The 72089-nt window shown below is 38.5% G+C and overlaps 2 protein-coding genes across 3 annotated transcripts in view; one reads left to right on the top strand and one right to left on the bottom strand.

Annotated features, from left to right (window-relative positions):
• The window catches only part of MATCAP2 (microtubule associated tyrosine carboxypeptidase 2), a 38378-nt gene extending 34151 nt beyond the window's left edge, over positions 1-4227 (bottom strand). Inside the window, exon 1 of the mRNA XM_019655697.1 lies at positions 3935-4227. Coding sequence (XP_019511242.1) covers positions 3935-3959 — 25 coding nt within the window. The 5' untranslated portion in view covers positions 3960-4227. The remainder of the gene's footprint in view (positions 1-3934) is intronic.
• Positions 4228-17142: 12915 nt separating this feature from the next.
• Positions 17143-67091, top strand: ANLN (anillin, actin binding protein). Of its 2 annotated transcripts, none has more exons than XM_019655692.1 (24): positions 17143-17338; positions 22345-22498; positions 24472-24789; positions 28659-29035; positions 30180-30234; positions 32736-32926; positions 33209-33316; positions 37419-37545; positions 40051-40161; positions 41062-41300; positions 42199-42344; positions 42632-42794; positions 43452-43587; positions 44234-44416; positions 45729-45855; positions 46503-46551; positions 46640-46696; positions 47312-47350; positions 47607-47628; positions 48535-48647; positions 54947-55033; positions 59507-59614; positions 62998-63170; positions 65784-67091. In XM_019655692.1, the coding sequence occupies exons 1-24, from the start codon at positions 17321-17323 to the stop codon at positions 65905-65907; spliced, it is 3225 nt and encodes a 1074-aa protein (XP_019511237.1). In that variant the 5' UTR covers positions 17143-17320; the 3' UTR covers positions 65908-67091. The 2 variants fall into 2 exon arrangements, with proteins under 2 accessions (XP_019511237.1, XP_019511236.1); XM_019655691.1 differs by having other exon boundaries at positions 30180-30405.
• The last annotated feature ends 4998 nt before the right edge of the window (positions 67092-72089 follow it).

The following is a 72089-nucleotide window of genomic DNA, read 5'->3' as shown; positions in this document are numbered from 1 at the left end:
ATCCTATAATGCCAGAAAATGATGGTTGTGGTCAAAGCAACAGCCCTAAATAGCATCTAACACAGCAGTGAACGCGCCGGAACAAACTTCCCCATGGCTTTCCATTTAGGATGAGAGCAAAAGCCCTGACCGTGGCATGTGGTCACTCGTGGGCAGGTCACTCTGCCTCCCCGGCCCCGTCGCACACAGTGTTGCCCCTCACTCAGTCCACTCTGGCTTCCTCTCACTGGGTCAATCCCTCACGCTCACCTCTCTGCAGACATAACACCTCTTCACACTCTGTTCCCTGTTGGGACAGCCCATCCCTCCCTGCTCTATTAGATTAATTTTTACTCATCCTTCAGTTCAAACATCACTTGTTCAGGAAATCTTCTCTGTAAGGTTCTCTAAAGAACTTGTCATGGTTGATGTTCTACATTTGTTTGAATGGTGGCCTTCCCCAACACTGAAATTCTCAGGTCCATTATGGCAGACGTCTGTGCTCGTTTTTACCCACTCACTGCCCTGCTTATGAAAGGATGGCCAGAGCAGTGGCCCCGGGGAGAGAACATCTGAGAGGAGAAAAAGGATATGGGATTTGAGTGCCTGAAGGTTGAGAAAAAAATCACACCAGGATGGCATAAAAAAATGAAACAATTAGTGCTGTGGAAGATGAGTTTTAATGGCAGGTGCTCACGACTGCTGTGGGACGAACAGTAGCTATGTGCTTAAGTGTATTCATCCTATAAGGCCAAACACTGGCCTTAGGAAGGCTTTCGTCTCCAGTATTTCTAAACATTCACTTTTGTTTCAAAGGAGCTTCATTTCCAGATGATTCATTAATCACTTCTTATATCACATACAAAATATGGGCAGCAGGAAATCATAAATTAACATAATCTTATATGGCTTCTGACAGCATTGTGCTCCTCATTGAATGACCTACATATCTTCTTTTCTATTTTGAAAACAATAATTTTATAGCCAAGTAAAATATCTTTCCAGGCAAAGATTTAGAGACTTGCCTGTGATAAAAAGTTAAAAAGCAACACCTTGAGTTAATAATCAGGTAATGTACCACTGATGTTAAATGAGACTTTCGTGTTGAATTCTGCGGCTTAAACGAGCGTCTAGTCATTGTAACGGTGGTGCGACCTTCCTAGTGGGTGAGAACATGGGCTTGGGACTGGAGCTTCGCCAATTCAAACCTTGGCTATTTATCAGTAGCGGTGACCTTGGCCAAGTTACTGAGCTTCTTTGTGCTGTTGTTTCCTTATCTGTAAAATGGGATAATAAACTACAGATGTCACAGTATCGGTGCAAGAAACAAAAAAGTTTATATATGTTAAATGTCGAGAACAGTGTGGCCTGTAGTAAGCTGCCTGTGTTAACGATCAGTATCATTATTATACTCAACATTATATTTAGCTCCATGGAATAATATAAATGGGAAAATATTTAGAATCATTAAATTTGGATTTCCAAGGTAAATTTAACATTAAGTAATTAATTCTACATTCCAGAACCAACATTTTAATGGCTTTAGTATAATAAACTATCTTCTTTAAAAAGCTATCTTCTTTAAAACTATCTTCGTTAAAAAGGCACAGAAACCTTTTCTGATTTGGTTTCATTTCAAACAGTATACATGGCATACACATCTTTCTTATTTTAATTTACTCCTCCAATCAGCAGTTCCACTGGAATGTTATATTTAGATTATATTCAATCATGACTAATAAGTCAAAAGTGAGTAAGATATTATATAGGAAATGATTTCAGAAACACTTAATTGCTTCAGTCCTAACATAAAAAACAACCAGTTTGCTCTATATTTATAGCCATTTTAAAACTGGGGGAAAAAAATGCACACATTTCTGCAAGTACTCTCACCACAAATAACCACGTTCTTCTGCTAACCAGAAGAACACAGGCTTCTTAGATATAAGCAGGGAGGGGATAGCAAAGGAAAGGGGTGGCATGTTTTCAGCTAAATTCTCTTCGTAAAGTTTCTGGCCATCTCAATTGGGCTTTCAGATTGGCAATGAAATGTTGGGCATTGGGTTCTAGAACCATCATTTTAACTAGCCAAGAACTACATAAAAGAAATGGAGAAACTATTTTGAAAAATGACCTGGTCAATTATTTTTAAAGATGTTGTAAATTTGTGGCTAAATTGTCTCAAACGGCTATTTGAATTTTTAGTGAACTGTAGAAATTCATTGCCACATTATCCACCTCAAGGTATTCAACTTGCAGAGCTAGATCGATATGTGTATTGCCCTTAAATTATGGGAAGGGAGTTGAGGCAAGAGGCGCGCGCCTACCATTTTATAAAGTATCTCTCTTCAAACTTCCAATTCTGCGTATCAGAAAACAGGAGATCTACTTTATACTGCTGACGATTTGGTCAGAATGCCCACTTTCTAATACTATCATAATCATATTCTCTATGATGACTATTATGCTTTAGGGATATTATTTTAATCAATTTTACTTCTAACTCGTTATCTAATAACCTTCACTTTGACAGAACCTAACTATATAAGGCAGTGGTTCTCAAATGTGGTATAATTTTGCCCTCCAGGGGACCACAATGTCTGGAGACTTTTCTGATTGTCACACCAGGGGTAAGGGGGGTGTTGTTACTGGCATCTAGTGGGTAGAGGTCATGGATGCTGCTAGACATTCTACAATGCACAGGACAGACCCCAAAACAAATAATTATCTACTTTTTCAATGTTAATAATGCCAAGGCTGGGAAACTGCTCCAAAGCAAAAAGAAGGTATGGTGCCTATTTTTAAGTAACTTCCGACATTTTCATTGTATTCGAAGATGAAGAATAGCATCTACATTAAATCACATCTTGGAAAATCTAATGCCAATTTAAGTTGTCCCTTCGATTTTAGATCCTGTAACTATCTATGCTCCTGTCAACGTAAATAACAATGAGGTAAATCACAGCAATGTCATGATTGCAGAAATTAGCTCCATACTTTATAACATAGAACATGAAATAAAATGCCATAAAACTAAAACCATAAATATTTTCATTGGAATTTAGTTTTACAATTTAAAAACTGACAGAAAAAAATGGTCTATTAGGTACCGCAATGCCTTAAAGTAAAAAATTCTGGATTTATTTTGACACTAGTTTTAGAATGAGATATTTCCTTTTACTCTCGTTCTTCGTTGTTCTTAGTCATGATCTGGACTACTGTGAACCCTGTCTTGCAGAAATGTTACACCGAATCAAATGCCGGGAATATGGCCTAGGAAATTATTCTAATATTGTGTAAGATAATTTTTAAATGGTTAATATCCATAGTTATTGTTTTAAAAATAATAACGGCAAGTAAGCTTTCTGACCTGGGGTCTGAACACCAATTTTTTCACGTTTGGTATAGTACATATTATAAAGTGACCTATTAATAGTATCAACTCAAAACGTTCTCACTGACTTAAGACTAAAAGCACACATACAAATAAGCAGTATAAATACTGATAGATGTGTTCTTTTGGTTAGCTCTGATTTTTCTGAACAGTCTAGAAAATTAGATCCTAGTACATTATAATGCCTAATTACATACCTAACATGCATTGCAATAGAATTTAACAATACGTATTTAGACTGTGCATTTTGTAAGGCCGGAATCTACTATAATTTACTTCCCTGGACTCCACAGCATGTGCTTCCCGATAATAAGTGACAAAAGGAAAGGAGACCCTGTCCTCTCTTCCCCCCGCACATGTCCCCTGAGCAGCGCCGGCGCGCCCCGCACCGTCCTGGGAGCCAGATCGCGCCCGCAGCGCGCGGAGCCCGCACCCACCGTCACCCCGGCCTCCGGGCCTCCGGGCCGGCGGGACCCCGACCCACCCCATACCCGCCACAGGCAGCCGGGCAGACATTGGTCGCCCCCGCCAGCCCACGGGCCGGCCCTTCCCGGCACTCACCCGTCACGCGAATGGACTCCAGCATCGTCCCGCCGAGGCCGCGGGCAGTGGGCTCCGCGGGCGCGGGGGGCGACAGCCGGGCGGGCCACCTCTAGCCTCCGGCCAGGGCCTCAGAGACGAGATCGCGGAGGAGGTTGCTCCCTGAGACCCGGTGCAGGTTAAGGCGGACAAGGACCGACGGAGACGTACAGACAGAAGGCTGTGCGCAGCGCTCCCTCCAGCCCGCAGGTGTTGGAAGGGACACACGGCGGCCCTACGGTGGACAGCCGTGTTCAGAACCCGCCGCCGTGACGCTGCCGCTCCCCGTTGCTAGGCAACGCGCCTCGCGTCCGCAGGCGCTGCGCTTCACAGGCCCTGTGCCCCGCTTGGGGCGCTCGCTTGTCGCCGGAAAGGAGACGAGGGGGACTACAACTCCCGACGTGCATAGCGCAGGCCCGCGCCTCCAGGGCTCAAGGACCGGGCCCCAGCACAGACTCGGGGCTCTGATTAGTGGGCTCACGCATTTTGGCTGATAATCCGCACAGATGTTTGTGCACTGTACCGGAGAACTTAACTGCAGTAGCTTCACAAGAGAGGGGTGGTGTGACATAAAACAGCCGCAGCTGCGAATTGCAAAACCAGTCTCCTCTGCTGCTTAGTTAATACAAGGTGCGGAAAAGTTAAAACAACTTTAGGTTGAGCTGGTAATAATTAGCACCTTCATTATTTGAGAAAGCCCAAATACATTTACCATTTAAGTGTCACGGCATAATATCCTTAACACTAAAATACAAATTTTAATTTATGATTGTGCAATTGATAGGGCTGAATGTTGTTCTTCACTGTATTCTTCCATGGGAAACGTAAAGACTATAACCTTCGACATTTTTTGGGAGCCTAATGTGTGCAAGACAGGCCTTGCACACAGTTGTAAGACAGGCCTTGAGGACAGAAGGGAAATGAAAGAAGTCTCATGGAGCTTACAGTCTTAAGAGGAGCTCATAAGATAGTGTTGGCACTGTCACTTTCAGAGCCACATTTTCTCTTTACCCTTCTTCAAGATTGAGATAGGATGCAGAAATAGTTGGGATGTGTTTTCAAACTCAGGAACCAAAGAAAGTTGAAATTATGTCAGGAACATCATACTCTGAGAATGACAACGAACATGTGAGAATTTGTATCTTTCCATCAATTAGGAGGGAACAGTGGAAACTGTATCACAAATAGTGGATAACCCCACATCCTATTCTTCAGAATATCCTGGGAATACTGCCACCATTTTTGTTCAACCTACCACCACCTTTTGTTTGGATTATAGCTAAAGCCTCCTAAGTGATCTCAGTATTTTCCACCCTTGCCCTCTTCACTTTATTCTCAAAACCCAGTGGCCAGCATGATACCGTTAAAAGGTCAGATAATACCACTCCTCAGAGAAAGCCCCATCCATAGCTTCCTTTCTTACCTCTGAGGTCCTTTAGGACTCAGCTCCTTGTCTTCTCTTTGATTTCATCTTCCACTACTCTCCCTTCCTTGGTCTCCCCCAGACAGGCTGGTCTCCCTCGATACTCCTCAGCTATGCCAAGCGCTATTTCATCTCACTTTGCAAGCTGGGATTGCCCTGCCTTTTGGAACGTTCTTCCCCAGATGCCCACGGCATTAACTCCATCACCTCTCTCAAGACTTACTCCAAATGACACTTCTCAGTGAGACCTTCCCTGGCCACTTGGTTTAAAATTCCACTCCTTCCTCAAATTTACTACCTCCTCTTTCTCTGCTTTATTTTTCCCCCTTAACCCTTAACATTATCTAATTTATTATATATTTTACTGATTTGTCTTATTGTCTGTCTACCTCCCTAAAATAAAATTTCCATAAGTGCAGTGATTTTTGTTTGTGCACTACTATATTCCCAGCATCTAGAATAGTATCTGGTACATAGTGGGTACTCAATAAATTATAAGTTAATGAATATGTAGGCAACAGAAAGTATACATTTTCAATGACAACTCAGAGAAAATAGAATGATATAAAATGGGCATGTAGATAAAGAAAAAGTCCTCAGGTTAAGGCACTTGATATAGTAATGGAAATGAATCCTTTGCATTCATAAGAGCAGTTCTTGCAACATATATTCTAAGAAAAAAGGCTGTAAATGAACCTTACATAACTAGCTTCCTTATGTACCTAAAACTCTGAAACCCACTTTCCAGGTTTGCAATAAATACATCTATTACGCCTGCAAATTTTTAGTTTTTAAAGTTTAGTTTTCAAAAAAATAAAAAAGCGTCCTAAAAGATTTCCCAAATCATATGTCAGCATCTATGTAAACAATTTACTCTGAATGCTTGTACTAAAGCGCGCTTAATCAGATTGTCCATTTTCATTATATTCTGAAGATAACAAGATGCATTATTTTATTCTTTCCGCAGGCATTTTATTCATATACAAGGCACTGGGCTTAATACTTTTAGAGTACATGAAAGACATCATACTTATCCTCAGGAAACGTATTGACTAGCAGGCAAAGTTTTATACACACACATTAGAAAATAATGTATAAAAAAGGTATATCTCCCCCCGCAACATTTCATTAAACTTAAGAATTCCAAAAATGAACAGTCTAATGCCCCTGTAGTCAGCCCACCTAGAATATTACTTTATTCTTTACTTTCAAAATTATTTTTATGTTCTCCCTACCAGTATTTTCCAAAGTGGATCACTTTGATTTCTAAATATCTTTACTGATAATCATTATAGAGTTGCATATCAATTTAACCAAAGCATTTTTAAAAGACATTCTTCGAGTACTATTAGGCATTGAAGTACTCTTGCTAACAAATTCATTAATACAAAGAGTTTATCTAATTTCTTACAAAACTGGTACTGTTACCAGCTCCTTTTACCATCCCGCCTATGCAATTATTCATGCTCATCAAGCTTCGTGCATCTGCTTTGTTAATTATTGATTTGTGCTCTGCCTGCTTAGTATTTCCACTGGGTACAGCATCTGCAGCTGTCCATTTGGCTGCTTTTAAGTCAGCATTGTTTCCACATATCCGCCAGAACAATGAACAATTCCATCTTTCTGAGAAACTTTTCCTTATACGGTACCTGTTTCTACATAAACCATTACTACCGAGACAAAAGAATTGATGTGATCATCAGTTACTACTCCATTTTCAAAGTATTGATTGTAAAATAAAGTTTAAAATTTAGTAAAACTAACTTTAATAATTTGTTTATCTATAAGGATTCATCTTCTCTGCTTTTTAAAGTTTTACTAAACTTAAGTTTTCTAAAAATAGCCAAGAGTGCCACTGTAGTTATCTTAGTGCAACATTATACTTTACTTTCATGTAAAGTATCAAATCACTTCACTTTTATGGCCATTTTTATGTGCATGACCGACATGACATTGTGAATCATTTTGATTTCTGAGTATCTTTAATGATTCCATTCAGTTTTTAGATTCAAAAGTGATAGGAAAATAGGAATTTTAATAGAAATATTATTCTTGTACGTGTGGTGAGATTTTTATGTTATGAATAAAGAACTTACATTTTTCTTATTTTATCAGTAACTTTCGTTTAGTTAACTCATGTTAATCTGAACATTTCATGTACATGACATGTGGCCAAGTATTTATAGTCAATTGAGTAATAAATAGAGTATCAGGATAAAAAAGTCAGTCCAAACATCTCTGTAATAAAAGGATTTTTTTTTTTTTTTAGTAAAAAGATCAACATCCTACATTTTAAGGACTTAGAACACTTGGATCGTTTACCTTCAACAGGGGAGTTGGGTAGTAAAGACCAAGAAAGAGAAAGAGAGAGATGGCAAAGCCTGGAGAAGGCGGCTGGTAAGTATCACTACCGCTAGTGGAGAGACAAACAACTATAGCATTTCACTTTCTACACAAAAACTCATTTTGCTGAGAATAGATCAAGCATATCTTATGCTTGAAGCTAAGAAAAAGTTAAATTTCTTATGGAGAAATTATCTTAGTAACTAAAAAGAATTAGAACATTAAAATAATATTTATTCACTTCTAAATTTCAGATGAGAGTTTAAAAGAATGAGGGGAGGAAAAGCTTCGAGGAAATACTTTTGACTTTCCTCATTGTGCTGTTAGAAGCAATTTATAACATTCTATGTTATTGGAAAATATCAGTTAAAGAACGTTAATGTAGTCTGTTGTTATAGAAGAACAGGACAACTGTAGTTGCAAGACCTCAGATTCTAACAAGCGTTAATAGTGGCCTCAGGGCAGGCTGAAAACAGTGTTCCTTGACTTATAAAAGAAACAAAGATCTGGGGGGAATAGCTGTTTTCGTAGCTTAAAAAAAAATTCAGTGAAGTTTGAGAGCTTTCAGAATGTTTGTACTGAGCGAATGGAATGTTTTCAGTATGTCTTTTTCAGGGGAATGGAAAGCATTAAGTGGAAGCCCAATAAAAGAATGCTTTATGAAACTGCCTCCATCTTTTCACTTCAATGAAAATGGCCAGAACAGCTCAAAAGTCCTGGGAAACACTGATTTTTTTTTTTTACAGGATGTTTTATTGAAAATGAAAGGGGGGACATATTTTTTTCATCAGACAAAAAAATTACTCCTGTTAATTATATTTTGAAGAAAACAAGATATGCATTAATGACTCAGATATTGATTAAGTGCCTACTATTACAAGGCAAAAAGATGATGAAAAACACCATGATTTACCCTCAGACAACTTACTGGTGGTGCATACATACATTATGTAAACATGATGTACATACACCGATCAGTCCTTGAGTACATACATCAATGACACTGCTGAGTAAATCAAGTAGGGTCCCAGTTCTCTTTGGAGCTTCTGTTACAGTGGAAGACACAAACAACAATCAATTTCGATGGCAGAATTTCAGATGCAGATAGGTGCTACGAAGCATGGCAGTTCAGGGGAGCATGCTAGATGGTGACTTGGAGTAAGGCAGGCGGGTCAGGAAAGTCCTCTTAGAAGAAGTAAATTTTGAGCTGAGATTTGAAGGATGAGAAAGAGTCAGCCATTGGAAATTTGGAGGATCAAGTGCTCTAGGTAGAGAGAATTGCGAAGGCAAAAGCCCTGAGATGGGGATGATCTTGACGTGATCCTGGGGCTGCCTGAAGGTCAGCATGGCTGGAGTCTGGTGAGCTGGGGACAAGTGGTAGGAGAAAAGGTTTCAGAGGTAGGCAGGGGCCAAGGAAAGGAGTTTGGATTTCATTCTAAGTGCAACCAGGAGCCACTGTTGGATTCTAAAGAGGGCAGTAAGATAATATGGCTAATTTTTTTCTTTTCAAGGTTGCATTGACTGCTCTGAAGACATGGATTGAGAACATGAGAGTGAAAGCAGGGGAACCAGAAAGCATACTCTTGCAATGGGCCAAGCGAGGGTGATGGCGGCTTAGAGGGGAACGGAAGCTGTAGGGAGGGGGAAAAGTAGAAGGCCCAGGAAGTGTGTGCAGGCAGAGCAGGTCAGTAGGTGGGGTATGTGGATAGAGTAGGAGGAGAGGAAGAAGAAATTGAACGTGACCCCGAGGTTTCTGGCTTGTGGTGCCATTTACAGAAATGGAGAAGAGCGGGGAAGAACAGGTTTAGTGGGCAAATTCTATTTTGGATATGTTAATTCAATATGCCAATAGGAAGTTCAAATAAAGATTTCAAATAGGTGGTTGGGTATTAGAGTTTGCAGCTCAGGGAAGAAATCATGCTAAAGACATACATTTGGGAGCCATCAGTATATATGGTCTTTTGAGTCAACAGGGCTGAAGAGATCACCTAGGGTGTGTGTGTGTAGGTAGACAAGAGTGCTCAGGATAGAACTTAGAGCTCGTAAAAGAAGAGGGGCAGCAAAGTCTTAACACACACACACACACAGAGTAATATAAACATAACTGTATAACTATCCCTCTCTCTCTCTCTCTCTCTCTCTCTCTCTCTCTCTCTCTCTCTCTGTGTGTGTGTGTGTGTGTGTGTGTGTGTGTGTGTGTGTGTGTGTGTGTGTGTGGAGAAAGAGAGAGAATAAAGAAAATTTAGTAAAGATAATATATTGGGAATCTGATTGAAGGGCATCCTGGAATTCTTTTGTTTTTTTTCTTTCTCCATGTGTGTATATAATTTTTGCAATTTTTCTCTAAGTCTGAAATCATATTAAGATAAAGTGGTGCCAATTGAGTACTAAGGTGGAGAGGGACCTCGCTGTGGACTAGGTGGGAATTCTAAGACATGATGTTCTGCTGGACGCATATTTAAATATTCTAAGGTGTCGGTGGAGCATTCTGGTAGCAGGATTGGGGTGAGAAAGCCGTGGACATAGCAGAGCAGGGTATGTTCAGAGAACAGCAAGTGATTGAGTTCTGCTCTGTGAACGCTTTCCTTGGCATTGAACACTAAGCAAAGTGGATGGTCAGTCATTTGCACAGAATAAAGGGGCAGAATGGGAAATTGATAGAGAATTTGATAGGGATTTAAGTGGATAAGAATGAAAGGCTTCTGAGCAACATTAAAGGTCCAGTTAGCTGGGGTAAATTTGAAATGAAATTGGCTCAATGCTCACAGCAAGCCAGGAAAAACAGAATAGGTAGGGGGTTAGGGATTGACAAGTTAAATGCTGCAAGAAGGACAAGGGGCCAAGGAGGAAGGTATTAAAATGATTTCCCTCGGGGTCTGGCTGGGGAGCAAGAGCTTGGAGGGAACACCTGGAAAGAGCCAGTGACAGGTTCTGTAAATCTTAGACTAGTCACAATCTTCTTGTTTCCTCATCTACTATTTTAAGGGGCTGAATTAGGTGACCCCTGACAGCTCTTACTTTTTTTTTTTAACTCCCTTTTCTCTTGGCCTCCTTTTTAGAATAGATGGAGCTACACAGGATGTGGCCTCATGAACAGGGCAAGGTGGGTAGATCAGGGCTAATATGTGGCAAAGCAGGAGCAATAACATTTTTAATTTGACCAAAACTTGGAAAAGGAGAATGGTCTGAAGGTTAGGGATGGGGGGCTTGCAGGTTGAGTAGGAGTGAGCAGTAGTGGAAAAAAGATAAGAACTTGAGATCACAACCAGGAGGTCAGTTTGGGGGTCTCAAATCTTGGAGCACTTCCAAGTGTTGATTAGTGTCCAAGAGTGACCATCCATGTGGTGACAAGACAAGGAGGTCAGTATAGCTGGAGGGTGTAAGGAATGTGGAGGTCAGGGTGGAGGAGGCTGTGGTCACTGAGAATGCATCAGCAAACATTTCTTGAGGACCTGTTACATGCCAGGCATGAATGGCACTGAGGAAGACTGGGGTAGTGTCACACTGTGAGAAGCAGGGGAGAGGAGAACAACTGGATGTCATGAACACCAAACTTTAGAAGGGTTCATGAGAGAGTAGAACCACGCTGTGGAAGTATTAAGTATGTGAGGAGAAACTTTTGAAGTGTTTGAAAGATGGAGAAGTTCATGGCAGACATCAGTGGAGTACAGTGGGCCTTCCTGTATCAAATTTAAGGAGAACATTTTATTTTTGATATTAAATAGACTTTGATGTTTAAGAAACACTGCTGCTATTTTGTAATATTTAAGAGCTACTTTAACATGGGACCTCTAAAAACTTAAATATAGGCTCTGTGAATATAGCTTTAAGAAATCTAGATATGGAAAAGTAAAGTTATTTATATATAAATTATAGTGTGATAAGTACATGAAAGAATTCTTCCTCTTCCTGAAAGGATTTACTGTGGTCCTTTAAATATGAATTCCCTTAGTGCCTTTATTAACCACTTGAGAAAATAAAAAGGAGATTAAAGCTGTAGAAATTTTGAGAGTAGTCTACTGAATAAATGAAATATGCCTGTATTGTGTTGGTTTTTGGAACATTACAATATGTTCACAAAATACATTGTTTTCCTTCAGTTTAGAATAGGAAACTTTAATTCAGTGATTAAATTAGAAAAGAAAAGGAATCTGATGCTAAGGACCATTAATAGCAGATATTGTAACAAAATAGCCCTTTTCAGTAACGTGTATATAACACCCTTTGATGGTTCTTATTCCTTCATTATAATAAATGTGTAAAAGAAGTGGCCCTTCAGCCAGATAACCTGAAGAAGAGAACTTGACTGTAATCCTTCTTGACACTGCCTTATTGTTCGATCTTGGCCATTTCGCTCCCTGTAAAAATAAGAATATGTATGTCATTGTATTATTTTGTGATTGAAATGAGAATGTGTGTGAATGTAGTTTTAAAAGTTAACTGTAAATATATAACATTTAGAGTGTCCTTATTGAAATAAATGCTTTCGAATTTTGTTTTTCAGCCCTCCATCAATTTTATCTGTGAAAGACATTACTATTTCCTTTGTTGAAAAGAAAGGATCAAATACTCATTTATTAGGGCCACCTTTAATCTCTAGTTATCGCTGCTTCACAGCCTCAATTCTATTCTTAGTAAGTTGTGGTCTTTACATAAATAACTTGAGAGATTGTGTTTTTTTATTTAAAAAACTAGGGAAGACACATTTGATGATTTTTAGAATATTAACATCATTTAGGTCAAATTGTACAGCCTAAGTACTAATAATCATGTGACTATAGAATACATTTATTTTCTTTCCTAACTTAATTAGTAAAATAATTTATTTTTTTCTAAGAAAGCAATTCCAAGAGAAAAACATGGTTGCTATTTATTTAGCACTTTAGAGATAGCTCAAGGGCACATTTACATCATTATTGTGTCTTTGGTGATCAAAATAAATAAATTAGCTGAAACATCAAGAGTAGAAACAGCCTAGGACTTGAAGTTAGGCAGATCTGGTCCAAATTATTAGGTGATGGTCTTAGGCCAATCATTTATTTAGCCTCCTTGTATCTCAGTTTCTCCATTTCTAAAATAGGAATAATAGTTACCTTACATTCATTCATTCAACCAGTATCTATTGAATTCATGTACTGGGTTACAGCTGTAAACAAGAAAAGTCCTTGCCATTCCACAGCTTACACCCTAGCAGGAAAGGTAGATAATAAACAAAAATACATAGCTGAAGTAATTCCATATAAGTGGTAAATGCAATGAAGAAAATAAATCAGAGTAATAGGATGAAAAGTGACTAGGGGACAGAGAGGAGGGGTGTGGTCACCCAATCAGGGAAGTCTTCTTTGAGGAGGTAGCAAATTTGAGCTTAGACCCAACTAATGAGGAGACAGACATGGTAGAGTGACAGGAGAAGTGTCCAGGCAGTAGAAAGTTCTTGAGGCAGGAAGGAATTTAGCACTTTTTTATCACAAGAAAAAGGCCTATGAGGCTGAAGCTTAGTGAAATAAAAGGAAGAGTATTATGATATTCAGAGGATATTAGAATATTAGGAAAGACAGGCAGGGTCTAGATCACACATGGACTTGTAGATATCATAAACAATTTGGGTATTACTCTAATTGCAATGGAGGACATACACTGGCTCTAAACAAGGAGTTGACCATGCATAATTTACATTTTAAAAAGGTCCCTCTCAAGAAATAAATGATTAAAACTAATAAGATAGTTCATAGGTTTGCAATAATCAATTATGTTCTTATATATTATTAGTAAATGGTACTTTTAAAATATAATTAGAAAGATACCATTTATAAAAGTATCAACAGCAAAAAAAGGTACATAGGAATTAAAGAGTTTAAAGATCTTTATGGAAGTACAGTATAAACATTTTTGGAAGATATTAAAGTAGGCCTAAATTAATAAAGATATATCATGTTCATATTAGGAAAGTCTTGGTATCACAAATTGTCAATTTTCTCCAAATTATGTGACAAAGTCAATATTTCAATTAAAAATCTCAAGAGGATTTTTTCTCATTGCGGAGCTTGAGAATCTTATCCTAAAGTTTATAGGGAAGAACAAGGGGGCAAAATTAGCCAAGTCAATTTTTAATTTGCTCTACTATACATCATCACCTATAATTATGGCAGCTCACTATTGAGAGAGGAATAAACAGTCAGTAGCATAAAATAAAGACCTACAAAATAGACCTACAGATACATGAAGAGTCGATCTATTACAAAAGTGAATTACAGGTTACTGGGGGAAAGGATAGACAATTAAATAACTGCTGCTAAGACATTTGGTTATCCACATAAAAATAAAATCAATCCAGGTAATTTAAAGACAAAACCATGAAAACCCATATTTTAAAATATTTAGAAGACAATATGGGAGAACACCTTTAAAACCTCAAGGAAGGGAAGGATTTCTGGAGACATAAAAAGAATAAGCCCTAAAGGAAAATATACATACATTTAATTACATTAATAGTAAACATCTCTGTATATCGAAGACATCCTAAAGTAAAAAGACAAACCATAAACTAGGAAATTTGCAAGCCCAGAAGCCAAAAAAAGTCTATTTTCCCTGAAAATAGTAAACAGAAAGTCTAGGAATCAGTAAGAAAAAGACAAATAATCACATGAAAAAATGGGCAAAGGATATGGAGTTGAAATTCACAGAAAAGGAAAACTGAAAAGGTCAATAAACACATGAAACAATGTTCACTTTCATGAGCAATAAGACAAATGCATACAAATAAGAATGGCAAAATCCAGAATATCCAAGTGTTAGGGAGGCACTGGGGTAGCGGGCATACACACTTATTTACTGCTGATCAGCTTGTAAATTGTTACAGTTGTTCTGAAGAGCAATTTGTTTTTAGCATCTAGCAATAATACTGAATGAAATATAGTCATTGAAATGACCCTCTAATTACGAGGTATATTACTTTAAGAGGAAGTTTTACATGTGTGTAAAGGAGACATAAAGTTATTCACGGCACCATGGGATCTGTGAAATGAAAACCTGGAAATGAGCTAAATGTCCACTAATAGGATAATGGATAGATAAATTACAAGTATATTCATACAATAGAATAAATACAGCAGTGAAAATGAATGAAATGCAGCTATAGCTATTGGTGAGGATGAATCCCATAAAGAGATTACACCCCGAAAAATTGCAGACAGATACATACAGTGAACATAAAATTTATGTAAAACAGTATGTTGTTATGGATATATAAGTAGATGTAATAGAAGTACATACATGCCATGGAAACGATAAACATGAAAATCTGGATAGTTTTACTCCTGGGAGTGGAAGGTGAACAGGATTAAGGGGGCAAACCCAGGAGACTTCAATGATAAGATTATGTATATATTTTAAGCTAGGTGGTGGGTACATAGTTATCTATTTTATTCACTCATTTTTTGTAAACTGGAAATATTTTATAACACGATTTTTAAAGGGAGAAAAGTAATTCTAGCTTATAAACTGAAGAATGAACTACCAAGGGGTAAAAATGGAAATAAGGAGGGATGTTAAGAGACAATTGCAGCATTCCTGGAGAGCAGAGTACCTAGCACGGTTTCTGGCACATAGTAGGTGTTTAACAAACACCTGTAGCCATTATTGTGGTGGTTGCTGTCATCATCATCATTCGGGTGAAGACCAAAGATGTGAGGGTACCTCGAAGAAAGATAAACGAAATGTTCCCAGTAGCTGTGTTGTGCTATGTGCTTTACCTCTTTCAGCCTTGACTAGAATTGAGTTATAAAGAATCTAAGGCTCACAGAGGCCAAAGCCAGAAGGCGTAAGGCTACATAACTCTCTAATGACTCATTTTTCAATGTTGTTTAAAAACACACCCTCTCCCGCCAATATACACATCCCTTTCCTGTCTAACACTTGAAAAAAATTCAAGCATCTTTTCTCTTTGGTTCATAAGTGGCATATTTTGAGCTAAATTTAATAGCTCGATACACCAAACACTTGGATAGTGCCTTAGTACAGAATATTTCTGAATCTCTCTCCATTTTTTCATCTGATCCTCCTGACTCTGAGGAAGGCAGGGCAATGGATTATTACTGTTTCACAGATGAGTAAAATAAAACCAGAGAGCCTAAACCAGAAGTTCTTAACCTTGTTACCATCAACTTCATGAAATCCTGTTAGTTTATGATTGAATGAGCATTCTTCTAGGTAGAGGGTCAGCTTTAACTGCATTTTCAAAGGCGTTCATGACTCCCCCAAAAAGGTTTAAAAAATAGTGGGTTAAGTGATCGGCCGAAAGTTACGGGTCACAGGGTCCTGGTGGCGCTGAGACCCCAAGCAATTTCTTCCTACTTCACACTCATAATTCTTTTCATCACAACCTATAGTATCAAAATTCCTATTAGAGATATTATTGGAGAAATACTTTTTTTACATGTTTCCTGACTGCTAAGATGGAAATGTTTTTAATATACTGCAACATCTTACCCGGGAGGAAAAGTTTTGGTTCGTTCCGCCGTTGGGCAGTCGCTCTAACCTACACGACGTTCCTTTTCAGGTGAACGAGTCAAGAACCGTCCTATTTACAACAAGCCCTAACACAGACTTGCTAAGTAAGAAATGAATCTGATCCGGAACGTATCTTGCAAATCCGAATAATCTATAAATCATTATTGCGAGACACAGCTTGATCTAGAGGTGGGAAGCGAACCAGGAGCCGAGGGCGGGATTTTCCTTGCTCGTGGGCCGGTCACTTAACGTCTCAATGACTCCTTTCTCTCAGATGTAAAAAGGATTAACGTGGATCACTTCTCAGAATCCTTCCAGCTCCGACACTGTCGGGCAGGATTTAAAACTGGAATCGCGACAGAATTTTGGGGTACAAAGTCTGTTAGCCTCATTTTCCCAATGAGCAAGGCCTCCAGCGCCCAAGGTGGGTTACTGCTGGTCATGAGCCCCAAGTCTCCGGGGACCCACAAGGCCGGCCTCGTAGGAAGGCCAAGCCTTCAGTCCCCCTAGGGTGCAGTAGAGTGGGCGGAGAACGCTACGGAAGGCCAATGGGCCAAGGGGATTTCAAACCAAGGGCTCGTAACCCTACCCTTAGGAATGAAGGAAAGCAGGACGCCCAAGCGTGCAGGTGCGAAGGGCCCGGTTTCAGCAGGGTGGGGTGTGCGAGCGCTGGCGGGTGGGGCTTCGGGCCAGGAGGCGGTTGAAGTGCCGGGAGCACCGCGCCTCCCCCCTGATCCCCGCGGCCAGGGCCGGGCTGCGGCTGAGAGCGGCAAGGCCACCCATGGGAACCTCCAGGCTCGGCGAGGCCGCGTGACCCAGCGCCGGGGGCGGGGCGAGGCGCGCCCCGCCCCGCCCCGCCCCGCGCGCATGCGCGCGGCTCCCGGCGCTGAAATTCAAATTTGAACGGCCGCTGGAGGCCAGGTCTGACACACTGGAGGCTGAGGGCAAGAGGCGAGAAGGTCGGACGAGGTTCCCTGCCCCGGACTCCTTGTGTTCTCCAAGTGACACACTCAGCCGGGACTCACTTCTTTTCTTTTTCTGAATTTGAACCACCGTTTCCGTCGTCTCGCAACCGACACGCGAAGCCCGGGGCGATGGACCCGTTTACCGAGGTGAGAAAACTTGCGGGCGCAGCCAGCCATGTCTCCTGTCGGCCCCCACCTTCCCTTCCCACCTTTCTGTCACCCGCTGGGCACCCCCGGCGGAGAGCGCGTGCGCGCGCGTGCGCAGAGCGTGCGTTCGGGGGTCCGGCTGGGGACGCTGGGAGGGGGCCGCGCGCGCGGATGCTCTCCTCTCTGCGGCGGGTCCCCGGTTTACCTAGGACGGATCTCTGGGAGGAAAGTTTTGAGTCTGTCCTAAAAGGCGGTAGTGAGAAACCTGTCACCCCGGTTATTGTAATGCCCCAGTGGAGTGGGGGCCCCTGTTCCCCCCGAGAGTGAAGTGGGGGCCGGGACGGAACACGTCCTGCTGGAAGTAAAAGCGGGGATAGCTTGCAGGGTGGGGTCGGGTTCCCGAGTGACTCACTGCTGTGTGTGCAACCGCTGCTGGAGGTGGAATGGAATGTGACCTGGGGATGCGTGCGGCCCGCGGCGCAGCTGTGCGTTTAAGGATGCTGTTAACGAAATGACAGCACGATAAGCCGGTGCCTGAGACCATTGCCTCCGTCCCTGCAAAGTCCATAGTTCCTTCAGATTCCATTGCTCAGCTCACCGGGAAAGAAGTTGCATTCTTGGGATTGACACTTTAATTGAAAGGAAACAGTGCTAGTGGAATATGTACAAACCGAAGTGATTATCCCGCGATTAGAAAAAAACTAGAGTAAAGAAAGAAACCTTTGCGTGTGTGTGTGTTTGTTTGTTTGTGGAGCATACCATCACATCAGTATTTAACTCATCTTTTGTTCTTTGGAAATTGAATATGGAGGCATCACATAGTTACTGTATCCACTGTTTCTCTAACCTGGACTTCTTGTTGAGACTATAGGGTGACATATTCAGGAGTTTTGAGTTGCCCATTGTCGACTCCCCTTTTCTTCCAACACAGTTCAGTTCCTCTTTAGGTTGTTGTGCAAGTTTCAAACTGTTGTTTTTTGATTTTTTTGAGAAATGGGCCTAAAAATGTCTTAACGCTAGATTAAAAAACGTAAAGTCTATGGAGAGTAGTAATACTTTTTTTTTTGGAAATGTAGTTACAATTTCATAAGTCTAAGATAGTAAAATGTTCAGCGATTAGCGTTTACTTGTAGTTACACACAACGGTATTTATTTTTCAAATTGTCAACCATCTTGGGGGAAAACATCAATTTGTTCACCTTACTTTTAAAGATTTGAACAGGCAAACCCAGAATACATTTTTTGTATTAGCTTTGAAGAATACAGCTGGTCATGCACCATATATTTTTCACTTACATTGAAATTGAAAAGGATATTGTTTTACATATGTTAGTAACTTAGAATAAGATTTTTTTAAAAGTTAGCCCTATGTGTTCTCAATATTCTTTTTATTCTCTTAAATAAATAACAGGAACAAAGCATGTTGAAAGTTGGCTAAATTGGACTTCATTTTACTTAAATGTCATTCTGAAGCTAGTACAAATCTCCATTGAAAGAAACTTTATTTGAAAGAAACCTTTTTCATTTTAGAGTGTATTCAGAAATATGTATGGTTTAATATGTATGATTTATATTATGAGAAGTTAGTTCCGTTGCAGTTGGAGTAAATAGCTTTGACATCTTTTCCTTAATTGGTAATAAGTGAACTATTTGAATTGGTTCCAACCACTAGGTACTTAATTATAGCATTCGTAACATTTTTGCACAGTGAAATGAACCGGCACAGTTCCTTGTCTGAAAAGTCAGTTAAAATGAGTTTCTCAACCAGAGTTTCTTATCAGAACCCTAGAACACAGGAAATTATTGGAGAGACAATTTTCTCAATTTTCTCATACCATCCTACAAGCACAGGAGAGACTTTAATTCATCACATTAATGTCAGGGCATTCTCTTGTAACTCTGGATGAGAAAGGCTACAACCATCCTAAACGCTTCTCCTTAAACAAGACTTATGCATTGGTTCGCCTCCCTGCTGTCGCTGGTGCTGTCTGGCACACCCTTCCTTGCCCTGCCTCTTCTGCCTGGCAAACTCGGACTTAACGTCTTGCTCACAGCTTGACCTCCCTTCTTCAGAGGGGAGATCACCCTTCACAGTGCTCTGCTCACTTGTATTTGTTTCCTGGCAGAGCATGAGCTTCATGAAGGTAGGACTGTTCTTTCCCATTCAGAGATGTTTCCCTGACATCAAGCACATCCCATACCATTCTGCTAAATTCATATAGAAGAGTGCCATCCAGTGCAAATTATTTTACAAATAATTACATACAACACTAACAGGACATTTTAGCAATTTTTTGATTGTAGAAAATTTCAAATTACACAAGTATAATAATCCCTCATGCATCCATCATCCAGCAGCACATGGCCATGTTTCACTGTAACCCCTCTCTAATCGCTCCCACTGAATTATTTGGAAGCAAATCCTAGAGATCATATAATTTCATACTTAAATACTTGAGTATCACTAAGTGCTAAGGAATTAAAATGTAATCATAATACCATTATCACACCAGAAAAGTTAACAAGAGTTCCTTAATATCAAATGTTCTGTCAATGTTCTGATGTCCCTAAGTAGGGTCTCATGCTTTTGCTGTTTGTTTGAACCAGGATCTAGACAGGGTCCACAGGGCAGTGTCCACCTGAAGTTCCTCATAGACCATCCAGAAATAATGACTCCGTCTTGATTCATGGTTGAACAGGCAGTTAAGGCAGATGTTCATTATTATGATCTGATATACAGGCTGAAAGTATTTAAAAAGTTATATTGGTGATATGAACTTAGTTCTCTGACAATAAGTTCTTAAAAAGGGCGTTTGGATTTAGTTGAAAGACAGTTTATAGCCAAGTGATTAAGAGCCCAGACAGGAGCCTGGATTTGAATCCCAACTGGCCACTTCTTAGCGGTGTGACCTAATGGCTTATTATTTAACCTGTGCCTGGATTTCTTCATCTGTAACACAGTAGTAAAAACAGAACCTACCAAGTAAGGTTTTGAAAGTGAAATGAGTTACTGTGTTCACACACTGAAAGTACTTCATGTTAAGTGATTTATATTAGTGATTGTTGTACTTTTTAGGGGATTTAAAACCATGCACTGGACTACTCCTAACATTGGTGTTAGCCTCTTAGTTTGAAGATCTGCTATGGGCGATGTCATCCCAGTCCAAGCCTGGCATAGGGAAAGCCGGGGCTAGGTGTGCCAAGTCAGAACTTCCTGTGTAGGAACCTTAAAAGAGAAAAGGCCACAATTAAAATGCTTCGTAAAGCATCTTTTCTTGTGATACAAATAAATAAACATGCTGTTACTGTTTTGAATGGAGTTTCTCTTGTTTTCCAGAATTAAGTCTCTGTATTGACCTGGGAAAGAATGACGTAGAACACATTGAAAATAAGTTTATATTAAGTGTATTCTGTTTAAGAAGGCAGGGAAATCAGTAATACTTCCTAGAACAATTTCTGTCAGAAATGATTTGAGGCATGCGTGGCAGCTAATTTGCTTAGGGACCGTAAACTTCACTTACCTTAGATCCATCCATGTGGAATATCTTGTTTCCCGATTATGTTAATTATTGGAGTGCTTTGTTTTTTTATGGCTCTACTGTGAAGAAGGAGGTGTGAGATTTGAAAGAATGTACCGTATAAAAGAGCCCTTAAATTCCTGATACACCCTTATAAGAAAGGGAGACAGATTTATTGAGCTGTTGAGTTGATGTATTGGGTTGCCGGAAAAGTCATGATGTAGTTTTTCTATGTTTTTCGTTGCAAAAATGCTTCATGACTTTTCTGACAACCCAATACTTTACGTACATCATTTCATTTAAATGAGTACTCTTTGGTGCTTATTAGTTTTATTTTACAGATTAGGGGACTTTTTTGCTTATCTACTTTAAATTTTTTTTTTAATCTTGAAAATTTGGCATCTAATCAAGACAATAGAACGCTTGTGTAAGTTTGAATGGCAAACTGACATTCTTTTGTTGTGACCTATTATTGCTCATAGTAACTGAAAATGCACTGACTCAGAAGTACTCTGACTAGAGTGGAATGTGGGCATGTCCTTGAATGAATATAATTAGGCCAGATTTATGTCTGAGGAGTGATATATTTTATCTTGGGGAAAATTGTCAGACATGTATGAATTTCACTTTTGAGATTGTTGAAAACTTTCAAGGGTAAAAGGTCTTGTGTTTGGAAGGCATTTGGTTCATAAATTATCCTTTCAGTGACATAGCATTTAGATTTAGTGTCACTTCTTTCTATGAGCTTTACATTAGAAATCATCCCTTACTTAATCGCACCAGCACACTTCCTTTTCCCGTGTAAGGTAACATTCATAGGGTCAGGGGATTAGGATATGAACATCTTTGGGGGCCATTATTCTGCCCACTTCCCTTAGTGCATAAAACACCGACCATGTAATTTCTCGTGATTCAGTGGGTCAGCAATGTGTGTTGGTCTCCCCAGGGGTCATGCAGGAGTCTGCAGTGATCTGGCAAATGATCTGGGATTGGGTGGCCTACAGTGGCTTTACTCACACGTCTGGTGGCCGATGCTGACTGTCAGCTCAGCCTGGGCTTCTTCATGTGGTGGCAGTGTTCCAAGGGAGGGACAGCAGAGACTGCAGGACCATGAGGCGTGTGATTAGAAGTCACACAGTGTCACTTCTGCCACATTTTATTGGTCAAAATAAATCATACGGCCAACCCAATTCAGGAGTGGAAATAGATTCTATCTTTTGATGGAAACAACAAAAAAAAATTGTGGCCATTTAAAATCTTATACAACTAACTATATCCACATTTTATTCCCCCTTTAATGTTCATATTACATCTGCAATAATTTTGACATTGGAATGCTCATTTGGTGAATCTTGACTTAAATTACTTAGGATTTCACTTTAGAAATGTATTTAACTATTACCCTATATGGCAACTGGTGATTTTCAGAAGATAGCTGAAGTTTTGTGAACCTTTAACTAAACGGTGTTTTAAATATCATATATGTAGAAACTGCTGGAACGAACCCGTGCCAGGCGAGAAAATCTTCAGAAAAAGATGGCTGAGAGGCCCACGGCAGCAGCAAGGTCTGCGACTCACGCTAAGCGAGCCAGAGAGCCGCTTTCAGAAGCAAGTAACCAGCAGCCCCTGTCTGCTGGCGAAGGTAAGGCTAGGAGGAAAAGCAGAATTTGCATAGTTTTACAGGAGAGGCGCCCCACACATTCCACTGTGCATGCAGAAGAGCCGAGGTCTTAGGGAGACACATGACAGCCTCTGGGTTACCCTCTTCTAGAACCTGTTGGACCAGAGCAGAGTTTCTTTTAACAAATATTTCAAAATTAATTGGTTGAACTAGTTTCCTTAATCCAAAATTATTCTTAAAACCCCCAAGGGAAGAACCGTAAAGGAGCAGGGGAGCACTTACAACTGGCGGTGGTGCGGGGTTTACCCCGACAGTGACCACCAAGTTCAGGCGTGTCTCTGGCATGAGCAGGGCAACGAAAGGCGGATGGACTGGCCGCTCCGAATTTTAATGAGCCTTTCCATTGTCTGCTGACCCAACTCTATGGTTAGGCACAGAGTGTAGGTTGTTATTATATAGGTCTGGTGAAGTTAGACAAACGCACACACATACACACTCACACACATACACAGTCACACTCACATACACACACACTCACACTCACGCACTCACTTGGAAACCTATTTTATTCTTTCCTAAATCCTGGCATCCCCAGCCAGCTGTTTTAGCCTTTTCCTAGAGTGTGGGGTAGTCTGGAGATAATACTTTTCCTTAGTATAACCTTAAAATACAGATAAAAAAATAGTATTACAGAAGACAAAACCAGAGATGAGGGCCTGGGGCTGGCTTATAATGATTTTGGAAGCTAACCATAGAATGGTAATTTATTTTTTTATATTTATACATTTTGAAGTGAGGAAGGGAAATAATATATACATGTGGTATTCAGCCAGGAAAATGGAGGCCTGGCCCCAGTCCAGGATCTTTTGTTTTCACCGTGATGGGTTTATACAGTCAAAAAGTGAGCACTGTGTACTTGACAACCAGTGGCTGGAAGTACATTCTGATGCTTAAATGGAGGCATTTGCTGTTTTACATAAGAACTTTGGTAAACTTAAAGACTTCTGTATTTCCAGGTGGTATTGCATCTTAAAACAGAAATACTTTCAAAAAGCAATTAGATAAATTCATGGAAAATTAGTGTATCACAGAAGGTTAGGAAATTTCATGTTGTGTATTTAATTAGGTTGATGTCGGTGAGGGCAGCCATGACTTCTCACTAATATGACTGGTCACTCACTGCCAGGACCAGAATACATGGTTAGACTGCCAGTGAAACTGACCCCTTAAGGAATTTACATTCTTTTTAAATATTAGTTTTCCAGGAGATATATTAAAACTCATTCCTAGGTAGAAATAATATGCCTTATATTTGGATAGCTCCTTTTTATTTTAGGACTTTAAAATTTATTTTGTAGATGTTCATGGAATTTTAAAATGTGAGATATTGCTAAACATTTGTGCTGATGAATTTGTTTGGTATGGACCAGATAATTCAGTTATTTTTTTGGTTCCCTGACTCTCTCCTAAGCCTCAAGCCAGGTAGGTGCCTTCTTACCCTTGCTTATTATTGTCCATAAAAGGTTGTTTTAAAAACAGAAAGCCTGGTTTCTACCCTTAATTCACCTGTGTCACTGTAGACAGGTAACTAAATTTCTCCAGGCTTGATTTTTCTTATCTAAAAATGAGGTGATTGGGCTGTATGATCTTTAACACACCCTAGAATATTTACTTATTCTATGTGTATGCACTTTTAATTTCCTGTTAAGACTATGAAAAGTATTACGCATATATTTTGAGAACGTTATTTGAATCTATTTTCATTCAGGTTTTTTAAACCATAAATTATGTTTTCTAAAAAGAAACCTCTTCTATCAGGTTGCTAAGTTACTGAAAGAAAGTAGAATTTTTCATATTTCTTGTTGTAAGTAAAATCATTTCAGGGATTAAAGAAACATGATGTTTTATTAATTTGTTGAATCCCCCTACAGCAAGTTTTTCATGCTGTGAGAAATGTAGAATTTTGAATTTTTTTTCTTTTCTTTATAATCTAGAGAAATCTTGTACAAAACCATCACCATCAAAAAAACGCTGCTCTGATAACACTGAAGTAGAAGTTTCTAACTTGGAAAATGAACAGCCGGTTCAGTCAGTCTCTGCAAAACCTCGTTCTCCACGTCCTGTGTCCCCTCAGGCACAGCCACCGGCTCCGGCTCCGGCTCCGGCTCCGGCCAGTGATTCCGTGGCTGATGCACCATCCATGCCGAGAGGGCTGAATTCAAGACCGGAAGCACCTGCAGCTTCCTCAGTCAAAACACGAATGCAAAAACTGGCAGCGCAGCGGCGCCACTGGGATAACAGTGACGTGACAGGTATAGGTTGTGTGGATGGTGTGGTCCTTCACTGTCTTTCAGTAAGGTTCAACTTGGTATATGCTGAACATTTTGTTTATCAGTTAACTCATGAAAGGTAAATGCTTTTAGTGTTTCTGTAGCCTGAGTATTGGTCACTTGCAAATGGCCTGTGTGTCAGTAGTCCATTTACCAGTTGGCATTCTCACTGAAGTAGGCGATGATGAGGTTCTTAGAGTATTTCGCAAAAGCCTGACTTTGTAATGGAATTATATTTGCAATGACAAACAGAAGAAAGCAAACTACATTCTTGGCATTATTAGCATTGCTGACCTTCAGCTTTCTATTCAAGAAGTCCTATTTCATGGATTCACTAATTGAATAGGGTTACTGAAGTACGTGGTGCCATTCAATAGAGAGAGCACTTACTGAGCACCTACAAAGCATGTTCCTCTGCGAAGGTGCTGGAAACAGGTGAGCTGATCGTTGCCTTTCATGGGCCTGTAATCAGATGGCAGGCCCGACAGCAGGTTAGTTGTCATGCAATAGGGTATTTGTTCTGTGATGAATTTTATGTATCTTCTACCTTGTTACAAAAATAGCCTTGGGATGAGTTACAAAAGTACCTATATTGCAAAACAAGAAAAATAAGGAAATCAGGGCGAAGGGAAGGAGAACAAAGTGAAGGGTAAAGTTAGTTTATTATTAAATCCAGGCCTTAAGGTCCCCCTCACTTGCTAGAGAGGGTTTTGAACTTCCTAGCAGCCAATGGAAAGTTACATGACTTACGTTTATAAGATAAAAGCACAACCATCATTGGCCCAAGAGAACTTTCTTCCCTTCTCAAAGATGATTTTGTGCGAGCTAGTAAACATAGAAGGCTTCTCAAGGCAGGCAGGTGGCCTGGCTCCAACCTCAGGTCAGTAAAAGCAGTTTGTTCCAAAGTGAGCCAGCTCAGGGCAGGTGGTCAGCTCAGTGGCCACGGGGCCTTCTCCAGCAAGTGCTGCTCAGGCTTTGGCGTCGGAGCCTGGCTCCTGTGTCTCAGAGTCATTCCGACCATTGCACTGGGCTCAGCGGTGTGGTGCAGCCCTGGAGCCTGCTCTGTTTTTTTGTTTGTTTGTTTGTTTGTTTGTTTTAAAGCTGAAGGTAATTCTGATGCGTAGCCAGAATTGAGACCAGGTGACCTAGAGAAATGGGGACTGCACATCCCTAAGGCGGTCTTCCATACATATCAGTTCTTTTAACAGAAAGTTTGATAAGTACCAGACTGCCAAGCGTTTAAGATCATCCTTTCTAGCAGTGACGATAATCTCAAGAGCAAATGATTACTGTGTAAAGTGCTGGGCATTCTAAATATTTTTGTGTTCTAATGTAGTATAGCATTTAATTCTTATTACAATATTACGAGATACATAGCACTTTTATCTTTGTGGTACGGAAGAGGAAACTGGGTTCAGCGAGGCTAAAAGCTGCCATGGTCAGCAGCTAAAATTCAGACCCCAGCCGTTTGACTCTCAGGCTCAGCTCCTGCCAGCTCTGACCTACCTGCCTGGGGTTTTTTGGGCAGTAACGGTGCAGATATTCCATGTTGTCATTACACGTACTTATTTTAGTAATGGGCAGAGCTAACCATGCTTGTTTATAATGCCTGAGGAGGCTAATTAGTAAATGTGTCTGAATAGAAGGATGCTCCTTTCCTGTTTTATAGGAAATATCTGTGGGCTGCAAAATGCAGATTTCCTTAAAAAAAAAAAAAGAAAGAGGCTTGTGATGTAATGTGCATGATCAAAGGAATAACCAAGACCCTAAATGTTCTAGAGCTTAAAGCATTTGCAGCAGTGATTTGAGCAAATGTTAACAAATATTATACCCACCTCAGCCTTGAAAAAAAACCTCAGTAAGGCATTATTTAGCCTGCCTAATTTTAAGCACTGAACCTTGTGACAGAAGTGTTTGTAATGAAATAGTTTAGGATTGGAGTTGGCATAAACCAGTTACATGCTTGAGGACTTCCACTGAAGCATAATTTATCTGAAGCCTTTCTTCCTGACAGAGAATAGAAGAGCTAGAGGTCTATTAAGCCCATTCCTAAAACCTGATAACAACTGGCATCTGCTTAGAAGACAGTGCTCATTTTAGGGACATGATAGAGGTATGCAAGAGGGTATCGTAGGGCAGGTGGCCATCAGAAGGGTTTTCTGGACGACACAGGGGCGATGCCACTGGCCTTTGAGGGTAGCTGGCTTCAGACAGTGGAGATACTCTGAGCAGAAGCAACAGAATGTGTGAAAAGCACAAACACCATGAACGTAGTGTGGGTACAAAGTTGGTGTTCTGGCATATGGTTCATGTGGTAGAAAAACGAGATACATTGGAAGAAAGCAGCAGGGCCTGGAGCCTTTGGAATTAAACTGGGGTGACCGGGAGGTGCCGGGAGAGGCCGAACAGGCAGATGGTTTGGGAAGGCCCCTCCGGCGTTAGAATCGAGGAGGGGCTGAGTAGTGCAGGGATTCGAAGCAGAAAGACCAGTTAGCAGCTAGTGTTACAACCCAGATGCACAATGAGGAAGGCCTGTGAGGATGTGAGGAGAGGCTGGATTTGAGAGATTTGGGAGAAGGAGCCTGTAGGACATGATGACAAGGCGGCAGAGGCTAAGGGCGAAGAGGAAGAGGCCATGATGAGGAGGGGCGTGTGTGTTGCAGTTTCAACTTCAGGTGTGTTATCTGCGGGGTCTGGTGGATAGCCAACAGGAGGTAGAGGAGACCAGGAAGGACGGGCCACAGAGACAGAACGAGGGGAGAGTGATGTCACAGATGGCAATGCAAGGTCTGCAGTGTGTGTCCTGGCATCTAGTGACAACAGCAAAAGCAACTTCCGGGCAGTGGCATAGGCAGAAGGAGGGTTGAAGGGGAGTGTTGAGTTGTGAGTGAAAATTGTGTAGGGAAAGAGGGACAGTAGCTACAGGAGGTGTATGTTGATAAGGGGATGTTTGTTTCTGCTTTTAAGATGACAGGGACTTGAGCTTGTTATGTACAGAGAATCAAGTCTGTGGAGAGGAAGGAGTTATTTGGAGACAGTCCCTGAGGAGTGTTGGAGGAGCATAACTGAAACTTCAGGCAGCGATCTAAGCCTTGGACAGAAGAGGGATGCCTCTTCCATTGACTGAATTTGTGGAAGAGACAGTGCCTTAACCTCTGACTTCCCAGTATATACACACACTCTTTATGCATGCAGGCCTAGATCCTTCATAAGCGAAGTATTACTTTTTTGAGATTTATCTTCATGTGAAGTAACTGCAGAAAAACATTTTAGTCTAACCCTGTGTTTGCTAATATGATAATCACTAGATTTATGTAGCTTTAAAAATTTGAATTAATTAAAACAAAGTGAAGCTAGGTAATTCCCTTAGTTGCCCTAAGCACATTTCAAGTGCTCATTAGCACATGTGTGAACAGCACGCTGTACTGGACAACATGGATACAGAATATCTCCATCATTGCAAAAAGCTCTGTTATACAGCACTGGTGTAATCCATTTTTAAAAGAAAAAGTTCCTGTGGAACACATAACCGTAAATTGTGCAGTGTTCTAACACCGTGAATTAATTCTGAAAATACAACCTAAATGTGCTGTATCTTGGAGCACTCATAATCCCTCAAAAATTGAAAAAATAAAACGTGTATCAAAGTTATTTTTTAAAAATTTGGATTAAGTATCATCTGATTTGAGTACCTATTATCAAATTTAAGCAGCGTGGTAGTTTGATGCATGGGAGAGCTTTTACTAGTTAAACCTGTCACTGAAAAATTCTGAATGGCACTATCCTGGTATTTACACATACATGCATCTCTTGCACATGAGTGTTAATTTTTTTTCTGGAAACACTTTCAGATGATATCCCCGAAATCTCACTCATGCCAGCAGTGCCACCAGAGGAAAAGGCCGCCTCCCCTCCCAAACCGTCAGAGGCCTCAGCAGCTCCACTTGGGAGGAAGGGCCGTCTGGCCAACCTTGCTGCAACCATTTGCTCTTGGGAAGATGATGTAAACCACTCCTCTGCAAAGCAGAACAGTGCACAAGGACGGCCTGGTACCACTTGTTTATCCAAATTTTCCTCTGCTAGTGGAGCATCTGCTAGCATCAATAGCAGCAGTGTTGAGCAGGAAGCCACAGGCTGTTCCCAAAGAGACCACGCTGCCTCTTTGAAGAAAGCCCCATCCTCCAGTGAGGGGGCAGCACTGGGTAAGGCTGCACTTCCCAGCTCTGCGGTAAGTAAATGCAATTTTGGTGTTTGCAAACCTTTTCTTTTTTTATTACACGTGATAATGTCTATGTATGTGTAGGTCTGTATTTTAAAACATATTAATCGTGTTTATAAGTATTTTTAGAATATTGGGTTCATAGAAAGTAAAAGTCATAAATCTGGTACCCTGTCCCAAGATAAATTAGCAGTTAACTAAATTAACACTAATTTAATGAGATTCCAAAGTATATATAATGTGAAATGAAGGAGAGCACTGAGAATTACTTTCTCCATTAAAATGTTTTATGTATGTTTATAAATATAAGATCTCAAATACTTCGGAAAACTAATAGCTATAGTTACCTCCAGATGGCAAAGTGTCAAGGGTGAGCACCATACTTTCACTGTGTGTCCTTTTATCCTTTTGAAATGTTTGAAAGGTTACCTCCCGCGTGTACTACCTCAACAGTTTTTAAAAACAATCTTAAAAAAACAAAAAAGAAAAAGAATGTTGTGTTCCTGAGCATTGTCTTTAAGTGTCGAGCTGGGTTTTAAAATTAGATCTACATTCGGTCCCAGCTCCACCACATAATTAGAAGTGTAGCTTTGGACAAGCAACTTAATCTTGCAAACCCTTATTTTTCCATTTGTAAAATGGGAAAGAAAGGGTAATGGGGAGGATAAAATGAGATAATGTGCATAAATTGCTTAGCATAGTGTTTGGCATATAGTAAGTACTTAATACTTGATTATATAATTAACAATCAAGTACCTGATTTGATTTTGTTAAATTAATACTGATTTAACTAAAATACAAAAAATATGGAATTTGGTCTACCACAGTTAAAATTTATAAAGGTACTAGTGCAATAATATGAAAGAAATGGTTTTTTAAAGCAGTGAATAACCCTATCCCTCATATTAAATTACCCACCAATATATTGGGCAGACTAAGCCACATATTATAATTTGAATAATGGCATTTTCTAAGTTGATTTTTTTTACTTTTAAACCTTTCACATTGGTTTGATCTATTAGAGAGCAAGAAAGTTTTTTTAATGAGTTTACACAAAGGCTACCAAGCAAATAGGATTTGAGTTGTTTTATTACAGGACTACCTTTAGAAATTGTGAATGTTGTTGTTTACCCTGAGTATTATCATGTTTCAGAAAACTACTTGTTCCCCAGTCAAATCGTCTGTATCCATCACTGATGCTAAAAATGGTGAGGCACAAAGTCCTGAGGTACTTCGAAAAACTCCTGTTAGTTCTCTGAAAACAGAGGTGTCAAAATCAGTTGGGAAGTCAACTGTATCCCAGACAGTTCGGCCCAAAGAAGAATTAAGTAGAGAAATTTGCCTGCAGTCTCAATCTAAAGACAAATCTACAACACCAGGTTATGTATTTTTTAAAAATCCAAAGTTACATTTGACTATTTTCGGGGTGTCTGTTCTCAGCCCTTTAAATATCCAGTTGGGAATGTACAGTGTCAGTTTGCTGGGGCAAATGCCTGAATGTGTCAAATGAGACATCTTCAAATTCAGCTTTAATTGATTGAATGAATATTCATTAGTGTATCCTAACCCAGTTACTGGTTTAAATATTTAACCTGTTACTTTTTAACAGTTTAAACATGCTTTCTTCTAGGATGACTGTGCTAGATACTTCTATACTTTTTGATGCAGACTAAAGCATATACAACTGGAAGTCACATTTTAAGGGAATAATGGAGAAAAAAACATTATTGTAATTAAGCGTGTAGAACAACGCTTCTCAAACCTCACTATGAAGGCACCCCTAGTAACAAAGGGGAGTGAATGTGTATACAAATGATTCCACTCCCAGTTATATTTATATGTGTGCATACTGTGTGTGATTGTGTACATGTGAAAATTCAGAATTACCCACTATAGTCAACTGATGCTCTAGGGAGTCCATATTCGTCTTGTGACTTATACCTGATGGCATACCCCACATGCTGTTGGTTGAGAAACAGGCCTCAGAAATATGGTAATATTGCTTACTTTGAACTATATTCTTTTTCATTACACTTGCTTTTGGAAAGATTTTTTAATTCTAAATTTTAACTTTTGGAAAAAACAGTCGCTCCAGAAACTATAGTTTATCACAAAAGAGAAGCAGATAGAGAGATGAAAGTGGGGAATCCATTAGTTATGGGCTAAATAGAAACCAGCAGTCAGTTTCCAGATGACCCAAAATGAGAATTGGAAACAATAGCAAAATCCCAACATTCCATAGAGTTAGTTACTCCTAATTTTCTAAAAACTTAGGGCATAGATAAGGACGGCATAAACAGGGAGCATTCTTTTTATTATGCTTGGCTACTGTGTATATCCAGAATACATTAACAGGGCCTCGGAAATATTTAATTTACATGTTTCTTTGTATTCTTAATGGACCCTCGCTTGAGATGTGGCATGAAGTGGTAATAAGTGACATGTGGAGTCTTCAAACTATGGTTGTGGGCAAAGTTCTGCCCTTCACCTGTTTTTGCTAATAAAGTTTTACTGAAACACAAGCACGCCTAGTTGTTGTCCATGGCTGCTTTCATCAGTGCAGTGTTGATAGTTGCAACGATGGCTGTGTAGCCTGCAAAGCCCCCCAAATTGATTTGCTGGCTCTTTATAGGAAAATGTTTGCCAGTGAATGATGTTGACGAACCTCCTTTTACACAGGACGATCCTAGCTACTTCATGATGGAGGTGATCTCTAGCCTATTTGTTCAACTTTAAATGTGCCCCCCTACTATTTTAAATGAGTAATGTATTAAGACTTTAAAATCAAGGTATCCTTTGGTAAAGTGAATAATTCCAAATTTTTATTTTTGAGAGAGAAAAAAGGTTTAATTCCTGGATTTTCATTTGTTAGACTTCTTGGGAGCAACACAAAATAAATTGGGCTGTAGAAATGTAAGTAATTGGGTTATGGCCAGGTCACTTGGTGATTATAGGCTATTATTATTATATTTTATTTTTATTTTTTTTAAAGATTTTATTGGGGATTTGGGGGAGAGGAACAGTGTTGGGGAATTGGGGGAGGTGAACAGCCAACTTGTCCTTAAACCTTAGTTGTGGAGGGTGCAGCCAGCTTAGCTCCCAAGTCTAGTTGCCATCCAGCCGCCCATGGGCAGCTCAGGGCAGCTCAGCTCAAGGTGCCATGTTCAATCCTAGTTGCGGGTGGGCATAGCCCACCATTTCATGCTGGGGTCGAACAGGCAACCTTGTTGTTAGGAGCACATGCACTCACCAGCTGAGCCATCCTGCCACCTGTTGGCAGCTCAGCTCGGGCTCAGCTCACTGGCCCATGTGGGATTCGAACTGGCGACCCTGTTGCTCAGAGCTCACGCTCTTAACCAACTGAGCCACTCGGCTGGCCCTACAGGATATTATTAGCAGTCAGTCAATTTCTAATCATTTAGGTTTTGATTACTTAAAGGGTTTTCTAATCCCCACTGTCCTTTCACTCTACTTTAAAAAAAATTGTTGTTAAAGAACTAAATCCTATAATTAAATTTTAGGGCATAGATTTAAATAGTATGGTAAAAATGCTTTTTAAAATTTTTAACTATTTTCATATTTTCTGAATGAATATTCCTAGTAGGAACAAAGTATTTTGGAGCTGTACTGGATTTTAGAACTTTTTCCAAAGAAATCATAACTGTTACTTAATCTGAATAGCTTCCAAAAACGTGTGTGTTTTCCGTAGGAGGAGCAGGAATTAAGCCTTTCCTGGAACGCTTTGGAGAGCGTTGTCAAGAACACAGCAAAGAGAGTCCCGCTCGTAGCACACCCCTTAAGACCCCCATTGTCACCCCAAATACAAAGGCCATCCAAGAAAGACTATTAAAGCAAAACACATCTTCATCTACTAGCCATGTAGCCCAACGGCTCAAGCAGGTATGTTTCCCGCTTTTAACATTATCCATTGCATGGTCTTTTCATAGAACCGATAGAAGGCACATTGTGTATTTCCATGCCAGCCTTTTTGAATGAGATAAATAGCCTCTTCATTCTTGGTATCACTTATTTCAAATTAGAAATACTATCGTCCTATATTCCATGTGTATTATGAATGTTTTTAATCTTAAAACTGAAGGCAAGCAAAGTTAGTAGTGCTTGGTTATTATTCTTCAACATACTGTTGGCTCTTGTGTAAAATAGAGCTTTTGATGGTTTTAGGAACGTGAAAAAGAACTAGCATGTCTACGAGGCCGATTTGACAAGGGCAGTTTATGGAGCGCAGAAAAAGGCGAAAACTCAAGAAGCAAACAACTAGAAACCAAACAGGTAACAAACAAATAGAAAAGTGAACTTAGTACCGAAGTAGGGCTGGGATCTAACCTGTGGTTCTGTATTGTAAAATAATTCTTTACATCTTTTCTTGTTCCCGTTAACTATGTCACTTTCCATTTATAACCTCCTTAAATATTCATGCCAACTCTGCTTTTCTCTTGTGATATTTTCCCATTTGGTGGAACTCTTTACTAAACTCACTGATGACGTATTTAAAAGCAAATTTCAAAAAATTATTCTTATCATTAAGTTGATTTCAGATTACTTTTAACATTCTAATTCAATGCTGGTTCTAAAATGCTTCTCACAATCAACTTTTTCTTTAATGATTGTATACTTCTCCCCAAATGCTATTCTTGACTATCTCTAATCCTTTCAGTGACCAAATCCCTCCCCGATTTCTCTTGACTTCTGTATTACTTCCTGCCAAATTTCATTAATCAGCCTTCATCAAAATCCCTACTTGTAAATGTCAACCATGTTCTGTTTCATTTACACACCTACAAAGTATGTGTTAGTATATCTTTTTAAGCTAAAAATAATAGAATTATGTTTAAAGTGGGTACCAGTAGAAAAAGAACAGTAAATTTAACCAGCGTGCTTTGAGAAATACCTACTTGATTGATTTCGTTTTTTATCAGTTCTCTTGCTTAACAAATGATGTTTCCCCTAGTTCTGATATCCACTCTTTTTTTTCCTTCTCATTTACCCTGGGCTGCCTGTTTCCCTTCCTCATATCAGCCCAGCACAGAAAGGCTCAGCTCGGTGTGCTGTCTCTCCCCTGAACTCTAGGCCTGGTCGGGTGGTCGAGCCCTCTATGCTTTGCTCTCCTGTCTTCCCCACCTAGTCTCTGTCTTCACTTAGGGCTTTACTCTCTGCCCCGTCACTGCAAACTGTCTGGGAGTTCTTCCTCTTATCACTGTATCTTCCCATCTCCTGGCCCCTAGTACACACACACATAAACACACACATCCGGTGATATGTTTTCTAAGTGTCACCAAGCTGCCTTGTCTTCCATATTTTCCTCTGCCATTACCTTAATCACTGACATAGCTTTGTGTGTATTGGACACTGCTTTTAGTCCGGCTGCTCGCTGGTCTATCTCACCCACTGCTGCCAGGGAAACATTTTTAAAAGGCAGGTATTCACTTGCCTGTAATCCTGGACAGCTTCCCAGAGCCATCCTCAGAAAAATGCCTGACATCTCAACCCATTCAGATCCGCTCGTGCCCACGGCTCCTCCACACGAGTGCTCAGTCCTGTCGTGTAGACTGTTTGCAGTTTCTCAGGCATCCATGTTTTCAGGTCTCTGCATGGAGTATCTCCGTGGTGACCTGCTACTTCATTATGAATCCGTCAAAGTTTAATCTGCTCTGGAAATCCTCCCTTGGTCCTTTGCCGGAGGGCCCCTCTTTATTTTATCCATCTCATCCTATGGTTATCTCAACTGGAATATTTCTCTTCCCGTAATTGTTTTACCGTGGCTTTCCGCCACTGTCTGTGAGAGCCTTATCAGTCTCTGTCTGTGTGCCTGGCTCATAGTAGGAGAATACGTTTGCCTTTGAAGGAAGGAATGACGCGCCAATCTTCCCCATCAGCAGACAAGGTAGCGTCAGTCATCTCAAAGCAAAGACAACTCTCTTGACCACTGTCCCCCTCTTTCTTTGCCTCATTTTCATGGAGACTTTTCCAGAAGAGCATTCTCTACTTGGTGCTTCCAGCTGTTCTCCTCTTGACCTCTGTCCACTCAGGCTCTCCCCAATAGCCATTCTCCAGACCACTGCCCTTACCAAATTCACCAGGGATCCTCAGTAATTGATTTTCAGGCATTTAACTTGACCTCTTAGCAGCATTTTACATTGTTGATCAATCTCTTCTGTTTGAAACACCTTCCTCATTTGCTTGCCAGTATGTCGTAGTCTCATGGTTTTCCTTCCACGTCTCTGGAAGTCATAGGGCAGCAGTTCTTAAACTACTTCGTGCTCCATAATCCCTGATAAACCTGTGGAATTCCTCCCCAGATAGTTGTACATGTGAATGTAAACAAAATTCTGAACATAATAACAGGGAATTCAAGGGTCACCTTCTCTCAAAACTCACCTGTGGTAGCCACAGAGAGCAGCCAAGGAGACGGCAGGGAAGGATAGTGAGCCCGGTGGTACTAAAGCCAAGAAAAGAAAGCCTTTCGGAAGGAAGGCATGGCCAGTATTGTCAAGTGTTTGTTGTCAAATGTAGACTGGACTGAGACCCCTGGTTTTGAAATAAGGAGCTTGTTGGGGCTTGGGGAGAGCGGTTTCAGTGAAGTGAGGGTAGAATGCAGGGAGCAGTGGGTGAAACGCAGAGCCAGGGAGTGGAGACAGTCCCCCGATGTTTGATTCTAACGGGAGGAACAGTGGGGGTGGTGGCCAGAAGAGGCTTGAGGATGTGACATGCAGTCTATTGGAACTTGTTTTGTTCTCTCTGAGGAGACTGAAGCCAATTTTACTGTTGATGGGAAGGACCTAGTAGAAAGTAAGAGGTTGAAGGTGGAGGAGAAAGAGGTGAAAATAGATGGGGTGCGGTCAACCTTTGAGGAGGTGAGAGTGGATGAATTCCAGAGCACAGTGAAGAGAAAGGATTAGGACAGTTTCCTGGTGTGGCACAAAGGAGGAAGGAAAGCCTTGGCTCTCCATGCCAGGCCTCTGGTGGGCACTTTTAAAACCCATCCTATCATTTAATCCTCACACTGACACTAAGTTAGGTAATAATTCCCCCTCCTGGGTAAGGGACCAAGACTCAGGGAGGTAAATCACTTGCCTAAGAACAGCCGATTAGTGGGGCAAGCAGCGGTTCTAAGCAGACCTGACCCCGGAGCGCTCTCCTGCAGCCACTATGTGTATTCTTGGGCAGCGATCCCCAATGAGCGCACGTGGGGCCTGGTGAGCTTATTTGCTGTTATGTTTTCAAAGCTGTGGTTGAACCCTTTGAGGATGCGCGCAGTTGCTTTCCATTACCCTCATAGTCATCCTTTCGCTTCCTCAACAAATGTCCAAGTGCCTGTTGTACACACAGCACAAAAGCTTTTGACTCTCCAGGTGCGCGCAGCCCTTTCTGCTCACTTCTGAAATGCACTGGCCCTGTCTTCTTCCCCTCCGCAAACTTCTTGTCTGCCCTTCAGTCTGCAGCACCGCATTCGATAGTTTGCTTTGTGTTTGTACATCAAAAGCCTCTTCTAACTTGAGAGACGGTATAGTCTGGAACTAGCTCTGGAACAAGAATGCCTGGATTGTAAACTGGCTCTGCCGGTTACTAGCTGTGTGTGCAAGTCACTTCACTCGTCTGTGTCTCCGTTTTCTCGTCTGTAAAATGGACATAATAGTACCTAACTTAGAGTTACTTGGAGCTTTAGGTGAGGCAATGATGTAAAGTGCTTAGAAAGGTGACTGGCACACATTAAGCTCTATGTAAGTATTAGTTGCTATTATTCTTACTCTTATTTGATTATTTCTATTATTGCTTTAATCGTAAAGCCTTTTCAAAAGCAACGACCGTTTCTCTTCCATAGCCTTGTAAATGATTTAAAAGGACTCAGGTAAGGGAATTGTTTGCCTTCTCTTCTGATCTGTTTTTGTCCTTCATTGTTTTCTTTGCATTTTACCCACTGAGTAACTGGGAAGTGGAACCCTGAGGTAGGAGCTGTCCTAGATTTTACAGGTGTGGGATGTGATAGGTAACATGGGGGGATTGTTTGAATTGGTTCATCTAAAGCTGAACTCTGATGTGAATTTTCATTCTCTCTTGCCTCCTACTCTTAATGATTATACGTGCTGGGAATTGCCAAGACTATGAACTAGCACTGAGGGCTTACGTTCTAAACATGTCTGGGCCATTTCACACACAGTATCTATTTTGTTCTGAGGAAGTTTATGTATTGGGTTGTCGGAAAAGTCATGACGTATTTTTTCTATGTTTTTCGTTGCAAAAATGTGTCATGACTTTTCCGACAACCCAATAGATGTAGAATACTAGATCCTATTTGTTTCATTTAATAACATGTAAAAAGACAGACTCTATGGTTTTGAGAAATAAAATTTATCTCTTCATTTGCTTTTTGCAGGAAACTCATTGTCAGACCACTCCCCTCAAAAAACATCAAGTTGTTGCCAATATTCCATCACTTCCGGTAAAGGGAAAGGTGATAGAAAATCAGACACCAGCAAAACCTTCCAGTACAGAACCCACAGGTCAGCGTTTTCTAGTTCTGTTTCACTTAAAATGAAGCTTTCAGTCCACTGTAGTTTTGGAAATTGGATGGGAAATCAGTAATATCTATTGAATTGTAAGGTGTGCATGCTTTTTAATAATTCAACTTATCTGCAAGTGTTTGTAAGTTGAATTCTTGAACTAGTGTGCAAAGATGTACTATGTACAAAGAGATAAATTGTAGCACTATTTTTAATAGTAATAAGATTTAAATGATCTAAATGCCTACTAGTGGAAGACTTTAATAAATTATGCTAAATTCATGTAATCAGTTATTTGTAGCTGCTTAAAAGAATAAGATAGCTCTGTTTATAATGACATTTAATATATCATAGACACTTAAAACTTTTTTAAATTTTAAAAATTGTGGTTAAAAGTATAGTACTAAAATTTAACCATGTTAACAGTTTTTTTAAAAAAAGATTTTTATTGGGGAACTGGGGGGATGGGAACAGTGCTGGGGAATTGGGGGAAGGGGAACAGACAAGTTGCTGTCGTTTTGTTCTTCAGTCTAGTTGTGGAGGACGTTGCTTCACTGGCCCAAGCTGGCACCATCATTGCGCTCTTCCTGGGTGAGGCAGATCAGTCGCCGGCTTCTGGACAGCCGCTCACTGCGGCTGCTGGCCGCTCACACTGGCTGCTGGCTACATACGGTAGCCCATGGCAACCCGCTGCCACAGGGGCTGCAGCCTACGCTGTTGCCAGCGACTCACAGCAGCCCAGCTCCAGGTTGAGCTGTTGTTCAGCATCTGAGCTGTAGAGGGCAGTGTCACTGGCCCTCATATGTGGGATCCGAACCGGGGCCCTCTGGCATCCCAAGCCAGTTCTTAACCATCGCACCACTCAGCCGGCCCATCTTCTAGGAGTTTTATAGTTTTGAGTTTAACATTAAGTTTTTAATTCATTTTGAGTTAATTTTTGTATAAGCTGTCAGATAAGGGTCCAATTCATTCTTTTGAATGTGGATATCCAGTTGTTCCAACATCATTTGTTGAAGAGACTGTTTTTTCTCCAGGAATCGCCCTGACAGCCTTGTCTAAAATCGTTTAACTACATGTGTGAAATTTTATTTGTGGGCTCTCTATTCTATTCCATTGGTCTATATGTCTTTGTTTATGCTAGTACCATACATGCTGTTTGATTACTATAGCTTTGTTATATGTTTTGAAATTAGGAAATGTTGGTTTTCTAACTTTATTTTCTTTCAAAATTCTTTTTGATATTCATGGTCCCTTGAAGTTTCATATGAATTTTAGGATAGGCTTTTCTGTGTTTCCAAAAATGCAGTTGCATTTTGATAGGAATTGCGTTGAATCTGTAGATTGCTTTGGGGTAGTATTGACATCTTAATATTAAGTCTTTCAGTATATGAACATGGAATATTTTTCTATCTATTTGTGTCTTCCATGTCTTCCATCAATGTTTGTAATGTATAGTGTACAAGCCTGTCACTTCCTTGTTTAGGTTTATTTCTAAGTATTCTATTCTTTTTTATGGTATTATCAGTATAAGTGTTTTCGTAATTTCCTTTTCAGATTGTTTATTGTTAGTGTATAGAAATGCAACTAATATTTGTGTGTTGATTTTGTGTTCTGCGTCTTTGCTGAATTTGTTTACTAGTTCTAACAGTTTTTTTGTGTGTGTGGATGAAATCTGTCATGTCATCTTTGAACAGAGATAATTTTACTTTTCAAATTTGGATTATTTTTATTTGTTTTTCTTGCGTATTGCTACAACTATGACTTCCAAAGCTTTGTTGAATACAAATGGTGAAAATGGGTATCCTTGTCTTATTCCTGATCTTAGAGGAGAAGCTTCCAGTCTTTCACATTGAGTATAATGTTAGCTGTGGGCTTTTCATATATTGCCTTTATTATGTTGAGGTAGTTTCCTTTTATTGCTAGTTTATTAAGTGTTTTTATCGATACTTTTTTTCAAAAAGTGAGAAAAATTATAGAACAGCATGTAAATATGATCGCCTTCTGATAAAATAAAAGGATCTGCACATATGTTACACAGGGTGGAAACTGGAAGAACAAACAATAATCTGGTAACATTGGTGTCCCTTTCTTTTGGTATAGAGCAGCGGTTCTCAACCTTCCTAATGCCGCGACCCCTTAATACAGTTCCTCATGTTGTGGTGACCCCCAACCATAAAATGATTTTCGTTGCTACTCTATAACTGTAATTTTGCTACTGTTATGAATCGTAATGTAAGTATCTTTTTGTTTTCCGATGGTCTTAGGCGACCCCTGTGAAAGGGTCGTTCGACCCCCAAAGGGGTCGCAACCCACAGGTTGAGAACTGCCGGAAATGAAGAGAGAGATGGAAAAGTTAAGAGAGGCTTGGTGTTTTGGGGATTTCTCTATATATTTCTGGAGTTGAAATGCAGTTTTGTAATCTGAAAAAAGATACATAAGATTCTTTAACCAAAAAAGTCTGGGTTCTTTTGTGTACTAATATGGTTTTGCTTAAAATTTTTTTAGGTCTCACTGAAGGTGAAGCGATGAAATCTAGCCCTTTGAAAATAACATTGTTTTTAGAAGAGGAAAAGTCTTTAAAAGTAACATCAGGCCCAAAGGTTGAGCAGCAGACAGGTTGGTTTTTATTCTTTATTTTTTATTAACACTGGACACATTATAGGAAATAATATATTGGTAGAAGTACATGATCAAATATACAGTGTTCTATATTTCTAAATGGCTTGTGATTTTATAATACTCTCTTTTTTTTTAACTAAGAAATATTCTAGCTTCCACAAAGATACATTATTGTTAGCAGTTATCTTTAGGTCACAGACCCCTGTGAAGATCTGATTAAGGTTATCACTCAGCTTTCACAGGGAAAGGAAATGTACTGCCCTTTCACGCCTTGCATGTACTGTTAGAGGAATTAGCAGCCCTTGAAGTTGTTTGTGAATACTGCCCTAAGTGATGTTAATATTTTGCTGTTGTTGACTGCCTTGTGAAAGGGCAGCTCCAGCAATAGAAAAGGAGTTATTTGAAAGGACACTTTGGAGGTGTGAAGCTTTTGGCTGTTACCATGCAGTTTGAGTTCTTATTTTATATTTTTTCTTACACCCAAAGCATTGAATCAGCTTTTGATAGTTTCCACTTTTATTGCTTAGAAAATGTTATTGGAACTTTGAAAATTATTTTGGTTTCATGTATTAGTTTATTTATTTATTTATTTATGGTTTAGGAGGTGCTTTTTCTTATGGCTTTTATCCTGTTTATTTTTTTTAAATTTATTTTGGTTTTTTTTGTTGTGGTTTTAAGCTGAGCCATCCTGCCATCTATTGGCAGCTCAGCTCGGGCCGGGAATCGAACCTCTGTTGCTCAGAGCTCAAACTCTTGAGCGAGCTCTTAACCAACTGAGCCACTCGGCCGGCCCTATCCTATTTATTTAGTAAGCGTATGAATGGTAGATCTTCTCTGCTATCCCTTTAACCCTTAAAGGTCTGGATCACAGTATTCACTTATTGAAATGTTTTTCAGAAGTGGTACGTGAGATTGAGATGAGCGTGGATGATGATCATGATATCAATAGTTCAAAAGTAATTAATGACATCTTCAGTGATGTCCTAGAGGAAGGTGAACTAGATGTGGAAAAGAGCCAAGAGGAGATGGACCGAGCAGAAGCAGAAAGCAGTGAAGAACAGGAGGATGGACTGAATATCTCCTCAATGTCTTTACTTGCTCCGTTAGCACAGACAGTCGGTGTGGTAAGCCCAGAGGTAAGAAAAAGATTAAATGGAAATTTAAGGATATAAAGAATATAAAGAAACTAAGTAGTTTTGGGATCTCCTTTTATTTTATTTGGTGCATGGAAATATATCACGGCTGTAGCAAGGGGATTTTGTAAACCTGACGTTAATTCTCTTAAAAGTGAGCTTAAAACTCTTCAGTGGCTTCCTGTTGACCTTAGATAAAATCCAAACTGTATCATGCCTTAAAAGGCCAGATGTTTGGGCTCAAATCCTGGCTCTGCCATTTACTGATGTTTATTGGTCAAGTTGTGTAATTTCTTTGCTACACTTCCCTCATCTGTTAAGCGAGGTTAAAAATAATACCTCCATCATGGGTACATAATATACATGTTAGTATATTAGTATTTAGCACCAGACAAATAACTAACATTTTTATAAAGAGCTAACTGTTGGGTTGTCGGAAAGGTCATGACGCATTTTTGCAACGTAAAACAAAAAATACGTCATGAGTTTTCTGACAACCCAATATATTATTAGCTATTACTCTAAATTGAATAACTGCAGCTTTGTTTAGAAATTGATTTAATTAGAAATATTTTTTAAAAGGGTTATGTGTAAGTTTTAGCTGTTTTTCAAATTTTATTAATTTACTTTTTAGAAACTTATTTTAGTTTGTCTTCTTTTTTTTTTTTTTCGCTGAGCCATCCTGCCACCTGTTGGCAGCTCAGCTTGGTCCGGAATCAAACTGGTGACCCTGTTGCTCAGAGCTCACACTCTTGAGCAAAAGCGAAGTTTGTCTTTTTTTTATGATGAATCAGTTGACTTATTGGATATTTATTTCCTAATAATAAAGAATTCATTTTCTCAGAATTATTTAGAATCAATGTCACCCATAAAATCTAATGTCTGTTGTGCTTTCCTGCAGAGTTTAGTTTCCTCACCTAGATTGGAATTGAAAGGCACCAGCATAAGTGATCAGAGTCCAAAACCGGGAAAATTCCAGAGAACCCGTGTCCCTCGGGCCGAGTCTGGAGACAGCATTGGTTCTGAAGATCGTGACCTTCTATATAGGTAAGAAAGTTTTTTGAAGGAATTCACTCACTAAATGTCATGGTTTAGATTGATGTGGCAAGTTGTGTTATTTACAGTTATAATGTTATTAATAATTAACCTGTACAAAACTTGGGAATAACTTTTTTCAGCCTCTCTTTCACCCAATGGAATTTTCCATTCTGGTGACATGTTCTGCCAATAACGTTACAATATCAATATCAAATTCTGCAGAAATGTTCAATAAAAGATAGTGCTTCCTTAGTGTGTTGCTGGCTTTCTAATAGAGTATAACTTATCTCCTGAAGCATCGATGCATATAGATCTCAGAGAATCAAAGAAGTAGAACGTCCTTCAATAAAGCAGGTGATTGTTCGAAAGGAAGATGTTACTGCAAAATTGGAGGGGAAAAAGAACGCTGAAGAAAAGAATTCCTTTCCTCGTCAAGTTAACATCAAACAGAAAATGCAGGTGTGTACTGCCGTGGAAGGGGGTTGGGAATGTCCTTCATGACACTGAGGACTTTGAGGACAGGGCTTATCTTTATTCATCTCTGTACCCCAAGTGACTAGAACAGTGTCTGACGCCTAGGAGCTCGGTGATTGCTCTTGAATTCAGTTTAATTTGAAAAAAGTCCCCTTTATTAGAAAAGTTGGCACAAGCTTTTTGATATTGTTGGATTATTTATTTTTAAACATGTTTGTCGTACATATCCTTAAAGTATGACTATAAATTAGATGATGGTAAAATGCGAAATTTATCTTGCTCTGAGACGTTCTTTTATGCTAAGGAAAACATTTGAAAAATTACAACATACATGTAATTTAAATAAAACAAATCAGATAATCTCAAAATTTCTACTTTGTTGGACATAGTCCCAATTGTAATTTTAATAAGTATGAGTTGAAAGTCTTGTCATAAGGAAGAATGTTTATAGTGTAATTATTAAAGCATGTTAAATGTTTTTGGTGCATAGTCTAGACACTTGAACAGTGAAACTGTAACATTTTGGCTTTACTCTCTAGAAATTTTGGAAATTATCCAATAGGACTAGTTATAGCTAAAGTTTAAGTGAAAATGGTGATTAAAAATGTGAGGTTTTTTCCCTCCTCTCATTGGTTTCACCAGGAACTCAATAATGAAATAAATTTGCAGCAGACAGTGATTTATCAAGCTAGCCAGGCCCTTAACTGCTGTGTTGATGAAGAGCATGGAAAAGGGTCATCAGAAGAAGCTGAAGCAGAAAGACTTCTTCTAATCGCAAGTATGTGTGATACCCCAATACAATTCCCACACAGTGTCAAACCAGGAAAAGCTCATTGTAGTTAGTATCTTCAGAAGTCTCTAATTTTAGAGAAAGGGCCTTTTCTGATCATCTGTTTTGATTGGTCTGTTTTTTGTTTCTCATAAGGCTTGTGAAAACTCTACATGTAAAATAAGATATAGTTTGCATGAACTGGTCAAAGGAACTGAAATACATTTGAAGAAATGTAGTTGTAAAGAGTGTACTAACAATGAATATATTTACACACACACACACACACACACACACACACACACACACACACACTGTGTCTCTGTACCTATCTCCATGTAGCCAAAAAAAGAATGTGAATTTTGTTGTGTGTGTATGTGTGATGATGGATGACAGGGCATGTTAGGGTGAAGAGATTATACCACACAACAAAACTGACCAAAAGTTGAAGCATTAAATTATAAGGACTTGGTAAGCAGATGAGCAATTAAGCTTTCCCCCAACTACTTAACACCTGTTTATATAAAGAAAAGTACAGATTTCATCTTTGGTCTTATGTATAATTGTCACATTAGTACATTTTCTCGAATTGGTCTCATTTAGAATCAGTTGCAATTTTAATATTTGAAACATTAACTTGCATATTTTTACGTAGCTGAAAAGAGAACACTTTTGATTGATGACTTGAATAAGCTGAAGAACGAAGGGCCTCAGAGGAAGAATAAGGCTGGTCCCGTATCCCAAAGCGAATTTGTCCCATCCAAAGGATCAGTAACTTTGTCAGAAATCCGCTTGCCTCTAAAAGCAGATTTTGTCTGCAGTACAGTTCAGAAACCAGGTATGGTGATTTTGATTGGCGTCACTTCTAGATCATATGTTAAACTATGAACCTCACCTAGATTGGAATTGTGCAAATGGAAACAAGTAAGCATACAGATGCAAAGCTTGTATCTTGGGCCTTTAGTTCCTTTTGTGAAGATATGTGTTTAAAAATAACCAAGGGCGAAGTTTATAAATGGGCTTATGATCCACACAATAACAGGCATGGCTCTAACTGAAAGTAAGGTTAAACGTCTTTTTGAACATAAAATATTTTTATAAAATGAGTTATCCTGACAGCAAATCAGTTGCTTTCTTTAATTTTATTGTGGTAAGGATTAGGTCATCTAAAAGAATTTATTTTACTTTATTCTATTTAAAATTGACCCCATTGTAGGTATTTGTTCTATAAATCCTGAATTACTGGTGTGGGAGTGAAGAACACCTCAGTGGAGATGCTTCTATTGAAATTGTATTCCCTTTGCCCCTCTGATTGAATAAGTATACTTTTCTAAACTATGTATTCTACTAAAAATCATGTATTAGCCAAGTGGGTAAAGGAAAATGTGGCACCGAGCTCTGGAAGATAGGGCAGGGTAATGGTAGCAAGCTTAATGCAATTAACATTTTATTAAATTTTGGATAAGTGTTTTTTTTGTTAAGATTTTTTAAAATTTATGTGTGGAACATTCTCTTTGAGGGAAAGGAAGGCTAAAATAGGTGAGAAGTGAACTTGAGGTGCTGGGAAAGTAAAGAATGGAGATTTTTAGAAGTTTGAGCTTTACAGTAGGAATGAGGTAACCTAAGTTCTAATTCTTGCTGTTGTCCGATTTTGGTGGGATGTGGGCAGAAATCTATTGGCAATTTAAGTACGTACCTAGAGATAGGTAGTTATTTAATGACAAGTAGTGAAGAAATAGTTCATGTTTTTGTTAGAATTTATCCCTGAGTAACTTTCACAGAAATACAGTATTTTAATCTCAGTTTTGAAATAACAACTCATAATTTACCCTTTTGAGGTATATACTATTAGCCAAAGAATTTGGGGATCAATAGGGAAAATTCAAAGTCAGAAATTGAGGGATGTGGAGAGTGAAGTTATTTTAGTTCACATAATAGGAAGAGAACTTGATGATGCTTATTCCAGAATTATGACTGTCTGCTCTGTCTTACCTCTCTTTTTGTGTCTGGAAAGTTGATTTTAGAAATTTGAAAATAAATTTTGTGTCAGTCACTTGTAGTATTATTTTATTCCTTTGGTCTTCCAGAATGCTGATTATCTAAATCTGATTTTTCTTGTGTTTATTATGTAATGGGATTTGTTTTTGCAGATGCAGCAAATTACTATTTCTTAATTATACTGAAAGCAGGAGCTGAAAATATGGTAGCCACACCATTAGCAAGCACTTCAAATTCTCTGAACGGCGATGCTCTGATGTTCTCTACCACATTTACCCTGTAAGTAAGTCAGGCTTCCGGTGCCTCAAACAAATTTCCTCCAATAGTTACACAGTCTAAGCATACAGGTGGCACTTATAATCTTTGAAATGCAGTATGTTCGTTCTTTTCACATGAAGAAATAACTCAATTTTCAATTTATTGGTTTACTTTTTATATGTTTCTGATGTTTTTTCCCACTGAGTAGCACATTCCTTCCGTGTGACAATACGTATTTAATGTTTTGAAGTGTTTAAAAAAATATATATATATGTATGTATACATATATATGTAAAATATGGACCATAATTTCTTTATATATGCTTCAGAGCTCATAATGTACTTAATGTTCAATCTCAATGAAAAGACATTTATATTTAGTGTCACAGATTTGTTTTGAAATGAGTCAAAATCCAGTTTGAAAAAAATTACTTTTATTATTAAAGATTTTGAGTTGTAAATACTGGAGAAAATATTTGAGTTGTATTATAGGAAAAAATAGACTGTTCTTACCAATTTTTCTGTATTTTAGTGGTTTATAGCGCTTATCTTTAGTTAAAACACATTGAATTCCTTTACTCTCAGAGTCTTGTAGTAGTATTTGTGGCATCATTTTTAATGGCATAACTTGATATTTTTCTTATAGTTTTAATGCTTTACTTTTCTAGGCAAGATGTGTCCAATGACTTTGAAATAAATGTTGAAGTTTATAGCTTGGTAAGAAGAGCTTTCTAAAATAACTATTAGCAAATTTTTCTTAAAGATATCAGATTTCAAGCTAATTATGCTTTGTATTTGTGCACAGGTGCAAAAGAAAGACCCCTCAGTCCTTGAGAAGAAGAAAAAGGCATACAAATCCAAGGTGAGAATGAAAGAAACCCAGGAAAAATATTATAGTTAGGAAAAATAGATATATCAGTTTTAATTTATGTACAATGTTTAGTGATTATCAAGTTTTTGGATCATTTTTATGCCCCAAATTTCAGTCACTGCATTTAATAGGTGTGAATACAGAAAGTAAAAGTGGGTGATTATGATCCTAAGTATAAGTTACCAATACACTCAGGCTCCATAATTGTATTTCTGCTCTATTTACCCGACAGCTAACTTGTATTAGCTCTAATTTAAACCTTTCTCAAGCCTTTCCCTGAACTCTTGTCTCACCGACTCCTCTAAACCAGCACTTAAGAATGCCATTATCGCGGGGCAGGCCTGAGGAATAACACCTCCAGCCTGGTCCACTTCCTTCCCAGTCTTTGCTCTTTTGTTCTTTTTCTAAGTCGTCATTTAAAAGAATTTTATTTAGCTTTAGCAAAAAAGGAATGACAGTATGAGTAAATCCTTAATGAAGGACTCAAGTACAATATATTCATATTTAAAAATTATTTTCTATGTTGGAGTATCTCAAGGTTTGTAATCTTTAAGCTCTCAATTATAATGTTTAGTAGGAAGTATACTAAGTTATCTTTTCTTTTAGACTATTACTCCAAAACGACTTCTCACATCTATAACCACAGTAAGTAAAATTTGTTAAAAAAGTTGTTGCCTTCAGACATCTCCTTACACATATGATTGTAAATTGGTTAACCATTTCTAAAACCTTAGCACTTTGGAAATCTTTAAAATATACTAATTTGGGGTGTGGGGTTGGAAATCTCTGATATTTACATAGGAAAAGTAATGTTTTCTGAAATATAGTTCTTACAGTGTTAAAGAGTTTTGTATTTAATATCTATGAATAACTTATGTTTCTTCTTCCCACCTTCTTTTAGAAAGGCACCCTTCATTCTTCAGGTAAGTGGATCTTAAATTATTTGGAACCCTAGGATAAGGAAAAGAACTAAGCAACCACATACTTACACATACAGCCATCTTGATTTATGCATGTTGACTAAATTTAGTCTCCTTTGAGTAGTAGTTTCTGTATGGATTTTGGTGACGTGTAAGATTACTGGCCGGACTAACGTGCTGTCTGGTTGCACCTGTGTCAGACACCACCACGGGCCACCAGGCATCACATCCAGGCTCTAGCAGGCAGTACACATATGTTACCTGGTCACTGGACACCTGTAGCAGGTGGTATTCCTCTCCACCCTAGCTCCTGCTGTTTGTAGATTTGTTTTGTGTTATCCACTCTGTGGAGTTGACTTCTTTTCACTTTGCTGATCATGATTGGCATTGTATCATGTCAGAAAAGCATCTTTCTAGTTTATTGGGAATTGGACTGCTGGCAAGTCCTTTTCTAGAATGGCTTTAGGCCTATTTTCCAAAGTGGATTAAGATTGAGCTGGTTTTATTCACCCCCTTTGGGCTTTTGGTCTCTTCTTGGTATAAGAGAATAATTCAGAACAATTGTGTAGTTCAGTCTCTGCTGCTAATGATGTCATTTTAAACTATAGCAATGAAGCCTTCTCATGGCTCTTATAGGAAAATTGCATTTTATATACACATTTTTAGGTTCTGTTTCTTTAAATTCCTATCCATCCCAAATGTCAAAGAGTGCCTGTACTTCACTTTAGTTAAACATAAAATTCTTTCATTAGAAAATTTAATGTTTACCCCCCCCCCCATATTTAGAAATGGGGGAAAATGAGGTAGTTTTCTCTGTGGCAATTTAATTTCATTGTGTTGCATGAGATGAGGCATTGTTGTTTGCACTTACAGAGCCACTCTGAACTAATTTTGTTTCCTTTGCCTTAGTTATGGCCAGTCCAGGCGGCCTCAATGCTGTTCGCACCAGCAACTTTGCCCTCGTCGGCTCGTACACGCTGTCGTTATCTTCAGTAGGAAACACTAAATTCGCTCTGGACAAGGTAATCCAATTTTATTTTTTTATTTTTAGAAAAAATGAGGTCTGTGGAAATGCCCCTGTAGTGCTTCAAGTATTTGAAATCTTTGGTTGAAAATGTATGTTCTTAGAATTGTGCATTTTAACTAGGCATGGGTGTACCTACATGATATATATTTTTTTAATGTCAGAAGTATTTCTCTCTTGTATCTTAATAGTTAAATTCTCAAAGTAGTGTATACTGGTTCATTCTAAATGTCAGTTCTGACTACATAAGTATTACTTCTTTCTTTTTTTTTAAATTTATTTTTCAACTACAGTTGACATATAATATTATATTAGTTTCAGGTGTACAACACCTGATTAGACATTTATATACCTTATGAAGTGATCAGCCCGATAAGTCTAGTAGCCATCTGACACCATACGTAGTTATTACAGTATTATTGACTATATTTCTTATGCTGTGCTTTACATCCCCATTATTATTTTTATAACTATATACTTCTTACATGTAGATATTACGCGTACAGTTTTAAACATAGTACTTGTTCATTTGAACTGACATTTTGAAGGAGTAGTATATCAGAGATTTTGACAAAATAGGGAAAGATGTTTCCCTGAATTTCTTAGAAAAGTACTCAGGAATCTAAGGCATTTCCTTCCCACACTTTCCTCCCCAACTGTAAAGCTTCAACATTCAGATCTGCGTAATATTGCTGTGTTTTTTTCTACCATAATGTGATGTGACCAAAATTTAATAGCTAACAAGACCATTTTTAAGGACTGAGAGAACTAGAGGCAAACTTCAGTCCTTGTGTTGACTCCTGCTTTATTATACAGAGGTATATCTAAATACTATAAGAGATTTTTGTAGTCAGAATATAGAGATGAAGTATAAAAATTATGAGGCCTGGTTTCTAGCATTTGCCCTGCTAATAATTTTCTCTTCAACATTAAGGAAAGTCACTTGATTTCTCTGGGGTCTTGTTTTCTGAGTATAGAAATTAGGTTAAATGAAAGCAATCTAACTTTAAAATTTAATGGAACATTTTTCTTTTAGTTGATAGACAAAAAACCAGAATATATGTGAAATTTTGATTATTGTTAATATAGAAATGTATTTTAACATGCTGATTAAAATAATTCATTTACTTTTTTTTTTTTTTTTAAGTGATTCAGCTAGTTTAACACATTGAGTGATCCTGGCTCTTTTTTTCTCTTTGTCTTTCGTTTTGTTTGTTTTAGATAAATTATGATGTAAAAGAGCGAGAGCTACTGGGCTATTTGTTCCAGGAAAAGGTTGCCATATTTTCTTTGCTTGAAACTAATGAGTTTAAAAATCAATCTCTGATTTTTGGCCCATATGTTTTTGTTTGACTAACCACTCTTGTAGCTTCTTTGTTTTGAATAATTAAGGACATTATGTACATTATCCTTTCTTTAGGCTCTTGCAGTTGGGCACCTTTACTTTGTTCATGCATGTCTGGTATTTGGGCCTTTCTCCTATATTCATTTTTCATGTTACAGTTCTTTAAGATTCTATAGTCACTTCAACATTGATTTTTCTCGGTACTAAAATACCAAATTGATAACTGTGTCTAAAGTTAAAATTTATTCAATATTCTTTACCTCCCATGTATTGAAAGAACTATTGGTGATGTTTTAATAGAAAACATTTTTGGTCTCCATTGGCTAATAGGCATATTGCTATGTAGATGGTGCTTTGTTTGTTAATTTTTAAGTTAAAATGCGTTTAACTGAAATTGTGCTAAAATAAAATTATATATTTTAGATTTTTTTTAAAGGATTTTTAATATCCTTGTGAAGATAAATTGCAAGCATTTTGTGGGTATATAGAAATGCTGATTTACACAATGTTGCATAGTATTATCTTATTTTAAATTGTTTAAACAATATTTGCAAATTAGATAAACATAAGAACTGGGGTGGTTCTGTGAACTGTGTTCCTTACTCACTGTTGTCTCACAGCCAATTTCTACATATGTCAGAGATTTCTGTAAAATGAAAGAGATTTCAGTGACATATGTTAAAAATAGACTGCTCTTTTGAAAATGATTTGGCTGCCATTCTACTTTTTAACGCAAGTTAAAAATAAATTACAATATTTCTATTCTCCATAATTCCTTTGAAATTATAATTCAAATAGCCAACCACATGATTGAGTGCAAAATCAAATCACTTAATTTAATTGGTTGTGTCTAATACGTACTCTAACGTCTCTTTCCAAGTAAATACAATACAATTTAGATGTAAAATTTGTCCCAAATGTGCTTTTGTGAGTGATGGAGGGGGGGGAGCAAATATTTGTTCCAAACCTTATAGTTGACATAGAAGAATATTTAAAATAGTTAAGTTTAAATGTCCTTTAAATTGGTGGGGAAAATGGAGGACCTACTATACTCCTGTAATAGCCCTATTGAACAAACTTTGAGAGAGTAAACAAGTCTCCCATATCTTACCAGACACCATTGGTACAGGAAGTGTTTGCTTCTTTTACAGGTGCCCTGACCTGTAATACAGCAGTCACAAGAGTTGCCTCTGAGATCCCCTTCAGAGTGGAATTGCTCTTGAGCTTAACCCAGACTGTTTGCTCTGCCGATTAGGGCACCACTAACAGTGGATTGCCTTCTGATTTGAGGTTATAGATGTCTGATGTAAAGCCTGGCATCCTGGAATTGAAATTATGACTCTTGATGAGTCACAGACTCTCAAATCCTTTCTTTGAATAGAGACTCCAAAATAGTCATATGTTTTATTATATGTTTATGGATAAAGGAAGGAGAACATCCCACAGCTCATCTTCTGACTTAAAGAAACCTCATAAGTATTTCTACTTTCCAGGAAATAGAGAGGTCAGCTTAAACAGTACTAAGGCAATCAATTATGAAGTAAAACAATTAGCATTGTAGATTTTTGCGGTTAGAAGAAGAGCCATTAGGTGTTCTGGTGTGCGTAAAGCTTTCCTGGGTTGTGCCTGTTGGCTTGATAGAATTATTAACAGTACCCCTTTCTCTCAGAAATACCTCGGTGTGTAAAAAATTGTAGTCACCCTGGTTATAGGCTACAGTTTACATTTCTTAATAATATTTGAGGTGCAGATATCTTAAAAGATCCTTTTGTAAAACAGAAAACAGAGTAGGATCATACATTTTCACAACAAGGGGTAGCAACAGTGACTCTTGTGAAAATTTTTATTTATTTATTTATTTATTTTATCAACTTATGTAGGCAGCCAAAGGCAAAGGAAATACACATCTGCCTCTGCCCTGAAAACCTGAGGCATGCCAGGAAAATTTTCAATTCATTTTATCAGGATAAGCTTCCAACCAAGAATATTGTCTAATCTTCACAGTTGTAGAGTAAGAGGGAACATTTATTTTCATCTTTCTGAGATTCTTTTTACCAGCAGCATTCTTTGGGCTAAACAGTAGAATTTCATTAATCCGCATTGAGAGCCTAAGGAACCTAAAACTGACAATATGGAAAAGAAAAGGCAAGCGAATTTATATAATGAATTACGATAATGAGGCATGTGATGCTTTGATTCTACATTATGGATGCCTTTTAAATTAAAAAATGTGGAGGTTTTTCTCATAGAATTAAATCTATTGAAGTCTATACTTTTTGGCCAAGAATTCTCCCTTTAACTTATCTATATTGTGTTGGAAGATTAAATTGTTGGAAACTAACCTTACAATAAAAATTTTCAAATTTAGACTTAACTAAGATTATTCCAACTAGGGTGCCATTTTTCCCCCACTGGGAAGCAGGAATGACAGATAATAACATCATTCTATCTTGACCCAGAAGTCAATATCACTTTAAATACATATGTTACCATTTTATTCTAATGATGCAACCTCTCCAATTGAATTTATTATGTTTGTTGTAATCTTTAATTCAAATTTGACATTTTAAATTATCACATATACTTAAGCAGCTTTTATAATTTGAAATACTTTTGACATGAGGTGTCATCACTATTAATATGTTGATAAGAATGAATTATTTAAACATATTTCTTTTATGGATTTTTTTCTTTTTTGTATTAATATTTTAAAAAAATTTTTATTAAATTTATTTGGATAACATTGGTTAATAACGATATAAATTTCACATGTACAACTTTAAAATATGGCATCTATAAACTCTATTGTGTGAATATTTTCAGTGCTAGATAGAAAGCATTATTTTATTTGGAAGAAAATATCAATTCCCCAAACTTTAACTAGTAAGAGCAACATAGTCTCAGTTTAGACACTTACTTTTTGTGTTGTCGATTTATGCTTCATGTATTCTAAAGCTATGCTGTTAGGTGCATGAATATTCAAGATTAGTATATATTTTTGATGAATTGTCCACTTTATATCTGATAATATTCTTTATCTTAAAGCCTACTTTGTCTCGTATTAATAGCTACAACAGTGTTCTTAGGATTAGTATTTGTATGTTATATCTTTTTCTATCCTTTATCCTCAATCTGTGTCCATGTATAATTTGTGTATAAACATATTTTATGGTCGTATTTTGTTTAGTCTGACCGTCTTTTGTTTTTCTTTGTGAAGTGTTTAGTCCATTTATATTTAATACAATACTGATAATGTTGAGTCTGGACTATTACAAGAGCAGGCAAAGTCATAGGTCACAGGTTAAATTTGGCTCATGGCCTGCTTTGTTTTTTAAATTGCCCTGGCAACCACCATTCTACTTCGTGCTTCTATGAGTTTGGTTACTTTAGGTACCTCATGTAAGTGAAATCATGCATTGTTTGTCCTTCTGTGACTGGCTTCTTTTAGCGTAATGTCCTCAAGTTTAATTCATGTTGTAGCATCTGACAGAATTTTGTTATTTATGGGTGAATAGTATTTCTTGTATGTATGTGCCACATTTTTCAATTTTTCAGTAAGAAAACCCTGGGTATTTATTTGGCCAAACAGTATTCTTTTAGCAAACACATATTAAATGCCTGGCTATGATTTGGCAGTGTAAATATGGGAACAAACATGAAAAAAGACACAATAGTTGACCTTAAGGGTCTGCTGTGCAGAGATGTGAGGCTGTGGGTTAGGACACTTGAGAAAAGGTGCACAGGGCATTTCAGAGCCTAAGAGACAAACTTCAGACTCTGAGAAGAGCAGAATCTGTGTGGTCCAGAGTAGTTTTTATACTCAGAAGTGGGGAGAAAGTAGATGGTATCAAATTTTCTTTTTCTGTTCATATATTGATAAATATGTAGGTTGTTTTCATCTCTTGGCTATTGGAAAAACTGCTACAATGAACACGGGAATGCAAATATCCCTTTGAGAACCTGATTTCAGTTCTCTTGGTTAAATTCCCAGAAGTGGGATTGTTTGATTATATGGTAGTTCTATCTTTAATTTTTTGAGGAACCTACTTACCAAAACGTTTTTAACCTTGATGAAGTCTAATTTATCTATTTTTTCTTTTGTTGCTCATGCTTTTGGTATCATATCTTAGAATCCATTGCCAAATCCATGATCACTGAAGATTTACCCTTGTTTTCTTCTAAGAGTTCTATGTTCTCATATTTAGGTCATTGATACATTTTGAGTTAATTTTTATATATGATACAAGGTAGGGGTCCAACTTCACTCTTTTGCATGTGGATATCCAGTTTCCCAGCACCATTTTTTGAAAAATTTCTCTTTCCTCAATGAATGGTTTTGGTACCCTGTTGAAAATCAATTGGTCATAGATGTATGGGTTTATTATGGACTCTCGGTTCTATTCCTGTGGTCTAATGCCTATCCTTATGTCAATTCTACACTATTTTGATTACTATAGCTTTGGATTAAGTGTTGAAATTTGGAAATATGATTCTTCCAATTTTGCTTTTCTTTTTCAAGATTGTTTTGGTTTGAGGCCTCTTGCAATTCCATATGCATTTGAGGATCAACTTTTAATTCTGAAGTTCACTGTTATTTATTACTGAGTAGTATTGTATTAATATATCAGTGGGTTTATCCAGTCTTCTATTGAGTATATTCTATTAATGGAGAATGGATAAGCATTTGCATTTTCTTCTTAAATCTGTGTTTTCTTTATCAAGTTAACTTGGGATTTAGGGTTCTGTTTTTATCAAGCTCTACCTTGAATGAATTTATTATTCAAAAGCATTTGTTGTTAAGGAACCAGTGGCTTTTCGGCCACCTATTTTATATTCTAGCTTTAGAAAATAGTATGTTTTCAGGGCATAATATTCATGATTTATATATATTTTATCAAGAAAAATCACACTTTGAGACTGCTTTGCAAATAATTTACCATCTTTCTTTGCAGGTACCCTTTTTATCTCCTTTGGAAGGTCATATTTATTTAAAAATAAAATGTCAAGTGAATTCAAGTATTGAAGAAAGAGGTTTTCTGGTAAGTCATCTATATGCATTTTCATTTTTTGCCAGTTTGGGAAGTATAGACTTGATTTCCCATTGGAATGATGCCTGTGTGATTAAGCAATAAATTGGTTCAGTAAAGATTTGTTACATGTCCTCTATATGCTGATTACTGTACTGGTGTTATAATAGGCCACACAAAAAAAAGAGTCCCTCTACTCAGGAACTTTTAATTTCATAGGCAGAAATACAAGTGAACAGGTAAGTACACTATAGTACTAAATAGGAGAAAATATAGAGTACATGGGTATTAATAAATTGGGGGGACGTCAGCTCTTGAGTATGGGTAGGTGGGTTTAAAGAGAGCGACTGGAAGAAGCAACTTGTGTCCACAACTAGACTGAAGAACAAAAGGACAGCAACTTGTCTGTTCCCCTTCCCGGATTTCCCAACGCTGTTCCCCTCCCCCAATTCCCCAATAAAATCTTAAAAAAAAAAAAAAGAAGCAACTTGTGTACTGCTAACTGAATAAATTAGTCAAAGGGAAGAGGAGGGAGAGGTACTCCAGGCAAAGAGAAGACAATGTACAGTGGCCGGAGGGCCCAGCCCTCCCTCACCCCCAGCAGTGACAGGATGACATATTTAGATAGTGGCAGGCATTTCGGAATAGCTAGAGCTTACAGTTTGAATGTGTGTGTGGAGGAGGGGCAGTAAGGAGAGTGATTGGGGAGGAAAGCATGGTTAGGAGAAATGGGGCCAGCTGTTAAAGGGCCTTTCAAAGAATTTGGACTTTATCGTGAAGCAGTGGAGTCCTCTTGTAGGATTTTAAGCAGAGGAATATTGTCAAATTTGGGGTTAGGAAAGTCATTCTGACTGACACGTGGAAAGGGGTTGGAGTGACGACCCTGAAGATGGCTAGTGCGGAGACTCAGTTACTCCATGAGACAGGTGATGGGGCCTGGGATGCCACTGAGATGAGGAACCCTGGGGGGTGGAGAAAGTGTGCATGTTTCAGGTGGAAAGTGCTTTTTCCCCGAAATTTTATTGAGGAAAATTGCATACGTTTAGCAATGTTGATAGACTTGTACAGCGAACGCTGTTATGCCCATCATCTGGATTCTGCCTTTAACATTATTTACTACCCTTGCTTTAGCGTAGATCTATTACCTAGCCATCCTTCTAGCCGCCCCTCTAGCCACTGCCGAAAATATCAACAATGGGGGAGAATTTCAAAGTATATTGTAGACACGAGCATGTTCCCCTAAATCTGAGGTGTACATCCCCTGAGCTTTGACACATGCGTCTATTTGTGTATTTCAAATATATCAAATATAGAACTTTGCCTCAGAAAGTTCCCTCATGCCCCTTGCCAATTAATCCCAAGAGGTGGGAGGTTTTTATGAGTTAAGTTTTAAACAATTTGAATTTTAGATGCCTAGAGATCTGGGTTTAGAGCTCAAGATAGACGTTTCAGTTGAGATGAAGATTTGGGAAACTGCAGCATAGAGATAGTAGTTCCAGTGCAGGGGAAGTTGAGCAAAGCGGAACCAGGAGGAACGTTAACATTGAAACCACAGACCTCTGAGGAGAAGCTCTGAAAGGAGGCTGCAGGGGGGCCGGGGGAGTGTGTGTCCTTGCCAAGGGAAGAGAGAGTCTGCAAGGGAGCGGTCAGGTGAGATAAGCACTGTTAGACGGGACTCACTCACAAGGCGGTCATTCTAGTCGTGTTGCGAGCAGAAGGTAGATGGCAGGTGGCTGTAAAAGGAGAGAGCTGAGGAGTGGGAGTGACCAACTCTTTCAAACAAAGTTTGGCTGCAAAGGGGTAAGTAGAGTGCCGAGGTGTGAAGAATGAGGTATGCGGGGTGAAAGAAGGATTTTGTTGACATTTCATTAGAATTGGAGAGATTTGAGAGTCTTTATACAGATGGGTAGGTTCTAACAGGGCCAGAGCGGCTGATGATAGAAGCCATGGGAAACCCGCCCCAGGGTTAAGGACGTGTCCATGGAGCAAGGTCACGGGACTGAGAAGAAATCAGACCCAAGCCACAGTTCACAACATTGATCTTCTACAGAACTAATACTTTTTCCATTATCAGAGGAGAAACCTGTGTGTAGAATACATGGATGATTGTGGGTGTGATGCAAGAAGTAGAGAAAACCCAGTAGCTTCGGTGTTCTCTGTGAAGAAAGAATTTGAATGAGAAATTAGTTTGCAGTTGCTGTCAAACGGTGCAGAAAGCAGAGCTAGATTTTACAAAAAGCCCAGGGGGCCTGTGAATCGGACTTCCGTGTTAGCTTTTTCACATGTAGATCCAGCAGGTGACACTAGATGTTCTTGGGAAAGCATTTTTATAAACTCCTGATTTGAAGGCAGTGCTTGCTTACCCACTGACCTTTTCATGGAAATAGTTGCATATTTTATTATAAACACCTTTAGCAATTGAGAGACTGTGTTATGGCAGCTAGTTCATTTGCATATGACATCTGAGCTATTTGATTTTTGAGCTGGGCTCTTAACTAGTGTAGAGTTCGATCTCTTCAGGTTTGCCCTGTTTTGAATCCCACAGCCCATTCTTATCGCGTCCTCACTTACAGAAATGTGGTCAGAAATCGCCCAGAGTGCTCCAAGATAACTTCTGCCCCCCGTCTAAGCAATGCCTTTTAATGCATCCAGCCTTGATAGAGAAATAGTGGTAAATTCAAGTTGTTTCCTTAATTTTTCCTTCCTGATGTGTCAGGGACAGCTGGAAAGAAGGAAATCACCACCAAAGAACCTTGATAAGTGGTTCTAAAATGGCACTAGTCTAGCTCTGTCTCAACGAATGAGCATCAAGAGAAGGGCAGTGTGAATTAGCGCAGAGGTTTCAGTTAGTTCTACGTTGTGATTGTGTGTTGTCATTTCATTTCCTTGGCAATAAAAAGGAAAAAGCTGTCTTCTTGTTATTCCTCTCTGACTCTAGTTGAGTGTAAGAATAACTTGTGTTATTCTTATCCATCCATCTTTCCTTGTCTGTTACCTTCATGATGTAAACACAGAAGGGAGCTGGTGAGTCCTTTCTGCTAACTTTGTCCTTGACATTGAATGACAAGGGTCCTGTCTGCTTTCCTTGGTGGCTGTGAGCCAGGGTTGCCTGGGAAAAGCGTGCCTTGGGGAGGAAGAGGACAACTGGGGAAGAAAAGAAAAGTGAGTCAGGAGGATAAATGATCGGAGTGAGCTGATCAATTTGAGCTAATTGATAAAACTCATCAACTTGAGGTTTCGTTCTATCATGGAAACATTTCTTTACACAAAATAAATTTCCTGCATGGCCAGAGATTGCACTCCTGACTCAAGCCACCTTTTGGAAGATTCACACAAATGAGTGAGTAGAGAAGAATGTCTGTCCCACTATCATAGGGTTGGTGTGAGGCTTAGTTGAGAAATTTTAAGGTGGAAGATCCTTAATGCATTTTGAAATCAAGCATATAGATGCCTTTGGATTATCAGTATTAGGGGTCAGCGAAGGATGGCCCACTGCTTGTTTTTATACAGTTCTCTTGGACCATGGAGTCATTTGTTTGCATATTGTCTGTGGCTTTTGCACTGCAAGGGCAGAATTGAATAATTGTGACAACCTGAATGGTCGGTCCACAGAGTCTAAATCTGTACTCTCTGGCCCCTGACAGAAAAAGTCTGCCAACTCCTGATCTATAGCATCGTTGCAGTTTTACCTTACTTGATTTTTTAATATAATAGTTCCTAAAGGAATGCTTTTTTTTTTAATTAAAAGTAAGGACGTACATAAATTAGGGCTCCATTATGACTACAATTAAAAAATAGTGTGTGTGTGTGAGATGGCAGCTTCTACTTACACTGTTTAAGTAGAAGGACCACGTTATTAGTTACCTGTTCAGAGTCCTGTCCTTAACCAGCGTGACTGCTTCACTCCCCTTCCATGCATTCCCATGGTAGGAAGATGCTACTTCCGAGTGTGCTTGATGGCTCAGCAGTACACAGGAGTTCTGATGTTTATCACCCATCAGGGCATATAACCATGAGTTCACTCTTTTCTAATCCTGTTTCATTCTCCAGAATAAAAATGAAATGCCAGCCTTCTGTATTAAGATAAATCTAACTTAATAAGGTATCATTAGATTTTTTTCAATATATAAAGTATTATATATTCTCATATCATTTTACTCTCCAACACATGAAGTGCTTTTCTCTCATTTAAGGAGCATTTGGTTAGGAACTCCATGCTTTAAAAAAGTCTGGTGTGAGAGCTGTTTATTGGGTTAGTATGTGGAAGTTTTTAGATGCCATATACTTATAGATGATGCTGAAAATCTGGGTAAGTTTCTGGTTATGAGCAATCAGTGATTTTCATTCCTAAGATAAAAGGCATGATGCGAATCATGCATGTAGATTGGGAAGTATGAAATATGTCACCATACTGAAGTTTAACATGGAATGAACATTTATTCGATCCTAAGGTTTCTAAAGTCAGCATTTCATTGACTTTTTCAGACCATATTTGAAGATGTTAGTGGTTTTGGTGCCTGGCATCGGAGATGGTGTGTTCTTTCTGGAAACTGTATCTCTTATTGGACTTACCCAGACGATGAGAGACGAAAGGTAATGTTAATAGTGCTGGTCAGCGGGGGAAGCCCTGACTAACTGTATACAGTGTTCCATGTGAGCGTTGCCTCTGGCCCCCACCCCCCACCCGGAGTCCCCTGTGAGTATATTTACTAAGCTGTCAAAAATCTTGTTACAAGATGTATGTGTGCATGTATGTGTATTTGTGTAAAAATTTATATTTTTTCCATTCCCTGTGACTTGACCCCTCTTAAAATACATTAAGGCATAGATTTGTCTTTCTTCCCTCCTAGAATGTTTCGTGCTATTTTTCACTGACATTTTCATCAGAAAATATGTTACACCTACTTTTGCATTACATTGTAGTCATGTAAAATTTTATTTAAAAATGTGTTGTGAAATAGGACGTATCAAAAGATGTAAAAAACAATTTCCATCAATCTCTGTGTTAATCAGCCCAATTGGAGCCCCCCCCGTGCAATTTTCTTGTCCCTATAGAGGTAACCCCTATCCTGAAATTGTTTTGTTCTTACTAATTTCTTTAAATTTTAATTATATATGTATATTTTCTTAAGCAACATATTATTGCAGTTGTATCTTTTTATTTATTTATTTTTTAATTATTTATTTGCTTTTTGATTTACAATTGACATTCAGTATTACTTCATATTAGTTTCAGGTGTACAGCATATCGGTAGACATTTATATAATTTGTGCAGTGATCCCCCTGATTAGTCTAGTACCCACCTGGCACTACATATAATTGGTGCAACATTATTGACTATATTCTCTATGCTGTACTACATCCCTAGCAATTGCATCTTTTAAAACATTCTTCAAATAATATACTGTATGTACTATTCTGCAACTTGCATTTTTTTGAGTCAACATGGTTGTGAAATTAATCTTAGGTTGATTTGTGTAGCTCTAGTTTGTAGAGCTCCAGCTGTCTCTCTGTGTACTAAGAATTTCACTTGAAGAACAATTAATTTATCCACTCTCCTGTTTATGGACTCTTAAGATTATTTCCAAATTGTTGCTATTACGAATAGCACTGCTATGACGAGGCTTCTTATATACATGGATGAGCGGTCTTCCTTGAGTTTGTGCTTAGTGGTGGATTTGCTGGGTTGTAGGGTTTGAACATCTTCAGCTTAACTAGGTTTTGTCAAGTGATTCTTGAAAGTGGTTGTACAGTGTTCCTTTCCCACCAGGAGTATGTGAGTTCTCAGTGTTCCACACCTCCACCAGCGCTTAATATGTCTGCCTTTTAGACTTTTGTCAGTATGATGAATGTGAGATGTTATCTCACTGTGTTTTTATTTTCTATTTCCTTGATTAAGCATCAAGAGTAAGCATTTTTTTCCTGTGTCTTTTGGCCATTTATATTTTTTTTCCTGTGAATTGATTGTCTATGTATTCTATCCATTTTCCACCTCGTTTTGGTGCATTGCAATTATGTTTCCCCTCTCTTTTGCTTGGCGTATGTTTTAATTTATCTTTATAGTCTTTTCATAAACAGAATTTTTTAATGCTAAGGTAATCAAATCTGTCAATTTATTACTTTGTTTGCTTTTTTCAGTCTTATTTAAGAAAACCATCCCTACTCTGTAGTCATAAAGATATTCTCCTATACCTCCTAAAAGTTACAAGGTTTTATATTTCACATTTAATTCACCTGGAATTGATTTTTTTTTTTTTTTTGGTCCCATCTGAAAATCCACTTGTGCTAGCATCATTGAATGGTCCGTTGTTCCCCACTGAGCCATATGCCATTTCTGGCATGCACCAAGATACCATTACATATGTAGGTCTGTATTTAGGCTTTCTATTCTGTTTCCTTTGGTCTGTATCTCTCCGTCTCAATTACCATAGCTTGATAGTAAATCTAAAGTCTGGTTAAGGCAGGTCTCCCCGACTCATCTTTATTCATTAATGTGTTACTTACGCATATTCTTGGTCTGTGCTTTTTGTGTGCGCTCACACACATGGGGAAATATATGTACCTATATATTTAACTTTTTATAATTGAAAGTGTTCAAATGTACACAAAACAGAAGCAGTATAATGAACTCCTAGCTTTAACAATTATTAATTTTCATGTTTTATGTATCTTTCCACAACATACATACTTTTTTGTTCTTGTTATTTTGTTCTTGTTGTTCTTTTTGTTGTTGTTTTCTGGTTCTTGTCCTTGTTCTTGGGTATTTTAAAGCAAATGCCAGACTTCATATTGTATCACTTCCCCTGTGTGAGCCAAGGCTGCTGGTTCCTAGTGTTGGTAAATGCCCAGGGAAGCCAGGGTTCAGGCCAGCTTGCCATTCTGCACTCTCTCTTCCCCATTAATTTTGGCCTTTGAAGGTCTCTCTTACTTTCCTGTGAGTTCAGTTATCTTGCATTTGGGGGGTTATGTAATGGGAGGACTTTCAAACTATGTAGTCCACAATACTTGCTGGAGACATTATTATTTGCTTAAATAGCCCCTATTACTGTCATATAATTTGCCCAATTGTTTTACTATTATGAAAAAATAGTGACTACACCTGTATAAATATCTTGGGCACTTATATATTTGCTTAGGATACATTTCTTTTAGGTGGAATTGTAGGATCAGAATATGCCCATTTTGAGTGTTTTCTGATTGCTGTTATCAAATCACCTACCAGTAGCAGGCCATTTTATACTTTTACCAGCATTTACAAGGGTCTGTTACTCACCCCCCACCACCACCAGAGGTCACTACTGTTCTTTCCAGACTTAGTCTGATGTTTTATAATGGTACATTTCATTTTAATTTCTTTTTTAATTACTCATAGAGTTGATACTTTTCTTGGCTGTTTCTAAATTGTTTGTGCTCTACATTGTCCCTTTTTCTCAGTTTTCAGGAGCGTTTAGTCTCATGAATTTCTATCCTTGACTCTCTACCATGACATGACATGGCTTCCAACAATTCATAGCAGTTGTTTGGCCTTATCTTTTGCAGATACATAAAAAATACTTATAGATGAAATAAGATATCTAGGTTTCTGATCATAGAAATGGAAGAAGTGAGTGTGCTGTAGAAAAAAGGCAGTAGAATGTGTTTCTATATGTTAGGGTTGGTTGATGGGGTACGTGGAGGTTCATTATACTTTTTTAAAATTTTGTATCTGTTTGAGGCTTTCCATAACAAAGAGGTTTTTTTTTTTTAATGGCCAAGAGCCTAGTTGACATTTTTGGATTTTGTTTTTATGTCCATTTATGGTTTTATTATTAAGAAACAATAACATTAAATGTTTCTCTAAACCCAGTGTAATCAAATTTTAACTTAAATCAATGGCATTTTAAGTTTGTACAAACTTAAATACTGCTTAATGCTTATTGACTTAAACGGCCTTGTTATTTTCTACTAATCATTGTTTTTAAATTTGTTTTTAAAGAATCCCATAGGAAGGATAAATCTGGCCAATTGTACCAGTCGTCAGATAGAACCAGCCAACAGAGAATTCTGTGCAAGACGCAACACTTTTGAATTAATTACTGTTCGACCACAAAGAGAAGATGACCGAGAGACTCTTGTCAGCCAGTGCAGGGACACACTGTGTGTCACCAAGTATGTATTGGGCAGTAAACATTTCCATGAACGCAGTCATTGATTGTCCACTATGTTCTTACAACTTTAAGAAATATTAGTTCTTGTCTTTGAAGAGGGTACAATCTTAGTGAGGAAACAAAACACATACACATCATTAAGAGAACAATCTAGTAATTAAAGTAATATAGTTAAGAAAAGCATAACATTCAAGTAATAGCTTAGCTAATCATGTCTTTCAGTTTATCACTGTGTAGCCGTTTTCAAGGCAGTTAGCTAATATACTTCAGGTTAAGTTTGAAGATTTCATGTATAATTGAGAAGTCAAGTATTATTTCAAGAGATTTTATACATTCCCTCCTTTCCATTTCAAAATACCCTTTATTAATCAGGTGACTTACAAAAACAACCTCACTTTACTCTGCAAATTTCTGGTTGGAAGTTAACAAAATAGACTATTGGGAGTGTCACTTTTTAATTAACCCTAAGCTTAGCTATAAGATGCAAAAGCTTCTTGCTAAGAGTCGCCAATTCTTTTGCTTGGATGCCCAAGAGGAGCTTAAAGACCAACTTCAACGTACAAAGTTGTGGGACAAAACTTAGAATTTGGCACGATCTCTATTAATGAGGTGGTTGCTGGGCATTGGAGACAGGGAGATGGATGGAACTGGTTCCATGCGTTTCTGATGTGGAAATATCAGAAAGCTACAGCTAAGAGACACTGTATTAGAATAGAACAAAGTAGCCCAGATACTGCCAATTTGTTTTAAAATAGAGAGGTAAGGGACCTATTCTCTGGAAATTCTTGATGCCTAGATTTCTTCTAGATTAATTCAGTTGAACTCGTCCCCTCCTTTCCTGTGGGGGCCTTCTATGCAGCAGTGGCATCAGACAGCACAGGAGGGGCCAAATGGATTTATTTTGTTTGATAGCTATGCTATCTATGGTCACAGTCAGTGGAGGAACCAACCAAAACTCAGTACCCAAGTTGTTCCTGACCACAAGGGTCCATTTTAGCCCTTCTAAACATTATGCACATTTTCCATATAAGCTTATCTTTTATCTACGACAGGAACCCTCCCAGACTTTTTATGACATTCTCCTGTGGTGGAAATAGCTAGAGTGCATGTTGCTCTAATTACTCTGCTTCATTTGCATGTAGTTTCTCTCATTGTAACACTATCGTAATTTGAGTGGACACTTGATCCAAGCCTTTGAGACTGGTGCATTCTCAACCCAGTCTTGGCTGAGTCTAGCTTTGCTCGGTGGCTTCTTTAAACTGTTTTCATCATACATTTCGCAGAATATAAATATTTTGCAGTTCTGCATTCTACTCTGCTTTGTTTATCTGTTTCTCCACAGAGTCTTTTTAACCCACACTTATTACCTCAATTTAATGTTTCTTATTTTTGTTTCTACTAACCAACCTTGCTGTCTTTCCCCCCTTCAATACAAAAGATTTCTCTTCTGATTATTATAATATTGCCTACTTCCAACTATAGACTACACATTTAAACTAGAAACGGGCCATCTGTGGAGGGCGATATTATATATAAGTGGAGCTTTGAAGTTGACTGACCTGGGTTTAAATCCTCGCTCAGTGGTTTACCAGATGTAATCATGGCAAGTTACTTAACTTTGCTGGCCCTCTAAATTCTCCTAGGCTAAAAGGGAGAAATAAACTCCACAGAGTGACAATCAAGATTCATGAGTAGACGCACTTAGCGTATTGTCAAGCATAGGGAGCGAGGCCCACAAACGGTCACTGTTATTATTGTGAGTGTTGTATTCTTCTTCATTGACTAACAGATGACCAGCACACAGCTCACCCATACGTGTGCCATTCCTAGTGCAAGTGGGGAGAACTTGTACAGATGCCGGATTAGTATAATATAAAAACCTAACAGCTGTCCCCTCCACCCTTACCTGCCTCATCAACTATTGAGTTGTCGGAAAAGTCACGACGCATTTTTGCAACAAAAAACAGAAAAAATACGTCATGACTTTTTCGACAACCCAGTAGTTATTCAACTTGGAGCTAAATGTGGCTGCAAGGAAGTGATTCCTGATATGGATAGAGGTTAGGATAGAGAAGGCCTTAGGATCTTTAGATCACTTACTGTAAATACGTACCATGTTCTACTAACACAGTAGCACAAAAGTACTTGGAGACAGTACAGAATAGTGTTACCTGTAAAGCCAGGTGAAGGTCCACGAGTCTGTGATTCTAGCTGTCGGGGAGCCTGAGTCGGGGATTTGGGGAGCTTCCACATTCAGGCCTGGGGTGCACCAGCTCTTGGTGGGAGATGGCCCACACTCAGTGGGTGGCCCACACCATGACATTTCCCAGGCCAGACCACTTGTACAAAACAGCTACCACCTTTGACGTGGAAACTCCATCATTTACCGAATGTCATCAATGTGAGTTATGATTAGCTAACCAACCTGCGGGGCAATTTCTCTTATAATGGAAGAAGCACTCTGCTGTGGGCCTTTTAATTAGCATCCAGTCAACGAGGGTAAAGAGTAACTCATTGTACTAGTTTGTTAGGCATTTTGTTTTTCCTAGCAGGAGTACAGCGAGGTATGGAATGTGGGAAAGGGTCCTGAGCATTTGTTTGTTTGTTCCTGTAGGAACTGGCTGTCCGCAGATACCAAGGAAGAGCGGGATCTCTGGATGCAAAAACTCAATCAAGTTCTTGTTGATATTCGCCTCTGGCAACCTGATGCTTGCTACAAACCTATTGGGAAGCCTTAACCTGGGAAGTTTCCATACCATTTAGACGTTTCTTTTGAGCTTTGTCGTACATGTATCTTAGGAACATCAGATATGCTGATTACATTTTATGCTTTAAATACAAAAGGGTATGTGCCAATATGCACTACATATTATGCAGTATTTCTGTTTTTGTAAAACTTCAACTGATTTCTGTCACTCATTGGAAGAAAATTCAGTATAGTCGATACTGCTAAATCTTAATTTAAAAGACTCATTTTCCCAGAAATCTAATTATTTAGTTATTCATGATAATTTTTTTTTCTTTTTTAAGTAAAACATTTTAAGTTGTCTTGGAGCTGTGGATCTCAAAGTAAAAAGTCTTCCAGGGGTTAGAGGCAGAAACCTCTGACTGGTCATTCTTTCTTTAGTCTCAATACTTTTTTCTGAAGGTTGTGATCCTTTATTGATCATGGTATATCTTATTACTAGAGTGCAGAAAAAATGTTGAAGGGGCTTTACAGAAACATTTTTAGTAATGGAGGTAAGAACTTTTTCAATAGCAAGTGCACATTAGGTTAGAGCTTGAGGCTACTTTTGAATAGCAGACGTGAACTTGGGACACTGTGTGAGGTCTGGGGGTTTTATGTTGTATTTAGGAGGCGTAATGATTGCAGGGTTTACATTTACTCAGTTACTATGGATGCTGTGTGGTGCACATTTTCATAGAATATAGGCTTTTTAAAATAATTATTTTTGCTGTATAGCTTACAGACTCCTCAGATATACTTGGCATATTAGTTCTTTCTGTTCCTGTAACAAGAACAAATGTAAATTAAAGAATCTTTATATAAAAAAAGTAAACTTTACAAGCTGCTATGGACTAACACTTTGCTTGCCAAAGTTCTTGCCTTTTTTACTTTTCACGCCCATCCACGACAGTGTCTAGAAATCCGTTACAAAATCATTTGCAAAACTATTAAGTAATGTATTACCTTTAAAAGCTTAATACTTTATAATTTTTGTTATAAAATATTGTAAAGCATGGTCTTAGCTTTTAAATACACTTTAAATTCTTCTCTGCATTGTTGGTTATTGATCTCATTTATAAACACTAAATCCTGTCACCTATTATTTTATTTTTTATTCATTTAAATGTGTTTTTTCTTATGTGTATTATAAAAATGTGTTTTATGATTTCTTGCCTAAATAAATACTTGCAAATGCCTTAAGGAACCAGTTATTTAAGAAATCCTATTTAAATGTGTGGTGTGGCTGCTTTGCATCCCTGGCTTTGGGACTTCTTGGGGGTGTTTTTCTGACAGTATGTCATTCATCTTTTTATCTGTATTCCAAGACTAGACTTACTACTGCGTGTTCTTAGGGTTGCTATTGAATGAGGAGATGGATCATGGGTCCACCTCTGAGGTATGTCAGCAGAGGGGCTGTTTCCATATGGTACTTGGGTGTACGTTTGAGGAGATGAAGGAAGCTTCGCAGAGACCGAGTGAAGTGACATCACCTGGCAAAACAGAAATAGGTTTGGTGAGATTGATGAGAGAGTCCCCTTCATTTATTTATAGACTTGTGTTTATTTTTGAATAGGCATTACATATGGCACGAAATTCAAAAGACACACAGATGTTAACATGAAAAGTATGTCTTTTCCTATTGTCACAACCACTTGTACCAGTTTTTGTGTCCTGGAGAGATTCTAGGAATATGACATAGACATAGTTATTATATTCTTTTGTTCATAAAAAATATTCCACACATACTGTTTGTTGCAAGTTAAAGGAAAAAAGCACAGCAATGCCCATCAGAGATCATTCTATCTTAGTATTATATAGAGGGTGTTAAAGCTCAGTTTCAGAAGTAATTGAATTTAAGGTGATTGTAGAACATCAAGATAGAAATATTAAATACCTTGTAAACAGTGAAAAATACTGCTCAAAAGATATCACTGTCATCTGGGGGAACTGTTGAAAGTATTAGCGTGGACAAGCTTATCCGGGGAGTACGATGTGGAAAAAGAAGCAAGAAGAAAAGGAGCAGATTCTTCAGGGGAAACATGAAAAGGAGTGGCCAAAGTCTGTCTTCCAAGAAAGGAGACGAGAGTGATGTCTGGTGAGAGACCAAAGAAGAATCTTAAGATTTTGACCCAAAATTAGAAAATGTGAACTGAAATTGGGAGCAATCAATTCAATAAAATAGTTCAGATTAAACAAATAAATCAGGTTATAACAAAATCCATAAAGGAAAAAAACCGACAGGTCTGATTGCATTAAAAAATTCCTGCCTGATAAATGACTGTAAACAAAGTTAAAACATAAGCCAACAGATGAGAAAATATCCACACCATTTAATAATCAAAGAATTAATATGCAAAATATATAAAGAGCTCTTGTAACTGGCTATTATTGTTTGAGCATTTACTATGTACAAGGCCATATTCTTGGTGTTTTGCAGGGATTATCATACAATCTTCGCATGACCTTATGAAATAGGCACTGAACGAGGAAGCTAAAATTTAGGTAACTTTTCTGAGGCCACATCCTTAATAAGTGGCAGACCAGGACTCCAACTCAGAATCCACATACTTCAGCATTACACTATGACGTTTCTCAAAATAAGAAAAAAAAATTTAACCTGAAAAAGAGGCAAATGTTAGAAGGAAATGCACACACCCCCGCAAAGAGCCAACAAACAAAAATACTAATGAGCAGAAGAATACACATTTAATAAATGGCAGTGGGTTCTTGGCTCAGATTGAAGCTATTTGTCAATGCTGAGAAACATACCATTGGTGAGAATAGGAACTACAGCTTTGGATGGTAACTTGGCAGCACCCAGTCACCTCTGTGCTCAGACGATCAGAATGTCAAATTGACTCGCACATGTCAGAGATCTTATTCACATAGAGCTTAACTCATAATTGCAAGGACATGAGCAATCCAAGCACTGGTGACGCAGGGAGAACTGCAGCATCTGGCGCGCCACCCTGCTCTCTCGTGTCCACATTGGACAAGCTGTCGGGCTCAGAGGAACTGATACCTCACGTGAGGTTGGGGCATCTCACATAACAGGGAGCCTTTAGGTGGGGAAGCCCATTTTATACCCTACATAGTTATGTCACTTAGTGACTTTCAGGAGTCTAGCTTTGCAAATTCGTAAATTTTGAGTTTATTTACCACAACCAATCCTTAACCAGTCACATCCTACTAAGAGCATTCCATAGATAAGAGATCCAGCAAATATCATTAGTCTATTTACCAGGAGGCTCAGTTTTCAGCACATTTACGAAGAATTTAGATGAGTCACCTGCCTTCTTTCCCCAGAACCAAAGGCCAGCCGCTTTAACTCCCTCCCCCCACTCTCCTCAGATGATCTTGCAGGTGAGCAAAGATACATATAAAGGGATGATGATACAATACTTTTTAAAGGGAAAAAACAGAAATAACCTGAAAATCCATCAACAGGGAAGTAAATTAGAAATAATCTGCAAACTAATTAATAGGAAATTATGGCACACTACAAATCACCAGGCAATGTCCAAGAAGAAAAAGAAACTACATATATACCTACATATATTTGGAAAAACTTTTCAGAACAACTTATGGGGAAAAGGGCTACGCCTACCACCTTCTGCTGTTTCAGTTACTGCATTCAACTATGGTTCGAAAACATCAAATGGGAAATTCCAGAAATACGCAATTCATAAGTTTTAAATTGCACGCCTTCTGAGTCTCATGATGAAATCTTGCGCCATTCTGCTCATCCCGCCCTGGAAGTTAATCATCCCTTTGATAGGCTCCCCGCTTGCTCCTTCGGCACTTAGTAGCCATCTTGGTTATCAGGTGAGCTGTAGGTCTCACAGTGCTTGTGTTCAAATAACCCTTATTTTACTTAATAATGGTCCCAAAGCACAACAGTTGTGATGCTGGCGATTCGGATATATCAAAGAGAAGCTGTGAAGTCCTTCCTCTAAGCGAAAAGGTGAATGTTCTCTACTTAATAAGGAAAGAAAAAATATTGTATGCTGAGGTTGCTAAGATCTATGGTAAGACGAAATCTTCTACCAGTGAAATTATGAAGAAGGAAAAAGACATTCATGCTAGTTTTGCTGTTGCACCTCATACTACAAAAGGTATGGCCACAGTGCATGCAACGTGCTTAGTTAAGATGGAAAGGCATTAAATTTGTGTGTGGAAGACATGAACAAAAAACGTCTTTGGATTGACAACGTGCTGTGCCAGAAAGCATGGAGCCCGTAGGAAGACTTCAGCAAGGCTTTTCCTGAAACAAGTGACACCAAGCCATTGACTGCAAGTGAGGGATGGTTACGCAGAGTCAGGAATAGGTTTGGACTGAGAAATATAAAAATTACTGGAGAGGCTGCATCTGCCTATAAAGAAGCTGCTGCCACATTTCCAGCAGAGTTGGAGAAGCTAATCAAGGCGAAATGATACCATGCAATACCCGGTTGCGATTATTTGGTTGAAATGATACCAAATGATACCCAGTTGTGATGAAACTGGGCTCTTCTGGAAGAAGGTGCCCAATAGAACCTACATTTATGAAAATGTAAAGGAGGCACCAGATAGAACATGGAAGGACAGATGATCTCTGGTATGATGTGACAATGCTGCTGGGCATATAATGAAGCCAGGCATAGTGTACAGAACAAAAAACCCACGTGCTCTCAGAAACAAACCTAGAAATTATCTGCTTATATTCTGGCAACATAATCAGAACACATGGGTAAAAGCCATCTTGTTTGTGGAATGACCGACCACCAATGCATCACAAGAAGGGTGAGTACAGGACAATAAGATACTTGGAGAGAAATCACATTCACATAACTTTTATTGCTGTATAGTGTTATAATTGTTCTATTTTATTGTTAGTTGTTAATCTCTTGCTGTGCCTCATTTATAAATTAAATGTTATCGTAAGTATGTATGTCTAGGGTGCCAAAAAATGTATACACATGACTTGTATTCATCTTTTGTTGTCAGTATATATTGAGTATTATACTTTTAATACAGTTTTTTCTTTCTTAAAATGTGTGTACATTTTTTTGGCATGTGTGTACATTTTTTGGCACTCTCTATATATAGGGTTTGCTACTATCTGTGGTTTTAGGCATCCACTGGGTGTCTTGGAAGATATTTCCTGTGAATAAGGGGGACTGCTGTACCTAGATAAAAGTGTGGATGGAACCACACCAAACTTTATATGAGAAAGGGCAGTGGGACCAGTGTTGGGTGGAGGCATGCTTTGACTTTTGGCTCTATTTCTAGCATATTTGTTTCTAGCATGAGAATGTTTCCATATTGCTTGTGTACATGGACTTACGAACACTTCAAAAATCAAAACCAGAATGAAACATTGAGTGGGAGACTGAATAGAGACTACAGGATGTTGCACTGAGAAGGGCAAGGCACAATGGGACCATCGTTTGGTGGGGAAATATTGAGGGATGGTATTTTCGGATGAGGAAATGGAATTGTTACTACACTGATCAGGAAGAGCCAAAGGTGAGGGAGGACCTGGGGATAGTGGTCAAAAGGAGTTTAGGAGATGGGGAAGGCTACATTTGTGGAGCAGGATAAGGGGAGATAGGACTCAGATGGTAGGTAGAGTCCAGACCCCATCCTACTAGTCAGCGCTTGTCATGGGAACTTGAAGTGTTGAAGAAATGAGGCACCCAAAGTATACAATCATGTCGTTCCGACTAGGCAGCCATGAAGTGATCTGTAGGACTTATTCCTTGCGGACTAGTTGGAACCCCATGGAGACCAGGCCAACTATGAATGTTGGAAATAATTGCACAACTGTTTCATAGGTAAAGCCAGAGCATGGCCAACCACAGCAGACAAGGAGACCCTGCTAAGCATCCAGGGCAAGTGGTCTTTAAACCCTGACAGAGCTGAAACCCTAAAAAGAGTCTAAACCCTAACAGACTATATATCCCTTCCGATTTTCAGGGACCACCAGCAGGCCCTGCCACTGCTTCTAACTTTTTCACTTTGGTTGAAAGCAAAGATATGAAAGCCGTCTGACTCGCAAAAGGATTTGTTATTCTGCCTTGAGAGTCCCGGAAAACCTCTATTTGAATTGTCCCTTTTCTTTTAGTATTGGGAGGCTTTTACATCCCAGGAAAATGGCGGTGGAGGATAAAGTACCAAGTGTGTGTTTGCTTTGTAAAGTGGGAAAAAGGC

Source organism: Hipposideros armiger, unplaced genomic scaffold (genome assembly GCF_001890085.2).
Source record: "Hipposideros armiger isolate ML-2016 unplaced genomic scaffold, ASM189008v1 scaffold_244, whole genome shotgun sequence".
Lineage (NCBI taxonomy): Eukaryota > Metazoa > Chordata > Mammalia > Chiroptera > Hipposideridae > Hipposideros > Hipposideros armiger.
Note: the sequence above shows the minus strand (reverse complement) of the source record. Positions and strands in the feature narration are given on the sequence as shown.

Bases quoted from the DNA above. Each gene is read 5' to 3' on its own strand.
- ANLN (XM_019655691.1), top strand. The intron at 33,317-37,418 runs GTAACAAACAAA...TGCTTTTTGCAG, and splicing joins AACAACTAGAAACCAAACAG to GAAACTCATTGTCAGACCAC. The intron at 46,552-46,639 runs GTAAGAAGAGCT...ATTTGTGCACAG, and splicing joins ATGTTGAAGTTTATAGCTTG to GTGCAAAAGAAAGACCCCTC.